The sequence below is a fragment of the Ictalurus punctatus genome, chromosome 16 (genome assembly GCF_001660625.3).
Source record: "Ictalurus punctatus breed USDA103 chromosome 16, Coco_2.0, whole genome shotgun sequence".
Classification (NCBI taxonomy): Eukaryota; Metazoa; Chordata; class Actinopteri; order Siluriformes; family Ictaluridae; genus Ictalurus; species Ictalurus punctatus.
The window spans coordinates 8,829,711-8,901,799 of NC_030431.2; the positions used below are offsets into that span (position 1 = coordinate 8,829,711).

The 72,089-nt window shown below is 37.9% G+C and overlaps 2 protein-coding genes and 2 pseudogenes across 12 annotated transcripts in view; 2 read left to right on the top strand and 2 right to left on the bottom strand.

Annotated features, from left to right (window-relative positions):
* Positions 1–7,732: 7,732 nt before the first annotated feature.
* LOC128635234 (uncharacterized) lies at positions 7,733–10,278 on the top strand (annotated as a pseudogene).
* Positions 10,279–14,741: 4,463 nt separating this feature from the next.
* On the bottom strand, positions 14,742–40,823 carry hapln1b (hyaluronan and proteoglycan link protein 1b). 5 transcript variants are annotated; one of them, XM_017461924.3, is made up of 6 exons: positions 40,596–40,823; positions 28,922–29,023; positions 27,082–27,212; positions 17,486–17,848; positions 16,517–16,819; positions 14,742–16,135 (listed from the first exon to the last, which is right to left on the bottom strand). In XM_017461924.3, exons 1-6 carry the CDS (start codon positions 40,598–40,600, stop codon positions 15,846–15,848), a joined length of 1,194 nt encoding a protein of 397 aa, XP_017317413.1. In that variant the 5' UTR covers positions 40,601–40,823; the 3' UTR covers positions 14,742–15,845. The 5 variants fall into 5 exon arrangements, with proteins under 5 accessions (XP_017317413.1, XP_017317415.1, XP_053543078.1 ...); XM_017461926.3 differs by lacking the exon at positions 28,922–29,023; XM_053687103.1 differs by lacking the exons at positions 28,922–29,023; positions 40,596–40,823 and adding an exon at positions 39,234–39,615.
* Positions 20,152–23,976, top strand: LOC128635248 (uncharacterized; annotated as a pseudogene).
* Positions 40,824–54,810: 13,987 nt separating the features above from the next.
* The window catches only part of xrcc4 (X-ray repair complementing defective repair in Chinese hamster cells 4), a 54,380-nt gene continuing 37,101 nt past the window's right edge, over positions 54,811–72,089 (bottom strand). For 4 of the 7 annotated variants that reach the window (XM_053686840.1, XM_053686836.1, XM_053686839.1 and 1 more), the window contains 2 exons: positions 66,773–66,911; positions 60,188–60,531 (listed from right to left, as the gene is read on the bottom strand). In XM_053686840.1, the coding sequence (XP_053542815.1) occupies positions 60,429–60,531; positions 66,773–66,911 (242 nt within the window). In that variant the 3' untranslated portion in view covers positions 60,188–60,428. Of the gene's footprint in view, positions 55,665–55,756; positions 55,832–58,476; positions 59,075–60,187; positions 60,532–66,473; positions 66,679–66,772; positions 66,912–72,089 lie in introns of those variants that run through there. The other 3 variants (XR_008398094.1, XM_053686841.1, XM_053686842.1) reach the window with 3 other exon arrangements.

The following is a 72,089-nucleotide window of genomic DNA, read 5'->3' on the forward strand; positions in this document are numbered from 1 at the left end:
AACAAATTAAATTATAAACAAATAAGAAATAAACAAAAATTTCACTGACCAATTGTCTCACAACTCAAAAAACTCTGTCAAATGAGTTATAAATAGTATAAATACGTCCTACCACAACTTTGCGCAAACACAACTACAGTTGCAGTGTCAATGTACACATCAATAAAAAAATTAAGAATATTAAGATACAGATAAATGGTGTTATGTGGTGTTAAGGTTATCATTATAGCAGTCATTATAGCATTAAAACATTTGCCAGTGTTGTTTAATACAGACATGTTTTGTTTTAGAAAAACTGTTGTGTTTTTTGCAAATTATTCTTTAATTAAGAACATCAGTGTTTCTCCAAAAACATAAACATAATAATTATTTATTAGGGCTGTATATCACCAAGAATCTGGCAATACGATAAGTATCACAATACAGAAGTTACAATATGATATATTGCAATTCTGTAAGAAAGGCTATATATTGCAATATTTCTTGTTTTTTTAGGAAGAACTTTAAAAAAAAAAAAAAAAAAACTGTCATAAAGAACACACCACCATATGCATAAAACCTGAGCAAAAAAAAATATTATTTAATCAAAACAGTGGGATCTGCATTTGCATGTATACCACTAGTTGTGCAATCGAAGTAAAGGAAAAATAGTCAAGTGCTTGCAGGAATCTTTAAGTATATATATATATATATATATATATATATATATATATATATATATATATATATATAGAGAGAGAGAGAGAGAGAGAGAGAGAGAGAGAGAGAGAGACGGATGGATGGATGGATAGATATTTGTTTTTATATGTTCTTGCATCTTGCTTTAAAGGTTCACAGTTTTATATTACAGAAAGTGCATAGTCCACTTTAATACTGTATTATAATTTAATACTATAAAGCTGCTGCTGTAAAGCAATCAATTGTTTAAAGTGCTGTATAAATAAATGTGGCGTGACTGGAGTGCTGAATTGCAGAGCTCGAGCAAAAACATATCTGCATCACTACGATCAAATGCTTTTTTAATTGTTTTTTCACTGCAGTTCTTTTTACTGTTTTTTTATGTTAATGCTGATGATGACGCAGTATAGCTCAATGTGTAATGTGTACCTATTTGAAAATTAAAGTGTCCTGTTGTGGATAAAAATGTCATAAAATAAACATGAGGGAGACCTAGTATCCAGTAAAGGGGAGAAGAAGAAAAGACGGGCACCAAGACACACAGAAGCGGTATTAGGCGGATATTGACAAATTGGATTTACACTTTAAAGATCTTTAAGAGTACTACACTATGGTTTATTAGTCGAAGAGTCAAAAAGAAGTATAAGAGCTGAGGAGTGCTAACACACACACACACACACACACACACACACTCTCGCACAGTCAAGGGCGGGCATGTAGACATAACACACACACATAACATTATAACTTTATAAGAATAATAAAAAGGAGTATTGAGATATTATAAGGTTAAATATCTTATAATAATAGAAAACTCTTTATAAAATACAGAATAGTAGGATATGTAGGACAGTAGAAGGGTAATATAATGATAGTATGAAGTTGGAAGTACAGTACTGTTTTTCAAGCAGTATAACTATATATAAAATAGAGATATAGAGCAAATATGAAAATAAATTATAAACTAAAATACAGAAAAATGTAACTTACTCATAATTCAGATAGTAAAGATTCTTGTCTTGCAAGGAAGGCCTTAATTTTAAGAGAAAACCATGAGGAGCCATTTATAAGGGTAGCTGAGTCACACACACACACACACACACACACACACACACACACACACACACACACACACCCCGCAAGATAATAGTAAGACCAAGGTCACTCTTGATTGTTTTGTCTCTCCACTTTTGAAGCTAATGGTAATTTGAAAACCCCTGGTTTTGATTCTATTTGTAAGTTGAAAAGCCCTGTTTTTTGAGCTAATGGTAAGTTGAAAAGCCCTGTTTTTTGAGCTAATGGTAAGTTGAATTGCTCTTTTTTAACTCTATTGGTATTGATATCATAGTCTTCTTGAAACATATTGGTTATTTACTGTGTAAGTACAGTATAAATACTGGAGCTTAAGCTCAGGGCATCAGATCACTTCTCAGAATTCTCATTGGTGTGGATCTCGTGTGGTGGAACGGAACAATAAATCTGGACCCTTGCTTCTTCTCACTCATGGCTGGTGTCTTTTTTCTATCTCCAACTGGGCTCAGAGGTAGATGTGAGTATTGGCTTCTATGTTGAATTTTAAGTGTTTTTGGATAATAGGCTAAATTTGAGCCAGCAGTCCATAAAACAGTACAGTAAAGACTGTTCACAACTGGTATTCTGTTACACCAGTGCTTATCAAACCTGACCTGGGTTCCCCCCACCACTACCCATATTGGATGTCTCCCTCATCTAACACACGTGATTCAACTCATCAGCTCATTAGAGATTGTAAGACTTGAATTGGTTGTGTTTAATGAGGGAGACATAAATGTGCAGTGACAGGTTTGAGAAGCACTGTGTTAGACCATTACTGTATGTGAGCTCCAAATATTAGACTTAGTGCACCGTTGAAGATAGGCCATACCAATGAGCTTATGCCACATATAGGTTACTTGTGTATTTTACCTTACAGAAAGTTCAATATTTCTCAGTGTTAATCAATAATGGTGTGTAATTGTTTCAGCTTTACAATGAATAGCTTCAACAGTTGCTAAATCACAGGTGTTTAAGTTAGATAAGTACATGGCTGCAGCCTGTAGTAAGTGCAAAACCACAACGTTCACTGCTAGTACACTGACAGCTTAATTTTACATAACATTATTTTATTTATCTGCTATACTGAAAGACCTTGTTAGGATATTGGTTTACTTAGAAAGAGATTGGCCTTCTCCTCAACTCCTCATTATGCCTCTTTCGTGTTTGGCCCTGATAATTGCTGCTCGCAGCTATATTTAAGGGCCAAGCGCCGAAGGTGCATAGGCACCTATTGTAATCGCTAGTGTTTTCTTATTATTATTATCAGGGGTCAAGCCCCAAAGGGGCGAAGATCCCTATTGTTTTCGTTAGTTTCTTCTTCTTCTTCTTCTTCTTCTTCTTCTTCTTCTGCTCTTTAGTCTATGGCAGTCCATAGAACCAGTGTGGGAAAGTTATGAAATTTGGCAAACAAATAGAGGACAGTCAGATCTGTCAATAGAGCAAATTTGGAGTTTCTTTTTATTATTATTATTATTATTTCAGCTCAAACAAACATTCTCCAGTTTCATTTCTATTGAACATTTCTACTGAACATTTCTACCGAACATTCCTGCTGAACATTTCTAGTGAACATTTCCACTGATTATTTCTTCTGAACATTTCTACTGAATATTTCTACTGAACATTTCTGCAGAACATGTCTGCTGAACATTTCTGCTGAACATGTCTGATGAACATGTCTGCTGAACATTTCTGCTGAACATGGCTTTTTTTTCTCCTTTCTTTTTCCCAAATATTTCATTGAGAAGAAAAAACAAACCAAGCAACACACAGCAGAAATCATTCACAGTTTTTTTTTCTTTTTATACTAACAAAGGAAAACAAAATTAAAAGTACAAACACCGAAAACAAACATTCCGCCTCTATAGTCGAAATAAGATTAAATTCTGTCTGCAAGTCGAGACACTGTTTAAGAAGTTCTAGAGAGGGGTTCAATGCACATCTCTGATCGAGGTTAATGATAGCAGATGTAAGTTCATTAACCCTAGCAGTATGTTTTTTATTACAGAGAGCAGAGTAGGAAATAATCTGCCCTCTGATATAGGATTTAAGTGTCTCCCATAACAATGAATAAGAGGTGGAGTCATTCTGATTGAAGAAAAGAAAGTCATCAATAGAAGTAGAAATGAACTCACAGAATTCACTGTCTGCCAAAAGAATAGAATTAAATCTCCAAGGCGGTGGGCTAGGTTTATAAATAGAAAGATGAATATCTAATTGTAGAGGCGCGTGATCAGAAATTACAATACCCAGATAGTCAGAAGAAACTACACAACAATCAAGAGTGCTGTCTTTAAAAAATAATCAATCCTCGAATAGGAATGATGCACCTGGAAGAAGAAAGAAAACTTTTTTAGAGAAGGGTTACGGGATCTCCAGGGATCAACGAGACCGTTCTGACACATAAAATCGAAAAATGTTTTAGACATAGCAGATTGATTCAGATAACGGGGATTAGACCGATCCAAGTTTGGGTCAAAAACACAGTTTAAATCTCCCCTGAAAATCAACAAGTGAGTATTTAAGAAAGGGAGATTGCTCAACAATCTATTAGCAAATTCCACGCCATCAAAGTTTGGAGCGTATACATTTACCAACAACACTTGTCTTTGCATTAGAGTACCAGCAACTATAATATATCTACCGTTCACATCAGCAGTAATGTTAGTGGAGGAAAACTCTGACCTTTTGTCAATTAAAATAGCGACCCCTCTTGCCTTCGAATTAAAGTTCGAGTGGAAGACTTGACTCACCCAAGGGCAGTGTAACCTATGATGATCTTTAATATGTAGGTGAGTCTCCTGTGAAAATATTATATTGGAGTTTAAACGTTTCAAATGTGTAAAAACCTTAGATCTCTTGACAGGATTACCCATACCTCTGATGTTCCAACTAATAAATCTTAAAGGCGTGCCTGTCCCAGCTATGCTGGGATCCATATTACTACTAACCATTTAAATAAAGTAAACCATAGGAATATAAATAGCCCATTAGAGCCGAAGTGGGACCTCCTCCGCCTCCCCCTCCCCCCAACAATCCCCCAAACACACATACACCTAAAGTCTCCATAAAACAAAGGAGACAGCAGTCTTTTCCCACAAAAACCAAAAGTTGTCCACAATGTCAAAAAACAACTCAGAGAGTAAGCTGAACTAACCAACAAAATTACCTAAACAAAAATTTCCAGTAAGAGGAAAAAGCCCCTTCTGACTTCGTCTGATAAACAGTCTGCGCACAATAACAAATGTAATGTCTTTAACTTTTGAAGACTTGTAACAAATAATATAACAGTGTAGCACGTAAAACTGAGGAAAAAACACTAATACAATTAAATAAACAGAAACTCTAACCCAGTCAGAGCCTCAAAACAGAGAACCACATTAATACAGAAGTAGATTTAAGATGAGTGAGTCCACAAAATCTAGGCAAAGTAATGCAACGACAATATCTTCAATAAAAATCCAAATACTGTAGAGCTGGAAGGCCGAGTGCAAAAAATAAAAATAAAAGAAGAGCGAAAAAGACGAAGCTGTGTAGGTGATGCAGTTCACCCCGATATCAAGAGTTTAACATAGTCTCCTGCTTCCGCCGTTGAAATAAAGTCCTTCTGAACATCGTTATATGTAATGCAAAGCCGAGCTGGGTGAAATATTCCATAGCGAGCGCCCTCAACACCACAAAGTTTACGCCGAACCTCGTTAAATGCGGCTCGGGCCCGGGCTATCTTGGCTGTGTAGTCAGGGAAAACGGATATGATCAAATCCCGCACTTTAATCCACTGGGGCTCTCTCGCACGGCGTAAAATATCAACACAGTCACTGCAGTAGTGGAATCTGCACACAATAGCTCGTGGTCGTTCACCAGGATTGGGCTTCGGCTGAAGGGTCCGGTGGAACCGGTCCAAAATCGGCTCCTTCTCCAGACCAAATGCCTCTTTTAACAAGGCCGCTACAGCAGCAGTTGTACAGGTGTCAACGTCCTCTGGAAGTCCCACTATCCTAACGTTTTTGCACCGTGACCTCGACTCCAAATCCTCACATTTATTCTCTATTTGAGTCACGCTCGCAGTGAGAGACTTGATAGTAGTCTTCATGTGAGCTATGCCATCGGTACAACCGGAGAGAGTGTGCTCCATTTCCACAGCAGTACCTTTCAGTGTTGATATGCTAGCCTCGGTAGCAACTTTATCACTACTCAGCTGTATTTTCATGGCTTGCAGGTCAAGCTGGATAGTAGACAGCGCATCCCCGAGAGTCTCCTGGAGCTCCTTTTTAAAAATATCAGCAATGTCCTTCCTCAGTGAAGCCAGCAACTCAAGCTTGAGGGCGGCGAAGTCAAAGTCACTGCTCGGTGATGCGGATTCAGGGGAAGAAGGAGACTCGCTCGCGGCGCACACACTAGCCCTCAGTTGTGTCTGAATGCTACCACGGGTTTTCGTGTTCTTTCCAGACATTTTAACGTACCACAAAGTTAAAAGTGCAAACAAAGAAACGGAGTAGAATAAGTCAAAATCTATTGTATGACCGAAAAGCGCTAATTAATTACAATTTTAATCGAAATCAGCAGAAGCCTCCAACTTCGCGTCCTACTCCATCAAACTCCGAATTCGAACTCTAAATTTGGAGTTTCTAACTCAGTCCTTCTAGTGCCACCAACTGTCCTAAGTTGCACTCACTTTTATGTTAATAACTTTTGAACTTTGAGTCCTGGAAACGAAATTCATTTTTCATCTGATTCCTTGGCTCAAGCCGATTCGATCGTACTATGACGTCATTTTCCATAATTAAATTTTTTTGCCATTTTGAATTTTCTGAAAGACCTACTTATACTAACTCATATTAGGCCGTTTGTTGATTTGCACAATGATTGGCTTGCATAATTTCTAGACAGTGACGACAAAGCTTTATTCATATAATTTTGATAAGCCATAATGTTTTCGAATGGCGTTTCAACGAATTCAACGGAAAGCACGGCAAAATGGATGAATTCAATGAAGAACGTGCAAAATTTGTCTTGAGGCTGTATCTCTGCAACACTTTGAGGGATTGTGACGAAACTTGGTAAGTGTCATCATGATTAGGCCCTGAAGTTATCTGCAGCATTTCAGTGCACTGCCCTCTACTGGTCAGGAGATAGAAAAATGGCTTTTTGGCTTATAACTTTTCAATGCTTTCCTGCATAATAACCACCATCCCCAGATGCTACCTGTGAATTTTCAGAACAATGCCACATACTGGACAAAAATTCTAAGAAGTAGCTATTTTTAGTTAATTTTTAAAATTTATGTTTTTGTTTTGTTTTGTTTTTTAGCTTCTTTGTTTGGTTTTTTTAGCTGCTGGTGGTGGTGTAGGTGGTGTTCAAGTGTCCAATAGAGTAATAATAGAGAATAGAGAATAAGTGTCCTCTAAGAAAATTTTCTCTACACCATTCTGCAAGCTGGTTCACATCCTGTTTGCTGACTCATTGTTGTTGCTGATAAGGCCCAAAACTGTAGTGTCATTAGCAAACTTGATGATGTGATTTGCACTATACTTTGCAGTCATAAGTCAGCAGGGTAAACAGCAGTGGACTGAGCACACATCCTTGGGGAGTGCCGGTGTTCAGTGTGGTAGTGTTGAAGGTGGTGTTGCTCCTGATGGACTTGAGTATCCAATCCTGGATCTAGTTGAGGGGGTGGTCAAGCTGAATTTTCTTATCAGCTATTGTGTTACATTCTGAACTGATGTCTATGACCACCATCCTTACATAATTGTAAGGTGAGTCAGAGAAAGGTGGATGGTAGCAGATACAGCATCCTCTGTTGATTGGTTAAGACAGTAGGTGTACTGAAATGTCCATTGTAGTGGAAGACTGTTCTTTATGTGTTGCATGACTAACTTGAAGCATGATTCACTTGATGCACTTCATGATGATAGATGTGTGTGCAATGGTCCAGTAGTCATTCAGGCAGGATGCATATGATTACTTTGGCACAGGGATGATGGTGGTTACAGTAGGTAGTCAACCAGAATGCCTACGACCGTTGTGTGTACTGCCACCTCAAGGCCATGGCCGTAAATACAAACCAGTCACATGTGAAAGTCATTCGCGAAATTACCACCAGGTGGCCAAAGAGATGGTTTGCAAAAGACTGGAATTGTGTTGCTTTCGTGGAATAAGTTAATAGTAATAAAAATATGCCACTACATTGTTTTTATTTTTTCAAATAAAAAATCAGCAGTGACAAACTTAATGTTATTGTTAGAATAAATAAAAACCTATTAGAACAATGCGCCATTAAAAGCTTTTGATTTGCAAATGTGTCACAATCATTCAGTCGAAGTCATCCCCTATCCAGAAGTGAAATCTTCAACTCAACTCTGCATTGAAGAGTTTATGTAACTCAGATGGCCAAAAATAAAGACTTGTGCACACATGTACATGTTAGCAAGTATATCACATTCAAGCAGTTATATTTCATATAAATGCATACATTTGATCTGTGTCTGCATGGGCGTAGATTTTTTTTGAACATGGGGGGGGGGGGGGGGGGGGGGGGGGTTTGAATTGAAGTGTGAATGGGTATGCTTCCTGATATTTCTTTTTTTTTAATTAAATGAAAAGAAGTATAAATACAGTGAAAAAAAATCAGCTTTGTTATATGCAGTGCCATTACACATTTTTCCTCTGCTTATCTATCTTTCTATCTATCTACCCATACATTCATCTGTCTGTCAAATCTATCTATCTATCTATCATCCACAAGCATTTATGATGAAGTGATTGCTTCATTACAACAGATTAGACAGGGCATAGCAGTCCAAATGAATATAATTGATGCTTTTGCGACAAGGTTACATCAATCAAGAACCAGTTCTCCACCCCAGATACCCATAGACAGGCTCCTCCTCCATGTAACTCTCAACTTCTCCCCTCTCTCAGAGACTGATGTCTCAAAACTCCTCCTCTCTAGCCCTCCTACAACCTGTCCTCTAGACTCTATCCCTTATCATCTTCTTCAGTCTATCTCTCCCATGCTATTACCTGCAATCACACACATCTTTAACACATCCATCTCCCCCGGCACATTCCCTACCTCATTTAAGCAGGCCCAGGTTACCCTACTGCTTAAAAACCGACACTTAACTCTGCTGCAGTTGACAACTATAGACGTGTCTCCCTCCTCCTATTTCTATCCAAAACCCTTGAAAGAGCTGTTTGTAATCAACTCTCCACTTTTCTCACACAGAATAACCTCCTGGACACCAAGCAGTACAATCCTTCAAGGTGTTGTAGAGGGGAGGGGTTTCTGAAACTCAGCAACTCACAACTGTGGTTCCCCAGGGGTCAGATCTGGGTCCACTGCTCTATTCTATTTATACAAGATCTCTGGGGCCTGTGATTGAGTCTTGTGGCTTCTCATGTCATTGCTATTCTGATGACACCCAGCTCAATTTGTCCTTCCAGCCTGATGATCTATCCATCTCAGCACAAATTTCTGCCTGCCTGTCTGACATCTCAGACTGGATGAGGGAACACCACCATAAGCTTAACTTAGCAAAACGGAGCTTCTCGTCATCCCTGCCTGCCCCTCAATCAACCATAACCTCACCATACAACTTGGCTCTATCACACTCAAGACAACCAGGACAGCTAGAAAGCTTGGGGTGACTTTCAATAACAACTTGACCTTTACAGACCACATTTCAACAACTGCAAGATCCTGTAGGTTCATTCTGTACAACATCAAGAAAATCAGACCCTATCCTACTGAACAGGCTACACGGCTAATAGTCCAGACTCTTATCTCAAAACTGGACTATTGCAAAGCACTACTCCTGGGTCTCCCTGCCAGCTCCATCAAACCCCTTCTGATGATTCAAAATGCAGCAGCATGCCTCGTCTTCAACCAGCCAAAAAAAATTACCCATGTCACACCTCTCTTCATCTCCCTCCACTGGCTTCCTGTAGCTGCCCGCATCAAATTCAAGGCTTTGATGCTTATGTACAAGACCTTGTCCGAAACAGCACTCCCCTACCTCAACACTCCTTGAGGTTTACATTCCCTCACGCAACCTGCGATCGGTTAATGACTGACGCCTGAAAATGCCTACTCAGCGAGGCACAAGGTCCCTTTCCAGAACCTTCAAACTGACTGTCCCTCAATGGTGGAGTGAACTTCCAACCTCAATCTGGACAGCAGAGTCTGTAACTATCTTCAAAAAATGGCTAAAGGGCCACCTTTTCCGTGAACACGTAACTAACCCCAACTTGCCCCCCCCATTTTTAAAACAAAAAAAAACATTACACTGGCTCTTACACCTCTACCCTATGTATTTTCCTTCTTTAGAACTCAATTAAAAATCTTGTATAGTAGCACTACTTGTATTGTTCTCTGCTTGATATATCACTTTGCTTGTATTTCCTCATTTAGAAGTCGCTTTGGATAAAAGCATCTGGTAAATGAATAAATGTAATGTAAATTATTAAAACATATACATATCATTTATTGTGTGATTTTAACTTCCACTGTAGTGCACAGTGTGAACACGATGTCCAGTGTGAAGAATCTTGTTATTGATAATAATGGGAACTATTAAAATAAAATTTAGCATAAAAATAATATAACACAAGGCAGTTTTTCACTAACTTGTTATTGTTAAATAGTTATGGCTAAATTGCAATGGATTAGCAAGCTAACTAGCTACAATATATGTGGAGTGTGGTTAGCTAGACTACACCATAATATGTAATGTTCCCCTAATGTTTGCTTAAAGTTCCCATAATGTTCTCTTAACCTATATATTCATCATTTATTTTTAATATCCATACATTCCCTTGTCAGAAAATCCTATTGGAATTACAGTTTATCCTACAGGATCTTGTTGGATATTGTGATTTTTTAAAAAGGAATTTCAGTTTATCCTGTAGGATCTTATTTGATTCTTAAAATTCTTGTAGGACACTGTGATTTTAAAAAATGGAATTTCAGTTTATCTTGTAGGACAGTGGTCACCAGCCCTTTTCCTTGAGATCTACTTTCCTGCAGGTTTCATCTCCAACCAAAATCTAACACACCTGTTTCAGCTGATCAAAAGCTTCTTAAGGCAATGATTAGTGGACATGAATTGGGCACGAAGTGGGCATGATTATGGTTGGAGATAGAGTTTCAGGAAGGTAGATCTCCAGGAAAGGGGTTGGTGACCCATGCTATAGGATGTTATTTGATTTTAGAATCTTACTGGAAACATCTTAAATGGATCCCATTAAAATATCCTGTAAAAGTTGTCCTACAGGATATTTATGTCTTGTCTTAAGATAATTCCTAAAGGAATCTTATAGGAATGGTTCCAAAATATGATAGAAATTCTAATTAGAATCCTGTACAAGTGTCTTATTGTAATCCTTTAGGATTTTTTGACAAGGGTCCATGCATCATTAATAATAAATAAAAACAAATCAGTCTATATAAATAAATAATCAGGACACAATATATGTTATTGTTGATCCATTGTTCACATAAAATAACAAGCCATGACTCTCAGGACATTCAAAACCATAATTAAAAAACAAACAAAGATGAAAACCTTTTCACAGATAATTTGCAAGAACAGTAAAAGGACATTTTTTTTTATTGTAACTATAAAAACAGATAGCATTTTCAACTTCTTATCAACTTCTCCACTTGAAAAAACAGATTCACTTCTTCCATCACTGTTATCTGCAAATTTAACAAAGAAATTTAAAAAAGCCAAAGAAAGTTACATGTTCAATAGATTAAACAATCAGAATTAGATGAACAATTAAATATATAAATAAATACACTTTATTGTATAGGCTCAAGTGCAGTGTCACAATATGAAGTGATTTTAATATTGACACGAGCTGATATTTTAGTTTAAATATATATAAAACAGGCTGAGATTATTTAATAAAAGCAGATCTCCCTCATTCTCTCCCGCTTCTCACACTAACTGCTCTCACAGTCAGCGACAGGCAGGCTGGGCTTCTTTTTTGTCAGAAACCTCTACCTCTCGAACTACCTCTCGAAACAAAAATGCTCATTTAAAAAATTAGCTTCACTGATTAATGTTATGCTGCACTCCATTCAAATCAAATCTCTGTGGTGAAGTCTCCATGCACTTTGCAGCCATCACTTATACAGGACACAGCATTAGCTTTATTTACAACAATTAATGACTGTGGCTGTGTGGCACGACCAAACATTATAGGTTTTATGTGTCAGCCGCCATATTTTACTTCCATGAACTGTGCAACTTTGTTGTGATGTATGAAACCTAACTAATTAGCCAGCTAGCTAACTACTATCCAACACTGCTTAGCCCCGGTGACTAACTAATAAACTAACTAGTGTGTTGTTGTAGCTAACTAGCTTCCTAACGTTAGACAAAGAGAAGTTAAGTGACAGCAACACTAATGTCCTTTGAGACTTTAGTTAAAGTGCTGAATAGGTACTTTCCATTGAAACTTAAGTGGACGAAGATGATAAAAATGCACTGTCTATAAACCTGCCAGAAATGGTTAAAGGAGTTGAATTTCAAACATACCAACTCAGCTGATGACTCATCTATGGTTTCTGGTTTGCATGTGTGGTGATAGTCTTGATGGAATTCACATCATCTATGTAGCCAGCTGTGTATTCCCCCAAATCTGTGGTGTGGTTGTATGTAGCAGCCTCTCTGTACATATTCCAGTTTGTGTGCTCAAAACTGAAAGTGCTGAAATGGCTCACTCAGACCAGGTTTTCACCCGTTTCAGAACTGGGCAGCACATTGTAGAAGTGATCTGTATGCTGGGATTAGCATGACAGAGATGTGGTCTGTGCAGCCGAGGTGGGGTGCAGCCATATAAGCACCATGAATGTTGATGTAAGGTTTATATAGTATGTACTTATACAACTGCACACCAAAGCATTTATATTATACAGGTCTTTTTATTAAAGTCATTGGTAATCATTGTAATTAAATATTTGTGTATTTTTGTAAAATAAACACATTTGAACATGATGGCAGTTCTCAGAGTCATCCTTGGGGCAAGCAGCTGCCAGAGGGTAATTTTACTTCTTGACTGCCTGAAACAGTGACTGATTTAGATGGTCACATAAGAAGGTAGTCTCAGCTCGTAGGCCCCTTCTCTGCAATCTTGCTAACTGTTTGTACAGTTCCCCATCAATGTGTGCTTATAATCACCCCAAAGACTCCTCATCTTATTTATCTACAGTACTGATGAAACAGGGATATTGTCCCCTCTGGAATCCACTTCTTCTATTCAGGTGGCCAGACATCTTTGTTATTCACCCCTTTGCATGTGATGCAGAGTTGAAACTTGAACAGGCCAACAGAACCTTTAGAAAAAAGGGACCACTGCTCATTCCTGGTGCCAAGTTGAAATCTGATATCTATGTGGGGTTGATTCAAGAGATCAGGCAACACAAAGTCTATGTTACTTAGCAATATTTCTGAGATGAAATAAGTCCTAGTAATATATATATATATATATATATATATATATATATATATATATATATATATATATATATATACACACACACACACACACACACACACACACACACAGCCTTTCGTTTCTCAAGAAATGTGCTCAAAAAAACTTTACTACCAATTCCATTCTTTAATTTAGTACAGCTCTGTCGTTACACAGATCAAAACCTTGTTTGGTTTTGGTTTGGTCAAAAATTTGTCCTACAAAGGACAAATTATTCCAAAGCCTGCAATGATTGAGATTGTAAACAAGGCTACAGTTGTCAGGACATCTCAGTCAGCAAACTGAGTCTCCCAAAATACACCATGGCATACAAACATGGCCACCACAGACTACACATCCAAAAACACACGACTTAAATACTAGTGCTCATTTAACCAAAATATGAAACAAATGCAAACACTCATGTGACATGGGCCAGTGTGGTGCAGTGGCTGATGGGAAACATAGTTCAGCGATGATTTCGGCATGACCATGACAAGAGTAGGATACAGTTGCCAAAGAGATAACTAAAACTTGAGTTCTATTTCAAATATTTTAATATTCTCAAGAGCAAATTCTATTTAAGTTGATAACTACATTTGGTACCTAAAGTAGCACATGTCCGTCATATGTAAACAATGCTCAGTTTTACATTTATGGTTTAACTTGGCAGTCAAAGTGTTTTACTTCCTGCATCTTTAATCAATACTATACTCAGCATAAAAAGAAACATCCCCTTTTCAAGAGACTGTATTTTAAAGGTAACTTTGTAAAATACAAATAAGCGTTACAGATCTTTATTGGAAAGGATTTAAACAATGTTTTTCTTGCTTGTTCACTGAACCATAAACAATTATTGCACATGAACCTATGGAACAGTCCTTAAGACACTAACAGTTTACAGGCAGTAGGCAATTAAGGTCACAGTTACAATAACTTCGGACACTAAAAAGACCTTTCTACTGACTCTGAAAAACACCAGAAGAAAGATGCCTAAGGTGCCTGCTCACCTGAAAATACCATATTCCTGCTGCAGGGAGGCTTATGTCTCAGCTGTTGAATGTTTTTATGTTTATACCAATATTTACACATTTACGCATGGAAATAAAAGCAGTTTAATGTGAGATGGCGTTTCTTTTTTTGCTGAGTATATTTTCTTCAGTTGAAATACAGAACAACAAACTCAAAGTAAATGTTTAAAATGTTTAATGTTTAACAGTGCTGGCGATCCCGTGTGTTGTGCCATTGCTTTCCAGATGTTATTTGGGTAACCTTAACTTGTAAATTTTGCACGCTCTACTGGAGATATAACCTTGTGCTCTTTTTCCTCCCTTATATGGTGGACCATACATTACATTTCTTTCAACAGACACATCAGTATTGTGCTCTCGAGATTTTAAAACTGCAACAAATTGTGAAACTCACAATTTGTGTTGTCTTGTTCCACCCACACAAACAGTGAAGGTGTTTTTTTAAGTTGAAGATTATATATTATAAACCAACAATGTATTTGTCAATTTTTATTTTGATTACACAGATAATGTAAGTTTGGTGTTTTGTCCTTTGTCTTGAAAACTTTGTCAAATACAAATAGAGAATATAAAAAAAAAACATACTAAAATAAATAAAATTCCATGTTTGAATGACATAGGCTGTTTAATATCTTGAGGGAAAATTATGCCTCTGCCTGCTCACATGGAATGAGCCATAAATAATTATGAGATCAGTGAAGTTTTTTGTATCCTCCTCTTTGAATAGTTGGGTCACAATCCTAAAACATTTGATAACAACAGTACAGATGTAGGGGTCAATTGTATAAAGATGGCATTTCAAAAAGATGTACAGCAGCGATACCATTATAGATTATTATAATATTTCTACATAAACAATTCTAGAACACTGTGAGTGTTTGGGTCTTCACTATGACAGTATGAAGACTTAATGTTTAGTATAAAGACTTAAAAGTTGGTCCACACATTAAATGTCTTTTTGAAATAAAATAAAAAAAAACATATAGCCAAAGAACATAAAAGCTTTTAGCACCCTGTGAGGATGATGAAAAAACTTTACAAGAGAGAGAGAGAGAGAGAGAGAGAGAGAGAGAGAGAGAGCTTAAATGATGGCTAAATACTAGACTGATTACTTGTTTGATCTTATTCTTTATATAAAAAAGTTTATTTTATCCACCATTTCAATTATCTTAGAGTACAATACCACTGAATAACAGTGTGCTCAAATGTATTAGTCAGGTACTTTGAGGCTTAACTGCCACATTACTACTGAGATGCTATATCAGCATAATTTGTTATCCACTCTCACTTCCTCATGTGATACTGAAGTTTACAATGTATGAGTAAATAACCATTTAAACTCCCAAAAATATTTTTTGCATGATTGTTGAGAATAATTTTATGGTATTGCTGTTTTATGGAACAAACATGCTACTGAGAAGAAAGTTTGTTTTTTTTTGTTTTTTTTGCTAACTTGTCTTCAAAACCTTCCAAAACACTAAATAATTACCTTCTTAATACAGTATTTGATAAATGTCACAGTTTTACTCATGCTGACTCATCCTCTACACTTTCTTTTTGTATTACTCTAAGCATGTCTCAGTTGTACCCTTTGAAGCAGTAGACCCCATAGAGTTTGTGTTTCTTGTCTGGGAAACCGGAGAAGCGCACAGCAGCCTCTGTGGGGCTACAGCGGCGACGTGGACGTGAGATGGGGTAGCGCACACTTCCATCAGCCAGCCAGCCAACATCACAACGATCATAGCCCAGCAGCTTCCATGCTGCATACATTTGGCCCACCTTGGCAATCTGAGCACCAACCTTTTGACATGCCAGCACTGCTTCATCATATGTCATCTTCAAAGATGGTGTAAGGTAGTAGAAACGCCCTAAAGAGTCCAAAATAATGTTCATAAATGAAGTGTTAAGGTTCTAAGATTCTGTTTTTTTAACATTAACATTAAGGGTTTATTTTTAACATTGAGGGTTTATTTTCTATTAAGACAATTCAGGATGGATAGTATGTATCTAGAGAAAAGCATCTGCTTCAGTGCTGGACTTTGCAGGTTTGGTATAGAGTGACAGTGATGATTTTGCCTACTCCAGTTGTAAAGGTTAATGTCATAAAATGGCCATTAAAATTTGGTATAGGTAACTTTTATCTTCAACTGGGAAAGCTGTATTACAATTTAATCAATGCAATTTGTGCCTTAATAAAATTAGCTTTCTTCTTTCAGAATTTTCACAAATATACCAACAATTATACAAACCTTTGTACTTTGATGTGAAACAGAAGACATCATATCTGTTCTTTTCCTTGTCTTGCATTCCATAATTCCTTATGCCAGGGACTGTGTTCTTCCCTCCACATGGCTCTCGAGGTTTGGTGATTGGGTACTGCACTGATCCATCACTAAGCCAACCAGCATTGCACCAGTCTAGCCCTTCCCTCCAAGCATCATACAGCTGCTCAAAGGAGGCCATGATGGCATCCTGGTCTTGACAGGCTTTCTCAGCATCTTGGAAGTTCAGGTTGTAGCGGCCATGAGGTGGGAAATACGGAAAAACTACACCTGCAGAAAGATTTCTCATTCAATTCCTTTGTAAGGCAGCCTGGTATCTTTCATTATAGTCTTATATATGATATTTAATATTCTATTTAGTATTACAATCTATCAGCTTAATATAAATTTGGTCTAAATGAATAAGGTTTACCCCCTGATTTGTCACATCATGCTCTTGTCCTGCTAATTTGTGATTTTACACATTCCGTGATTCAGTCATTCAAGAATTTAAAATGTGCCATTATATAACAGTAAAGTAGTTTGACCTAAATATGGAAAAACTATTTATTTAGTTCGGGAAAAGGGAAAAACTATTTATTTAGCTTGTATTTTAGACTTAATTCTTTAAAATTTTAGATTATTAAGAAAATAAACCCGTTTACTACAGTCCTACTATAAACCTGAATGGGTGTAAATGCCATCAAATTAAAGCCTTAATTAGAATTTGCCTAAACACTGCTTTGGAAATAGAGTGGTATATCTTTTACTTATTGAAGAAAATTATTTTCACCTCCAAACTGCTTACACTAGCTTTTTGAACCAGCTAGTTAAGTGTGAAATGTTAAGTTCATAATTATGCTATAACACTGTTACACTTGTAAATAAATAAATAAATAAATAAATAAAAAAATATACTAAATAAATAATAATAATAATAAATTGTGACATTGTTACCTTGCAGATTGAGGGACACCACTGCAGTGCCATCCTCCAGACTGTCAATCACCTCACATTTGTATCTCCCATAGTCCTCCAATGTTATCTCACTAATGACCAGTGACGCATCATTCTCAGTGGCACCACGTAGATGCACACGGCCATGGAAACTACCATAGCTCTTCTTATGGAAACCCATAGCTACAAAAACATCAATCTCTTTCAGATAATCTGATGTTAACTTAGTCCACTTTATCCTCATTTTAGGATTGGGGACAAATGCGGGGTTCCTTTGAAACGTGCATGGCAGTGTTACATTACCCCCCCGGTAAGACACTACTTTGGCTTGTTCTGTCATAACAGACAATCCAGGGCCATTTTCTGAAAAAAAGGAAGTGTAAAAAGCTGCTTAATATTTGAAAACAAATCTAAAAAGCATTTACCATGTTTAAATGGCATTTTTATTTCATACAGTGGTGTTTGAAATCTAGAATTCTAGATGCAACTAGCCTCAGCACACAAGTCCTTCTACCAAAAAATGGTTTAAAAAGAATAAAGTTAATGTTTTGGAATGGCCAAGACAAAGTCCTGACCTTAATCTAATAGAAATGTTGTGGAAGGACCTGAAGCAAGCAAGCAGTTCATGTGAGGAAACCCACCAACATCCCAGAGTTGAAGTTGTTCTGTACTGAGGAATTGGTTAAAATTCCTCCAAGCCAATGTGCAGGACTGATCAACAGTTTAGTTGCAGTTATTGCTGCACAAGGGGGTCATACCAGATCCTGAAAACAAAGGTTCACTTTTGCACTTTTGCCACTCACAAATATGTAATATTAGATAATTTCCCTCAATAAATAAATGACCAAGTATAATATTTTTGTCTCATTTATTTTATTGGGTTCTCCTTATCTACTTTTAGGACTTGTGAAAATCTGAACAATTCTAAAGGGTTCACAAACTTTCAAGAACCACAGTAGATCATTGTACAAATGACAGTCTCTTTTAACTATTTGTAAACAACAGTGATCTTTATGTTCTAGTAAAGAAAAAAAAACAGCAAATAAATAATTAAAACTAAAATTAGAGACACTCTCTTAACAGCCAAGTATAAGACATTTTATTATTGCTATAAAACAAATGTTTATTAGTTTTATAATAACAAAGAATTTTCATGGCAAAGCCTTGTTCATAACAAGTCAGTGAATTAACTGTGAGACCTTGCTTGTGGTCTAAGTGTATAAGTGTCTAAGTGTCTAAGTGTATGAATGATCATGATTGCTACATTTCAGAAAAACCAAACCACTCCTGAATGTTTGTGAATAGAAAATTCAATGTGGGCCAATTATCCACTAGTGGGAAAGTAGCTTTCTCTATTCTTTCTTTAGTTGAAGTGAATTAATCAAAATCATCCAATGTCCATTAAGCCAGCTGAAAGTCTTTCTAATAAAGACTACAGTCACTACAACTATTCTTAGCTATATGTTGGCAATTCATAAATCTTTGTACAGTTTGGCTGTGAAAATGTGAAATTTAGTTAATACCAAATATATTTCAACAAATCAGGGTGGCAAGATTTTTCATCTTAAATTTGCAAATGAACCTGGCCTTCATACTAGATTACAGGTAAAATTGGAATTATTTGTAATCCTTCATGAAATTAAGCAAAAATAAATGTATAAAATTTATCCCATTCAATGAAGGGAATTTAATGCGTATCCATATGGGGTTTTCACAATTAAAAAAAAAAAATCAATAATTTCTTAAGTAGTACATTTTATTTCTACAAAAGCCTGATTTTATAGTTATTGGCAACACCACAATTAACATTTGGTGAAGCCCCCCTGGACTACTGATGCTTAAGGGCTGTTTTGCAGCCAGTAGTCCAGGGTACTCTGATCTTCTTCCTGTAAAATTGTAGAGATTACAGGATATCAAGATTAGAGACACTTGTAGAGTATCTTGCATACTCCTCTATACATAATATTTTAAGTTTCTGTCTTCAGATCAGACAACAGGTTTTCAAAAGAGTTACAAAAAAACTTAGATTTGTATTGCAAAACACTGACTTTATGTTCCTGCCATCATTTCTGTGTTAATTTCATAAAAGCCAAGCATGCCCAGCTGCGAAACAGCCCCAATACATACAGTCATGAGAAAAAGAAAGAACAGTCTCCTTCAATTCAATATTTTTATTTATCAGAGCCTAAATAACAATTGTGTGATCTTCACCAACTTCTATAAACCGACAAATAACCTCAATTGACAACTAAAACACACAGATTTCAATATGTAGTCATTCTTTCCCAAAAAATAATAAACCAACATTCAGAAATCATGTGGGGAAAAAATAAGTACATCCTTCCTACTTCCACACTTATTAGGAGAGTAATTAGCAGCCAGGTGTTAATAACAAATGCACAAGTTTAGTTAATCAGAAAGAATGTGACTAGCTCTATAAAAGCTGAACTTTTGGCAGTTTGGTGTTCTGGAGCACAACTCCTAAAAGTAGATAAAGGAAATCCAATTAAACAAATGAGAAAAAATATGATACTTGGTCATTTATTTATTTAGGAAAATGATCCAATATTACATATCTGTGAGTGTCAAAAGTATGTGAACCTTTGCTTTCAGTATCTGATGTGACCCCCTTGTGCAGCAATAACTGCAACTAAAAATTAATGGTAACTGTTGATCAGTCCTACACATCAGCTTGGAGGAATTTTAGCCATTACTCACTTCAACTCTGGGATGTTGTTGGGTTTCCCCACATGAACTGCGTGCTTCAGGTCCTTCTACAACATTTCTATTGAATTAAAGTCAGGACATTGACTTAGCCATTCCAAAACATTAACTTTATTTTTCTTTAACCATTCTTTCTTAGAACTTGTGCTTAGGATTGTTGTCTTCCTGCATGACCCATCTCTTGAGATTCAGTTCATGGACAGATGTCCTGTAATTTTCCTGTAGAATTTGCTGGCAAAATTCAGAATTCATTGTTCCCTCAATGATGACAAGCCATCTAGGCCCAGATGCAGTAAAGCAGGCCCAAACCATGATACTACCACCATGTTTCACATATGATTGAACACCAGCTTAAGCTCAATCTGGCAAAATCTGAGCTTCTCGTCATCCCAGCCTGTCTCTCAGTCAACCACAACCTCACTGTATAGCTCGGCTCAACCACACTCAAGCCTACCACGATGGCCAGGAACCTTGGGGTGATTCTTGATGACAGCTTGACCTTTACAGACCACATCTCAACAACTGCATGGTCCTGTAGGTTCATCCTGTAAAACATCAAGAAAATCAGACCCTACCTCACTGAACAGGCTACACAACCACTAGTCCCGGCTCTAGTTATCTCAAAACTGGACTACTGCAACTCACTACTATCGGGCATCCCAGCCAGCTCCATCAAACCCCTTCAAATGATTCAGAATGCAGCAGCACACCTCGTCTTCAACCAGCCCAAGAGACCCCATGTCACACCCCTCTTCATGTCCCTCCACTGGCTTCCTGTAGCCACCCGCATCAAATTCAAGGCCTTGATGCTCACTTACAAGACCTTGTCTGGAACAGCACCCTCCTACCTCAACACTCTCCTGAAGGGTTATGTTCCCTCACGCAATTTGCGATCAATAAACGACCGACGCTTAGTAGTACCTACTCAGCATGGCTCAAGGTCCCTTTCCAGAGCCTTCAAAATAACTGTTCCTCAGTGGTCGAATGAACTTCCAACCTCAATCTGGACCGCAGAATCTGTCACCATCTTCAAGAAACAGCTAAAGACCCACCTCTTCCGTGAACACCTAACCAACCCCTAAAATAAATAAATAAATAAATAAATAAATAAATAAAAAAAATTAAACATTTTTTTAAAACTTACACTCTGGCACTTTGCTTCTACTGGAACTCAATTAATGGATCTTGTATGGTAGCACTACTTGTATTGTTCTCTGCTTGATATCGCTTTGCTTCTATTTTCTCATTTGTAAGCCGCTTTGGATAAAAGCGTCTGTTAAATTAATAAATGTATATGTAAATGTAAATGTAGATTGGATAAGGTTCTTATGCCAGAATGCAGTGTTTTCCTTTCTCCAAACATAATGCTTCATATTTAAACCAAAAAGTTCTAGTTTGGACTCATCTGTCCATAAAACATTTTTCCAACCGCCTTCTGGCTTGTCCACCTGTTCTTTAGCAAACTGCAAATAGGCACCAATGTTCTTTTTCGAGAGCAGTGGTTTTCTCCTTGCAACCCTGTCATGCACACCATTGTTGTTCAGCGTTCTCCTGATGGTGAACACTGACATGTGTTGTGAAGATCTCTGTTCTTTTAATTAAACAAGGCACTCATTCACACCTGATTGTCATCCCACTGATTGAAAACACCTAACTCTAATTTCACCTTCAAAACCAGGCGGCCTTTTTTTTTTTTTTTTTTTTAGATGTTTTCTAGCAAAGTCTAATCTGACGTTTCTGTTCTTGAGTGTTACCAGTGGTTTGCATTGTAAAGGTAAACCCCCTGTATTTGCATTCATGAAGGCATCTCTTGGTTGTAGACTTCAATGTCAATGATATGCCTACCTCCTCAAGTGTATTGGTGAAATCAACTCCAGACCTTTTATATCCTTAATTTGTTATGAAATAACAAGGAAACAGGCCACACCTGGCCATGAAACTGCTTATCAGTCAATTCTAATTACTTTTGAGCCAGTGAAATTTGAGGGACTATGTAAAAATGGCTGCAATTCCTAAACTGTTAATGCAATTTTTTTTGTTGTTGTTAAACCACTTGAATTAAAGTTGAAAGTCTACACTTCAATCTTGGTTGCTTTACTTCAAATCCATTGTGGTGGTGTACAGAGGCAAAATTACTCTCCAAATAATTATAGACCCTACTGTACTTGTTGATCATTGTTGTTTTGTGACATGTTTGTAGAAAAAGAAACAAATAAGTTTTTGGTTAAATCATCTGGATCATTTACTTTATGTATTTATTTTGCATTTGCAACTGTACTTATTATTAGCTTTATGTTTATTGCAAAGCTATCATCATTTCTGTGAAAAAAGAAAAAAAACTGTCAGCCAGTATGCACAACACAAGCTTAGTCAGGGTACACCCTCCCATATTGAACGGTTGTTCATTAAAATATTTTATTATACAGAACAACACTTACTCCTGTCAGGCTCAGTAAAGATTGATTAAACAACCTTGAGACTGTTATTCCCTGTTATGTGCACAGGCTATGAGGTTAAATCTCTTATTCTTATTTTATATTATTGCTCATCATATGCCACAGTTACTGACAACTGGTAATATATATATTTTCTAACTGGAAGCCTACTTCAGATAGTCCTAATGAATGCTTGAGATAATGAATGAATGTGTGATTTAGTAGTCATAATAGTAATTTAAGATGGCTCCAATAATTTTGGAGGGGACTGTATGCAAATTGCTGATGAGAACCTGGCCAGTCCATAATTTTGTTTCTGTAGAGATGTCACTTCAAAAGGAGCAGGAAAAAATTCTGTCAGAAAAATATATCAGAATCCCATTCTGATATATTTAAATTTGATGTTGCAGTACAACAGAAAGAGAAATAATTATTGAGGGGTGAATGCTTTCTGGAGGAACATATATTGTATATTTTTAGCATATAAGATAACATTCTTTGAGTTCTTTTTAAATTTCTTTTTTACCATTACATACTGTATTTTTGATATGGGGAAACCATATAAGACCTACAGTAGATGTGTTAAAGGACATAGAACATTTTGTATCAGACCACCCAATTTGTAGGTGAGCAAAAATATTTTAACATGTGACTAACCTGTTACTTAGGTGTGTCCTGTTAAATTGATTGTTTAAACAATAAATAGCTCTGAAAATTTACTCTTGATTTTAGCCTTCCATTTCACCTGTGAAGACTGAATTTGTTGTTAAAAAGAATAAGCAAACATGAAGATAAGAGAGCTGTTTATGGGAGAAAAGCAAACCATTTTCAAGCTGAGAAAAGAGGGAAAATCAATCAAAGGCATTGCACAAACAATGGGCATAGCCAATACAACAATTTGGAATGTCCTGATAAAGAAAGAAACCACTGGTGTACTTAGCAACAGACACCGAATGGGTTGGCCAAGGACCACTACAACAGCTGATGACTTTGCAAAAGAATTACAGAGATTACAAAAGTTCTGGAACCAAAATTACCTCTATCAAAGTGATGGAAAGGCGAATGAGTGTAGAAAGAAAGGCTCTGCTCATGATCCAAAACATAGAAGCTCATCTGTGAAACATAGTGGAGGTAGTGTCATGGCTTGGGCTTACAAGGTTGCTTCTGGAACAGGCTCACTAATCTTTATTGATAATATAATAATACTCGTGATGGTAGCTGCAGAATGAATCCAAAGGTTTACCTGAACATTTTGTCTGCCAATTTACAGAGAAATTAATACAAATGAATCAAGAGAAAATCATGCAGCAAGACAATGATCCAAAACACACTGCCAACTCAACAAAGGACTATGTTAATATATATCAGTGGTAAGTTTTAGACTGGCCAAATCAATCACCAGACCTTAAGTCAATTGAGCATGCATTTGAAGCAAGCAACCCCCCGAAACAAACAAACAACAAAAGAGGCTGTAGTAAAAAACCTGGAAAAGCATCACAAAAGACACACATAGAAATAAAAATAAACGGTGAAATTTGAAACTCTCCTCTAATATTCATCATTTCAACTCAAACCCAAATGTCTTCAGTCTTCAGCAAAAACAATTGAATTGGCCTTGCTATTCCAAGGGGAGGGGACTGTATGTAGGGTACAGTGTGTGTGTGCATGTGTGTGTACACGCTATGTAAATATCCTATATATATATATATATATATATATATATATATATATATATATATATATATATACACACACACACACACACACACACACATATATATATATATATATATATATATATATATATATATATATATATATATATATAAAATAACCAGACAAAAAACAGTTCAGCCAAGGGAAACAACAGCAGTTGATGACGGGAACATTGTGAGATCAGAGGCCTGGAGGTTTTGGTGGCTACCCAGGTAATTTTGTGTTTAGTTTGAGCAAACTCTAGATTTTCAGTCTCAACAAGATTGTGTTTCATCGCCATGGTAACTTACAGTACATGGCTGGCCTGTTCCAGAGTATGTTTTATTCTGGGAAAGAGAACTCAAACCCAAATTTCACCAATCAGATATGAGCAAAGTGAAATAAATCTGAAGCACCTTTAGTGTTTCTAGCGATGGCTTCACCAACTGTGGGAATCCTGTGGAGCTTGGAGCTCAAGTAATAGTAATGGCACTTCAATGGGAAAAAACTTTTAGGAACAGACACAATTCTTTGGCTTTTCCCAATTACCATTTGTACAAAAGATGTTGATTTTCAGCAGATGGTATAGTTTACCTATGCCAGCTTCTTGAACCACACATTAAAAATCTGACCAAAGAAAAAGAGCCGATGCCACACTCTTACTTCACACTCATGCGGTGGCATTATTCCTGTCCTAATATTTTTTCACAAATTTATGTATATAATATTAATATTTAATTTTAATTATTGACTTTATATTAAATGAAATTACATGAAATATGTTGGAGTTTTAAGTTTTCAATTCATTTATTCTCACTGTGAGCCTGTAAAAGTAAACACGTATTTACACAATTAGCAATTTCCTGAGCTTTGTCAGCCAAAACAGTGTTGGTTTCTGTGCTTAGTGTTGTTTTAAATTCCTCATATTTCTGTATAATAATTTCTTGCTCTTCAACCATAAGTATGCACACCTGCTTTTTCCCATGTTGATTGCTATTGGCTGTTTGCTGCAAACGTCTGGCTTTTATGTGCATGCACACGCTGAGTAAACCTTGATTCAGGGCTAAAAGCTGAGTTGACAGAAATTTGATAACCAGCACCATGAAACCTGTTAACCTTAATAAACCAGACTGGATTTGTTGTGTTTTGTGAACTCAAAACTTACTCTGCAATTCAGAGTTTGTTCAACTCTTTGTTAACAAGACAACTGTGAAGAAATACCCCAAACAAACGTCAGTAACATCACCAACAATCTCCACAGGACAGGGATGAAGGTATCACAATCCACTTTTCAAAAAAGGCTTCAAGAGCAGAAATATAGAGGCCATGCCACAAGATGCAGCAACAGAATTAATTCAGAAGTCAATAATTACATTCTGACAATCTGAAATCTAAAATATTTTACAGAGAAATACATACAATCAAATTGAGAGGAACTTCATCATGCAGCAAGACAGTGACCCAGAACATACTGCCAACACAACAAAGGATTTTAACAGGGAAAAAAAGTGGAAGGTTTTAGACTGGCTTAATGTATATCTGGTTAATCACCAGACCTTAACTCAATTAAGCATGCAGAAGACATGAAAGTACCCCCCCCCCCCCCCCCCCCCCCCAAAAAAAAAAAAAAAAAAAAAAAAAACATGCCACAACTGAAATAAGCTGTGGTACAAGCCTGCAAAAGCATCACAAAAGAACAACAGTTCTTGCAACAGTGATGTCAGTGAGTCACTGACTTGATGCAGTTTTTGCAAGCAAGGGATATGCAACCAAATATTATGTGTGATTTATTTAAGTTTATTTTAAGACGATCTTTTCCTATACTTTTGCTCAGTTAAAAATGCTTTCACTGGGGTTGAGGTCAGGTATCTTTGCTGGCCACTGGAGTTGGCAAACCATGTCTTCATAGATCTTGCTTTGCGCATAAGGGGTATTGTCATGCTAGAACATGTTTGGGCCCCTTAACTCCAGTGAATGGAAATTGTAATGCTACAGCATACAAAGACATCCTACACAATTATGTGCTTTCAACTTTGTGGCAACAGTTTGGGGCTTTATTTTATGGCCCTTGAAAGGCTCACAAATATACTGTTGTGGCCTGGCCAGACTTTGAGTTTGAAAACCCTGGTTTACACACTTTGTTAAAAGAACTTCTAACATCATGAAAGCTGCTGTATTCTGTTTTCTATTTTGTTCAATAAATATATATGTTGACAATTTCTTCCAATCACAACTTAAAATACTTTCATCCGGTTTTACAAAAGTTATTAAGGTTATGGAAGTTATGGAGTTTGTCCCATATCAGCCAAGCAATGTAGCTGATAAGCAATTGATTCATGAAGGTTGAACATTCTATGTGAATTATTAGACGTGTTCTATAATTCTTAATGATTCTATGGCGATCTTGAGCTGACAGAAACTCAATGCACTGACTCAGGTGCCAAGAAAGACTTTGAAGCCAAGCATTTCAACATTAATGTTATTCCTCCAGTTCACCTGGCTATGATAAAACTCAAGAGAGACAAAGTAACATCCAAGGCGTGGTTTAAATAAATCAAACCCCGGAACTGATAAATTATTTAAACATTAAATAAACCTAAGAAATTGCAGATACTAAAACATATTCTGAAAACATCATTCAAATATGATAAATATTAATATTATGTAAATGGATTAAAAATGCTTGGGTCTGGGGATGTCTGCACTTCAAAATACATGTGTGATATTGATCATCTGACCTACCTGAGATGTAAGTGATCCTGTAAGGTGACAAATCGTAAGCCTGGTCAAAGTTCTCTGCATGGCACACGGAGAGGAAGGTGAGGAGAAACAGAGTGTTCATCTTGCTATATTGCTTTAGTGCCGTTACTTCACTACGAATAAACAGAACAGCACAGAGTCATTCCAGCAATTCCAGTTTCAACATAAAACAACTTCCACTGCAAGTCCAAAAAGTGACATTTTGGTGCTACTGTATAATTATTTAAGAAGAACGCACTTTCCTTTGTATGCACTCTAGCCTTTTTATAACAGAAAACTGTTTTCTTCTGACCCTTTTGAAATATACCTCCAGTATATTTCTATCTGCAGTAATTCCCTGGTGAATCACTATGATTATTCTTGTAGTGCAGAGCACACTGTCTCCTTATCACTGCAACTATGAACCCTCATTTCATACAAAGCATAAATAGGAAGGCAGAAGATATAAAGCACCAAATCTAGAATCTCATGACTTCATCTTATGCATCCTCTGAATGCAAATGGGAATTCCAAATGACATTATCTTCAATTAGAGTTTTCACCCAAATTCTGCAACCGTGCAGAACACTATGTGTATTTTAAGGAAGCAAACTATACATAACAACACAGAGCAGTACACAAGCACAACTTTACCAGACACGTCTTGAGCACAGCTGCCCTACCAGAGTACTGTCCTTCTTCAGCACAGCAAAGCCTAAAGAGGGTAGCGGGCTTACCATCTTACACAGTATACAGTCCTAGCTAATAGCAAGCTGCATGTGCAGATATTGTCACAAATATATCTGAGCTACAAGCATATGGGCTTTGTTTGCTCTCTCTCTCTCTCTCTCTCTCTCTCTCTCTCTCTCTCTCTCTGCAGTAACACTGATTGAGCCTTTTTTTTCTCTTCATTCATTTCAGAGTGCTGACGCACTTGCAGAGTGTGCCAGGTAGTGGTTCTGCAGTCAGCAGAACAAAATTGTTCTGTCTCTGCAGAGCAGCCCCCACCCTTTCACCCCGTTCACAAGTCCAGGCTGCAAATAGTCATTACACATACCAGGAATCCAGCAGTAGTAAGATTTGGGAGAACAAACAAATGTAATTTTCTACAGCAGATATGTTTCAGTGTACCCAGAAAAAATAGCTTTTCAGAAGTAGGAGAAAAGAATAACACCATACAAAACATACAAACAAGCGAATAGAACAAATTTGAAATTTAGTACAGAAATGAAAATTATAAATATCTAAAATTCATTAGTTTTTTGTGATCAAATGAGCTTTTAGCCACTGATGTTAAATAAATGCAAGTGTAGTTCAAACAACCTTTTGTGAGGTAAAAATATTTTCATTTTATTTTCAATTATAAAATCATCAATCATCAATCATCACCCTTCATGAAGGGTTGAATTCTGATGGCTAGATGACTGGGACAGAGCATCTCCAAAAAGGTCTTGTGGGGTGTTCCCGGTATACAGTGATTAGTACCTACCAAAAGTGGTCCAAGGAAGGACAACCAGTGAACCTGCAACAGGGTCACGGGCACCCAAGGCCCATCTGGTCTGATCCCACAGAAGAGCTACTGTAGCACAAATTGCTGAAAAAGTTAATGCTGGCTATGATAGGAATGTGTCAGAACACAGAGTGCATTGCAGCTTGCTGCATATGGGGTTGCATAGCTGAAGACTGGTCAGAGTGTCCATGCTGACCCCTGTCCACTATCAAAACCATCTACAATGGGCATGTGAGAATCAGAAATAGACCATGGTGGAAGAAGGTAGTTTAGTTTGATGAACTACATTTCTTTTACATCATGTGAATGGCCGAGTGTGTGTGCATCGCTTACCTGGGGAAGAGATGATGCCAGGATTCACTATGGGAAGAAGGCAAGCTGGTGCAGGAAGTGTGATTCTCTGGGCACTGTTCCCTCCAAGGGAAACCTTGGGTCCTGGCATTCATGTGGATGTTAATTTGACACATGCCACCTAAACATTGTGGCAGACCAAGTACATGGCAACAGTATTCCTGTGACAGTGGCCTCTTTCAGCAGGATAATGCACCATGCTACACTGCAAACATTCTTCAGGAATGGTTTGAGGAACATGATAAAGAGATCAAGTTGTTGACTGGTTGACTTGAAATTCCCCAGATTTTAATCCAATCAAGTATCTGTGGGATGTGCTGGACAAACAAGTCTGATCAGTGGAGGCCCCACCTCACAACTTACAGGACTTGCTAACTAACTTGGATCTGCTACTAACATCTTGGTGCCAGATACCACAGCAAACCTTCACAGGCCTTGCAGAGTCCATGCCTTGATTGGTCAGAGCTGTTTTGGTGGCACAAGGGTGACCTACACAATATTAGGCAGGTTGCTTTAATGTTATGGCTGATCAGTGGGTGTGTATATTCAAATTAAAATAAAAATTTTATTTGGGACACATACCACCATACACAGTATGCCACACTAGTAGTGTAGTGAAATGACTGTCTGTGGCATGAAATAGAATTTACGTAGACCAGAATTTACTTGTATACAGTTAGTAAAAGGAAAAGTATTTTAAAATGTATAAAAAATATAATGTAAGGATATTAAAATGGGTGCAGATGTGTGCAGTTGTTTTGCGCAATATAATGCAGTGCATTATATTTCACAATATAAATACAACATAAATACAATATAAAGCTGAGGTAGTTGTATTGAAATTGCCCACATGCAATCATAAGTTTACATACGCCTTGCAGAATCCGCAAAATGTTAATAATTTAGAAATATATATAAGAGGGAGGCTCCAGGCTCCCCCGCGACCCTGAAAAGGAGTAAGCGGTTGAAGATGGATGGATGGATATAAGAGGGATCATAAAAATTGCATTTTGTTTTTTATTTAGTACTGCTCTGAATAAGCTATTACACATAACTGATGTTTACATATAGTCCACAAGCTTTTGCCTGCAGGCTAATTGGTTCCCTCAATGCCAGTGCAGCAGCCTATCAGCCATGCTTCTCTATCTATGTAACCTTTTATTATCCTGACTAACTTGCTGGCTATGGCCTCTGTGCATGCTACGAGATTTCACATCCTGTCACTTTCCCTGCTACTAGCTTCCCTTCCTACCCCCAATAGCATGTCTCACCTTGAAATTGATGAGGTTCTATGCCTTGATGAACCTGGCTCCGATCCAAAACTCAAGACGGAGACTCCAAACACTCTAACAGCTGAAGCAGACCCTCTGTCCTCTCTCCCGTACAAGACCTCTGTCCCATCATCACGCCTCTATTCATGATCGGCCAGTATCTAGGATTACGGAAAACTTGTTCAACCATAACATCACCCCTCCACCCAGTTTTCCCATGAAGATTTTTTACCTTCCTTCTCCTATCTTCTGTCCTGACTTTTCCTCCTCCACCAGCCAACTAAGGCTAAGCAGAAACATACTGCTCTGACACCAAATACTTCAACTAAAGACCCCACACGGACCCCCAGATACACCAGACCCCATGCCATCAGTGGCCTTCGAAGTTAAGGACTTCATTAATAGACCAGACAACAGAGTTTTAACTCTACAAAAAACCTAATTCATTCACTTTCACCTCCTTTAACTCTCCCCTCATACCACTATGGAGTGTCCCAGATGACATATCGCCACGTCACAACCTCATAACTGTTCTCCCCACGTCATCTAGCAGAGCCTTTTTCATTCCCCAGCAGCTGTTATCCCCCTTAGCTCCAGAAGCCACATTTTAGCAAGAATCACATAAAAAAAAAATCTTGCTCTGTTCCTTCAGGGTCCTGGACAAATGTATCAGTGACCACAGGGATATTTTCCTGTACTCTTAAAAGGATGCAGTCCTACAGTCTGTTGCCTAGAGTCTGTCTGAGAGTCTGTTGGTCGCAATATACCTTTCATTGTATACTGATATACTATTTGTGCAGTTTTCCCAGAAAGAAGATCTGAGCTAGATTCTTACTTATTTATTATTGCAGACCTGGTTCTCAACTATGGCGGCTCCCTCCCATTGTGGCGGGCTTGCATTCTAAGATGCCATAGGAAAAGGGGAAAAGGCAAATGCTCTGGTATTCTTTGCAGATCCCGGAAAATATACTTCAACCCTTCTCTCCCTAGTATCTTGTTGACCAACATTCAGTCTCTGGATAACAAACTTGACAAACTTAATGCAAGAATCACATTTCAGCAGGACACAGCAGTGTGTTTTATCAACACACTGCTCACCGGAGCTCGATCTGCTGACAATTGCGCCCTTTCATTTAGTTCAGTCATCCTCACATTAGTCTATATTCTGCCTCACATGGACAAAACGAAAGCATTGGACAAATTGCCCACTGCCCACATTAAATTACTAATTCAGTTAACTTTCCTGCATTTTGCTGTTAGTGTGGATGCTTTAATCTGGTGGTCCCTTTAAGATTTTTGCGTTTATGATGGCGTCGAAGGTTACATGGCAATGCTAACATGGCGGATGTAGTATGTCCGGGATTGTATTCATATTACACACACATACTGATTAGTACATACTGTTTCAACGGTCGTGCAGTAGATACTGCATCGAATGGAGTACATACTGTCACAGTACGCAATTTCAGACGCAGCCTATGACATATTATACTATGCTTCCCCAGATTACTGTGAATGACATTAAGTATTGTGAGGGAGTCATCTGTTACACTCAACAGTAAGAAGGAGAAGGGCTTCAAATTATATATTTCGAGTTACATCGACAACCTTGAGGTTGAGTATTCTCACGCTATATACGACTAGCGACTCTAGCTAAGTCTCCATTTCTGACAGTTCATACCTATCTAATAAAAATGTACTTTATACAATAAATTATCTGCACTTGCATTCACCTCCTCCTCCAGTCCATGAAAACTTGAATGCGTGGTTCACTATAATGGTAATTTTTTGAGTATAGTTAAATCATAGTACTTTTACTTTAATAAAACTTCATTACATTAAATTTTAATCACAGAGTAAAAAGTTGCAGAGTAAAAAAATATAAAGCTGCATTTAAACATGGAAGAGTTGAACTTGGAGGAGGTCTCACATAACGGGACACAACAATGTTGATACTTGAACTTAATAAATAATCAAATAAATCAAAATAATTAAATTTTAGCATCTTCAAAGTAGCTGTTGTCTAGAATTTTCAAAAATATATTCATTGCATTTTCTCAGCCAATTTCTTGAGGAATCCCCCTCAGATGCTTTTAAAACAGTGTTAAAGGAGTTCCCACCTATGCTGGACACTTATTGGCTGCTTTTCGGAATAATTCGCTCATCCACTTAAAAAAAAATAAATCTTTTTTTGTAAATAAAATGTTAGTTTTCTAATGAAAAAAATTAATATATTGACACAATTATATTTTTGTCTACAACACTAATTTCAAACATTTAGTCATACATCAAGTATAGATTTGATCAAAAGCATAGATTTGATCAAAAGGTTTTCAGCTCAAAAGGTTTTTAAGATCATGAGAAACATTTCAGTGGTCGGAAGTTTACATCCGCCTTAATAAAATCTTAATACTAAAGCTAAATTGTTATAATTTTGTTTAAATATCTTTTTTTTTTTCATTTAGAACTGCCCTTCAGAAGCTAAATAAGGTATTTACATAATAATAACAACAATTACAATAATAATAACAATTTACACTGATCATCCTGTTCAAAAGTTCAAATCCTCCTCTTAATGTAGGTAACACTCTTAATGTGCATCAGTGAATGCTTGCACCTTATGTAATAGGTGTTATGTAATAAATATCATAAACCCTGCTGATAGGAATTTTCATTTTAGGAATTAAAATGAAAAAAGTTACAAGAACAGAGCTGTGTTAAGAAATGAGTTTGTTGTCATTCATAACAGATTAAAGGCAGTAATAAAGCATGAAGCTTATTGTTATGACATGCTGTTAAAAGTAACTCTACTCTGTACTCTCTCTCAGCCTATATAAGTGTGGGGGAGAGGCATTAAATAATTCTAATGTCAACTCAAACTGGAGCATAATATAGTGTGATACAATAACAAAACAGGTTCATTTGTATTTTCATACACTTGTGATGTAATAAAGGATCTACATATACCACTTTATCCCTAGGAGCCTGTGGCAGGAACTGCGGATGATAAAGGACTATAAAACACCATCCTCCAGAATTTTTAAGGTGGATGCTTCTCTAGCACACAATCTGGATATTATATTGAGTATTATTACTCAATATTATAATATTCAGCAGAAATGTTCAGCAGAGATGTTCAGAAGAAATGTTCAGCAGAAACGTTCAGTAGAAATGTTCTGCTGAACATTTCTGCTGAACGTGTCTGCTGAACATTTCTACTGAACATTTCTGCTGAACATTTCTTTCTAATATTTTTATTTCATGTCATCAGCACCTCAACTAGTTTCCTATCAAAATGGTTTCAATAAAAAAGGTATATATAGGTATATGTAGAACCTTTATTACATTACAAGTGTATGAAAATACAAATGAACCTGTTTTGTTATTGTATCACACTATATTGTCCTCCAGTTGAAGTTGACATAATTATTTGATGCCTCTTCCCCACACTTATGTAGGCTGAGAGAGAGAGTACAGAGTAGAGTTACTTTAAACAGCATGTCATAACAATAAGCTTCATGCTTTATTACTGCCTTCAATCTGTTTATGAATGACAAAAAACTCATTTCTTAACACAGCTCTGTTCTTGTAACTTTTTTCATTTTAATTCCTAAAATGAAAATTCCTATCAGCAGGGTTTATGATATTTACTACATTAAGAAGTACATTGCACATTCGTGGTCTGACTAATCAACATTTCAAAAAGTTTTTGGACAAAACAGCCGGGATACTCTCCGGGCCAAAGAGGCAAAGGACCATCCAAGCTGTTATCAGTCCAAAAGTCAGCATCTGTCATGGTATGAGGGTGTGTCAGTGCCCATGGCATGGGTAACTTGCACATCTGTGAGCGTACCATTAATGCAAAAAGATATGTACACAGTTTGGAGCAACATATGCTGCCACCCAGAGCAGGACAGCGCCAAATTACATTCTGCCCGGATTACAAGCACATGGTTGCATAAGCAGAGAGTGCGGGTGTTAGCATGGCCTGTCTGCAGTCCTGACCTGTCACTGATTGAGATTGTGTGATGCATTATGAAGTGCAAAATAAGGCAACGAAGGCCTTGTTGATGAGTAATACAGGCACAAGCAAATTAATTTACATTTTTCTTTTTAAAAGCATTAAAAGGTATTAAGAATTACTGTATATTGAATTTTGCTACTGAAACTTAATAATGATATTATCAGGCGTTTATATTAATGGACTAGTATCCCCCCCCCACCCCCACCCCCCCGGATTTGTGTACTGTGCTTTTGCTACAGATAAAAGATTATGTCGTTGTCATTTGCCTTGCAGAACTGAGGCTCATTACCATTGTCCTAATTGCAACAAAACTGTTCTTAGGAGATATGTAATGGAAACTCACCTTCAGATATGCTTACCAACAAATGTATCACCAAACACTAGCGTCACAGTCCTATACTTGCACTGGCTCCTCTGCCCTCTACAACCATCCCTACACTGGCTCCACTGACTTGCATGCTCACTCACCAGCAAGTTGGAGAGTGCAAGTGCATGTCTGCAGCCAGACCCTTCCCAAAATGTCTAGCTCAGCCATGAAACTCTATCTGCCTGCCGATTGGTTCCCTCAATGCCGGTGACAGAACCATGCTGCTGCTGCAAAATGATGCAAACATTCACTGATGCTCAAGATGGCAACACACTACATTAAAAGCCATGGGGATTTAAACTTTTGAACTGTGCTAACATTTTAAAAATTTAGTACTGCCCTTCAGAAGATACATAATATATTTACATGTTTCCCAGAAGACAAAATGTCTTGTGTGTCTTGTGGATTATATGTAAACATCTGTTATGTGAAATAGCTTATTCAGGGCAGTACTAAATAAATATAAAATGTTTTATGATCCTTCTTATTAACATTTTTATTTATTTTTTTACATTTTGCAGATTCTGCAAGCCATATGTAAACTTCTGACCTCAAGTGTATATAATAAATATATATAAATACAGGATAAAGTGGTCATTGAATATGAATGAATAGAAACAGCATTTTAATATAATTTTCCCTCGTGGTGACCAGTGGGCTCAGGGCTGTGTGTAGGAGTTGTGTGGTGGCATCATCGGTAGAGCAATTGGTACGGTATATGAATTATAATTGATCCGGAGTCTCAGGTAATTGAAGAGGTGATAAAGGCTCTGACTGGCCTTTCAAGCACTTCATCACAACTGAGATAATAATTGACTGTTTGAAACATGTGAGGATTACCGACTGTGCCAGGGAGCGGTTGAATATCTCCATGAACACCAGTGCTAGCTAACCAGCGCAGGCTCTAAAGACCCAACCTGAGATGTGATTAGGTCCTGCTGCCTTCCTAGTTTTCACTCTCCGCAAAGCCTTCCTGAGTCATTCTCCGAGATATTGAAAGCATTTACCAGCCTGAAAATATCTATATGCATGATGCCATTAGCACCCTTAGTCTTAGATGTTAGCACTGTTAGCACTACTAGCACTGTTAAAACCACTAGTGCCATTAGCACTGTTACCTGCAGTATTGAGGCAAGTGTAAAAAGTGTTCAGATTGTGTGCTAGAGATGCGTCCACCTTCACCATTCTGGAGGATGGTGTTTTATAGTCCTTTACCATCTGCAGTCCCTGCCACAGGCTCCTAGAACCACCCTGTTGGAACTATGACTCTAGTTTCCTCCTGTAGCGCCGCTTTGCGTCCTTCACCACTCTTGTTGTAGGATGCAGCTTTGTGCTATCTCTCTGAATTCACTTTGAGGCCCACTCCTGGAAAAATTTTCAACTGTCTTGAAGACTGTCCACTTGTAAACAAGCCTTCTCACTGTAGAATTGTGGATTACATTGTTTGGAGGCGGCCTTGTAACCCTTCCCAGATTGATGATAAGCATCAATTGCTTCTCTGAGGTCATGGCTGGTGTCCTTTTTTTCTTTGCATGATGTAGACATACGCCTGCTTCAGAATACGAAACTGCCAAAATTTCTGTTTGTATAGTGGTAGTCACATTTCTTGATGATTAACTAATCACATTTCATTAGTAACACCTGGCTGCTAATAAATCACTATTGTGGAAAGGTGGATTTATTTTTCCAAACCTGGTTTCTGAATGTATTTTGGGGGGAAAATGACTACATATTGAAATCTGTTGTGTGTTGTTTTACTGTCACCAGAGGAACAGACAATTGAAGGCACCAATGATAAAACGATCAGAGTCACATTGTGCTTGAATTCCAGAAATTGAATTTAAAAGTTCAGAACCTTCTTATGTCATAAAAGTTGAGAACAGAGAAAATCTTGATGATATGTTCACTAGACTCATTCATAGTCTTTATGAAGACAACAAGTTATTATCAGCCATTATTGTTTACATTGTGTTAATTGAAGCATGAAAAAATGCTTGCGTGGACTCTGATCTTTCTTTCGTGGGTATTCACAGTAATACAGTGATAAACTTATACTAATTTATTCAACTGACCATCACCAACATCAATTAAATACTGAAAAAACACAGAATATACATTATACATCAATCTTAACTTGAATATTATTCATTATTATTTGTTCATATTGATTAATATTAATTGATCATTCATTATTAATATTATTATTATATTATTATATTAATATTAGCGCAATTACTAAAGAGATATGTTGAAGAAATTTGACAGTAAGTTAACAATTAAATTCACTCATCTGGTCATGTGACTGGACTCTGATCATTTTTCCATAGCATGACTTTATTTTAAAGACCCTGATCTTTCTATCATCCAAGTACATTTATGAGATCATTCTTCAGTGCTCAATCAACAGCCGTGGATGCACAACTCCAAAAATGCATTTTTGTGACTCTGATCGTTTTTTCATTGTGGTCTTCTATTGTTATTTAGACCATGATGAATAAAAACATAGAATTGAAGCAAGGTTTACTTTCTTTTACCCATGACTGATAGGTTGTGGAACCTACAGTGGCGCTTTTGTGAACCCTTTAGAATTATATCTATATATCTATATAACTATATATCTGCATAAATATTACCTAAAACATCATCATATTTTCACACAAATCCTAAAAGCAGACAAAGAGAACCCAATTAAAGAAATTAGATAAAAATATTATACTTGGTAATTTATTAATTGAAGAAAATGATCCAAAATTACGCAATATTTGTGAGCGGCAAAAGTATGTTAACCTCTACGATTACCAGTTAATTTGAGGTTGAAATTAGAGTCAGGTGTTTTAAATCAATGGGATGATGATCAGGTGTGAGTGAGTGCCCTGTTTTATTTCAAGAACAAGGTGTATCATGGCAAGGAGATTTCTAAGGACATCAGAAAAAGAGTTGTTGTTGCTCATCAGGCTGGAAAAGGTTACAAAATCATCTCTGAAGAGTTTGGACTCAACCAATCCACAGTCAGATAAATTGTGTACAAATGGAGGAAATTTAAGACCATTGTTACCCTCCCCAGGAGTGGTCAACCAACAAAGATCACTTCAACAGCAAGATGTATAATAGTCTGTGAGGTCAAAAAAGAGCCAAGGTAACTTCTAAGCAACTAAAGGCCTCTCTCACATTGGCTAATGTTAATGGTCATGAGTCCACCATCAACAGAACACTGAACAACAATAGCGTGCATGGCATGGTTGCAGGGAGAAAACCATTGTTCTCCAAAAAGAACATTGGTGCCTCTCTGCAGTTTGTTAAAGATCATGTGAACAAGCCAGAAGGCTTTTGTAAAAATATTTTGTGTATTGATGAGACTAAAATAAAAATTTTGGTTTAAATGAGAAGTGTTATATTTGGAGAAAACACTGCATTCCAGCATTAGAACTTTATCCCATCTATGAAACATGGTGGTGGTAGTATCATGGTTTGGGCTTGTTTTGCTGCATCTGGACCAGGACGACTTGGCATCATCGATGGAACAATGAATTCTGAATTATACCAGTGAATTCTAAAGGAAAATGTCAGGACATCTGAAACTGAGTCATGCAGCAAGACAACGACCCTAAGCACACAAGTCACAAGTCAAGAATGGTTAAAAAAGAATAAAGTTAATGTTTTGGAATGGCCAAGTCAAAATATATATTGACTTGGCCAAATATATATATATATATATATATATATATATATATATATATATATATATATATATATATATATATATGTGTGTGTGTGTGTGTGTGTGTGTGTGTGTGTGTGTGTGTGTGTATATATATATATATATACATATATATATATATATAACTTGGTTTGGGAAAAATAGACATGCAACAGAAATGCATTATTAAGTGCATTTTGTTAGTAAATTTATATATTGTCACTGAAAGATGCAATGATTGGAAGTCTGGGTTAACACAGCACTGAAACAAGTAATACTTGCTGGGTGCAGTATTCAGCCATACTGAGAGGTCTTTGTATGAGCTAAGGTGGTACGAGGGTGACGTTACAGGCTTCTAACTGACATCCAGGATGGGTGGACTGTGGTATGAACCTAACCCATTTACCACAGCAGTAGGGTGGAGGTCCTTTTTCCAACAGACTTTCTTTGTTATTTGTAGAGATCTTCGTAAAATGTTAAAATAGATTTTTCATTGAAGTAAACATTGAGGCTATAAATTAGCTTATGCTTCTCTTAGTTTGCTCTGAGCTTAGATGTAATATTGCTGCTCCAATACTTTCAGAGGAGACTGCATATGTATATGTATACAAACATACACACACACACACACACACACACACACACACACACACACACACACACATATTATGTGTGTGTGTGTGTGTGTGTGTGTGTGTGTGTGTGTGTGTGTGTGTGTATGTATACATATACAGTCTCCACTGAAAGTACTGGAGCAGCAAAATATATATATATATCTTTACCTACATACACATTGGCAAACTGTAGTCTTTCTCTAATGTTATTTTTCGACAGCAAAGGCTTTTTCCTGACATGCCTCCCATGCAGGTCAAATTTGTGCAATCTCTTTCTGATTGTAGAAGCTTTCACTTTGACACCAACAGTTGCAGGCTTACTAGCAGATCCTGTTATGAAATTCAGGACTTCTTGGAGACTTCAGACTTCAGGTCTGCTCTTGGGCTGAATTTGTTGGGATGGCCGGTCCTGGACAAATTGGCAGTCATTTGACATCTGTGCCACTTGTAGATGATTTTCCTTAAGGTAGAATGATGTATTTCAAATAATTTGGAGATCTATTTAAATCCCTTGCCAGACTCATAGGCATCCACATCCTTTTTTCTGAAGGCCTTACAGAACTCTTTAAATCTTGGCATGATAACACCACACACCTCAATAGCACAGGGAACACCAGACATGATATGAGAGGTTTAAATAACAGCTGCACTCCCTAAGCAGGTTCTAATCAGTGGCACCCAATCTTTAACAGGCACCAACTCTTGAACCTGATTTTGATGGTATGATAAATGTAGGGGTGTACTTACTTTTTTATAATCACTTTATATATATATATATATATATATATATATATATATATATATATATATATATATACAAACATCTTTTCAAATAACAAAGAAAGTTCTGTTGGAAAAAGGTTTATACCACCCATCCTAGATGTCAGTTAACATCACCCTTGTACCACTTTAGTTCAGACAAAGACCTCTCAGTGTGGCTGAATACTACACTACTGCACCCAGCAAGAAATTACTTTTTTCAATGCTGTGTAAATCCAGACATCCAATCAATACGTCTTTCAATGACAATATATAAATTTACTAACAAAAGACACTTAATAATAAATAATAATTTCTTTGCAGGTCTATTTTGCCAAAACCATAAGTCTCACTGCAGTGTGACAGTCAACTTTTTCTTCAGTCTCTCTAGCTTATGTCCAAATCACTCCAATCAATCTGTCTTTTGATTCTATCTAGTTTTTTTTTATATATATATATATATATATATATATATATATATATATATATATATATACCACAGTGTGTTGCACAAAGTTTTTACATTACAGATGAAGATGTTGTCATTTTGTGACTTTTACTTGTAGCAAACACCACATTTTTGTTCTGCCGTTAAACTCACACTGTGTATTTTGACTGTAGGCTTAACACATTTGCCCTCCAATGGTGGCCATTTATAAGGCAGTCTTTTACAGCCCTATTAGGATCTGATGACGACCAGTTAATAGGTTTAACAAATATATAGATCTCATTTAATTGCTATTCTGAATTATTTTTGTTTGGCCTGTGGCAACAACACTAGCTTACTGAGTAAACGACATATCGACATATTCCTCACCGCGATGTAAATAGTGCATTTATGTATCTGAAGATATAATATTATTTTACTTCTTCTGTGTGATTAAACAACAAGAGAATGAAAATTAGAAACCATATATAGCTTACCTCATGAAAAAGAGAACTTGCGTCCGATGCCCTATAATTTCTGGAGCGTTTTCTTTTTACTGGAGCTACGTCATACAAGGTAATGACTGAAAAAAAGGCACAAGTCACGTTGCTTTTAATAGACTTTCCATTCATGCTTTATTACGATTGCCTCCACCAGAGTAAAATAAACTGATGACCGTTGATGACATGTAGTTTCTATGATGTCGAATCAGACGCTCGCCTGTCAGAACTAGCCACTTTGTTGGGCAGTGCTTTAAGTGGTATTAATAAATAAATAAATTGGCACTGTAACGAAATTTCTATTGGCAACGATTACAAAGCAGCTTCTAACAGTACAAGAGTACAACAGTACAACCGTATAAGACCAGTTTTAAGACAAATTTTAAGACAAATTTGACAATATAATATATACAAGCCAAATACGGATGTATCACTAGGGCTGTGTTATTGCACTGAGTGTTTCAGTATTGCACTATTCGGGATTCACGTGTTAGTGTTGAAAGAAGAATCCAATAAGACACAAGCTATTCAGTTATTTAAAAAATAAAAATAAATAAATAAATAAAAACCCTGAAACATATGGTTTTTTTTATTATTAATTATTTATTTATTTGGAAACATTTAAAGTGGCAGCAGTGCACTTTAGGTGCAGTCCTCTGCCCGGACCGCTTGAGACCATTTTACACCTGACGACTTTTTAAAAAAAAAAAACTAATTTCGCTTTTTCATTCGAGACACTTTATCTTAACATGAGGCTCACACCCCACCGGTTGCGTTCGAATGCACGCATAAGTGAAGCATAAAGTACATCCATCCACTGAAATCTAATTTTCTATACTCTAAATTCCACTTAGTTTGCGAGTGCAGCCAAAAATACTTATAATCCCATGTATTAGTAAAATAATCTCGGTGTATTTGATTGTGTGGCTATGTAACTGAGTCTACGATGAGAAGCGCAGGTACACGGGGAAAATCCGGTACAAAAATAAAATAACATAGTCTATAAAATAAAGATAAAAATAGACGTACCAGAACTGCATATCGGTGAGTGCTGGTCCACTTCAAGCAGAGGGGATAATTAACATAAGCCTAACGTGGCTAGTGAAGACTAACGATAATAACTACAAAAGTTTATTTTCGATTCTCATTTGTAAATGAATAAGTTTTTATTTTAAGTTTTATTTTATAACATATAAAATAATCACAGTTTCTATATAAAACGTTTTTCTAAATAGGTAAATTTTCTTTTAACTTGTGTATATGTTGTAGACAGATGTGCTTAATCATGATAGGAAAAGGTTTGATGACTGCCAAGGTTTCAGTACTTTAAAAATAAAATAATTTTTAAAAAAAATTCTTACAGAGCTCAGATTCATTATAACCTATTTTATGTAACCTTTTAAAATTCAATAATACAATCAGATCTGTACACAACAGTCACTGATTTAGTTAACAGTTGCTTTATATATTTTTTTGTTATCCCTTTGACAGATTTTGATCACATCCATTAACAAAAGCCTATGGGCCACCATTATTATGGTTAGGAAGTATTACAGGAGGTTTGTTCCGTCAACTTGATGCCATCCAGGGAAAATTTAAACTTGAGGATTCTGGAAAGTCAGGAAAACTTAATTGTAGTACATATGCATATCATACAACACATCTGAGTGTTTGGGACATTTCAACAACAACAACAAAAAAATCTTTTTGCAAATTAATTAATGAATGTCTACCTTTTCATTTATTTTGTGTGTAAGAAAAGTGTGTTAAAATACAGCAAATGAAACTCATTAGAATTAACTTTCTGAGTAACACAAAGTCATATACAAATTCATAATGGCCAATTTATACTAGCTGGATTGAGTTCATATAGAGTATATACAGGACCAAATCTTACTGAAGAGTTTAGTACTTTTTATTCAGTATCACAGCCTTTGCCTTTATATGACTCTGAAATGTGCTTTAGCCTAGGCCTATATTTATTTCAAAGTTGTTTATCAGGGCTCCATTCCTGTGAAAAATGCATATAAAAAATAGGAACATTATGTTCTTTCACCAATGCTGCTCCAGTTCAACCTCAGCATGTGCTGTTTAAGGGTGTGTGAGTACCAGTATTGTTAACAATAAAGCTACACAAAGACTCCTTTTTGAGGATCTGAGCAAGAAGCAATGCTGGAGTAATCATAGAAAAGGGGTGGGGGGCATGCCACTGTGCTCTGAATGATTTCATCTGTGGCAATTTTGCTTAGAAGCACAGGGTGGACAAGCACAGCTATCAGAAAGCAGGCACTGTATGTTGGCTACAAGGTTTGATTCATTTGAAAAAAAAAATTGTGCTATGAATGTTATAGTGTTATAGTGTATGGCCTGATGTGGCAACTTGTCTTTCTTCACTGCGTGCTGAAATAGTAATTAAATAATACAGATGTTAAGAAGCTCCAAAAAAGCACATTATTAAGACTTATGTTGGTAATTAAATAATAGTTAGAGGAAACTGTGTCATAGAAATCAATCAAAATATCTGTGAAATTGCAAATGCTTCTACAAATATACTAGTTCTGTGGGAACTGATTTGAAACCATGTTTGCTTATAGAGATAACATTCTCAGTAGGACCCAACATTATGTAATTCGTATAGACCTATTAGCCTCCTCAATGTTGATGTCAAGATTTTAGCCAAACTTTTGGCCTCTCGTTTAGAGGGGATTCTTCCTAGCATTATTTCAGAGGAGCAAACCGGATTTCTAAAAGGACAGCATTCCTTTTCTAATATTTGTACTCTACTTAGTATTTTGTATTCAAAACAAAACAGTGACTCCTCTGAAGTGGTAATTTCTTTGGACGCAGAAAAGGCGTTTGATAGGATAGAATGGGAATATCTTTTTAGGGTGCTAAAGAGGTTCGGCTTTGGGGATGGACTGATATCATGGATTCGTTTATTATACAGTATCTCACAAAAGTGAGTACACCCCTAACATTTTTGTAAATATTTGATTATATCTTTTCATGTGACAACACTGAAGAAATGACACTTTGCTACAATGTAAAGTAGTGAGTGTACAGCTTGTATAACAGTGTAAATTTGCTGTCCCCTCAAAATAACTCAAAACACAGCCATTAATGTCTAAACCACTGGCAACAAAAGTGAGTACACCCTTAAGTGAAAATGTCCAAATTGGGCCCAAAGTGTCAATATTTTATGTGGCCACCATTATTTTCCAGCACTGCCTTAACCCTCTTGGGCATGGAGTTCACCAGAGCTTCACAGGTTGCCACTGGAGTCCTCTTCCACTCCTCCATGACGACATCACGGAGTTGGTGGATGTTAGAGACCTTGTGCTCCTCCACCTTCCATTTGAGGATGACACACAGATGCTCAATAGGGTTTAGACCATCACCTTCACCCTCAGCTTCTTTAGCAAGGCAGTGGTCATCTTGGAGGTGTGTTTGGGGTTGTTATCATGCTGGAATACTGGCCTGCGGCCCAGTCTCCGAAGGGAGGGGATCATGCTCTGCTTCAGTATGTCACAGTACATGTTGGCATTCATGGTTCCCTCAATGAACTGTAGCTCCCCAGTGCCGGCAGCACTCATGCAGCCCCAGACCATGACACTCCCACCACCATGCTTGACTGTAGGCAAGACACACTTGTCTTTGTACTCCTCACCTGGTTGCAGCCACACACGCTTGACACCATCTGAACCAAATAAAATTATCTTGGTCTCATCAGACCACAGGACATGGTCCCAGTAATCCATTAGTCTGCTTGTCTTCAGCAAACTGTTTGTGGGCTTTCTTGTGCATCATCTTTAGAAGAGGCTTCTCTAGGACAACAGCCATGCAGACAATTTGATGCAGTGTGCGGCGTATGGACGCCCCACCCCTTCAATCTCTGCAGCAATGCTGGCAGCATTCATATGTCTATTTCCCAAAGATAACCTCTGGAAATGACGCTGAGCACGTGCACTCAACTTCTTTGGTCGACCGTGGCGAGGCCTGTTCTGAGTGGAATCTGTCCTGTTAAACCACTGTATGGTCTTGACCACCTAGGCCATCTTTATGTAGAACAACAATTCTTTTTTTCAGATCCTCAGAGAGTTCTTTGCCATGAGCTGCCATGTTGAACCAGTGACCAGTATGAGGGAGTGTGAGAGCGACGACACCAAATTTAACACACCTGCTCCCCATTCACACCTGAGACCTTGTAACACTAACAAGTCATATGACACCGGGGAGGGAAATGGCTAATTGGGCCCAATTTGGACATTTTCACTTAGGGGTGTACTCACTTTTGTTGCCAGCAGTTTAGACATTAATGGCTGTGTGTTGAGCTATTTTGAGGAGACAGCAAATTTACACTGTTATACAAGCTGTACACTCACTACTTTACAGTGTAGCAAAGTGTCATTTCTTCAGTGTTGTCACATGAAAAGATATAATCAAATATTTACAAAAATGTGAGGGGTGTCCTCACTTTTGTGAGATACTCTCTCTCTCTCTCTCTCTCTCTCTATCTATCTATCTATCTATATATATATATATATATATATATATATATATATACACCTTTTCTCTTCTGTCACTATCCTGTGGAAACAGAATGAGCCTTAGCCTTAGAGTGTTCAGAAAGTTTGTTACTACCTGCTCTCGTTTTCCTGTTCCTGAGGTTGGTGATTGGAGGCAACGCATATCAATATCGGTTCTTCCTTTCACTAGCTTTATCCCCTCGCACCATCACAAAGTGCATGGATGCCGCAGTGGCTCCTTTGCGACTCCAGGGCATCCATGTGCTAAACTACCTGGATGACTGGTTAATTCTAGCGCAGTCCACAAAGTTGGCTCTTCAACATCGAGATGTTGTTCTCGCCCACGTGAGGAGCTTGAGGCTCAGTTTGAACTTCAGGGAAAGTTGCTTCTCCAGTCAAAAGCGACTTTTCTAGGGGTTATATGGGATTGAATACGATGAGGTTGTGTCTATCCCCAACATGCGTAGGGCAATCCTATCAACATTTAGCGAGATAAAGTTAGGTCTGGTCATCCCCTCCAGTCTCGTAGAGACTGTTGGGGCTTAGGGAAGCAGGAGCCAACATCATACCATTGGGCCCATTGCACATGAGACCATTCAGTGGTAACTGAAATTTGGGGGTTTCATCTGAGGACAAAACCCCTTAGAGTAATCTGTGTCCCGCGGCAATGCCTACATGCTCTGTAAACTTGGAGGTGTCCCCGGTTTCTAGCCTTGGGTCACACTCTAGGGGCTTCTCTTATCGCAAGACAGTAATGTCAGACGCCTCCCTCGATTGTCATTGTACAATTGTCCTTGTATATGATTACCTTGCACAAGGACAATTCTTGCAAGATTTATTTATCGTCTATTGGACCAATGGTTCTACATTTACTCCCAATTTCATATTTTGTACTGTTATAGCACCACCAACTGGTCACAATCAGCATTTTTTTTTAAAGCATTCTCCTCAGATTGAACCCATACTTAAGTATCCCAAGCTTGGTGAAAATATCTCATTCTGTTCAAGCGTTATAGCCTTCTTAGTAAAAGTGTAAAAGTAAAAGTGAAACTTTTACTTAGTAAAAGTACTAAGTAAAAGTGGCCATGCCCACTTCAAACTTTTTGATGTACCCTTACGACGGTAAATCAAAACATCAACTTTTTTTGATAATTATTGATCTAAATAGTCCAAAGAATGATCCTGCTATGGGATTATTACAGTTGAGTAAAAAACCTAGGACTACTGCACAAAACTAGGTTACTGAAATAATCTCAAATATTTACTAAATATAAGTATGCACCGATACTAAATTTCTCAGCCAATACCGATAACCGAATATTCAGAGTGATATCAGCCGATACCGATCACTGATACCGATAGTTCTGCTTTTTATGCCTTCTTTTAAATTAATAATAATTAATTCCACAATTCTAAAGGAAATGCAAATAAAAACGTTATTCTCTCCATTTCAACAAGTTGTTTCACAGTAACTGGTCTCATAAACAGAAAACACATTACTCAAATTAACATTAACACATTAACTAAATTCTGAAGATTTAAGTAAGATTCCTTAACTTATTGAATGTTATTAATTTATATTAACATTGACTGAATTCTAAAAAACCTCCTGTTAGGCTTCACATTCACTCATCACAAACCAAAACATTTCTACATCATCATTGACATCAAACTGGTAATAATATTAGAGCAAAATAATAATAATATAAAATAATAATAATAATAATAATAATAATAATAATAATAATAATAATAATAAATAAATCCTTACAATGACAGTAGGGTTTCAACCCTTCGGGCTTGAACCCCTAAAAATAAATGGAGCAGATCCAATCCAAAGAGGAAGAAAAAGAAGAAGAAAAAGAAGAAGTAATGGTAGATTGCATAGGGCCTCGCCCCAGTGGTGCTCGCGCCCTAAAAAAGTATGTTCTATGAATGTTCTGTAAATGTTAATTTTTGGGAACCACAAAATTGTTATCTGGGTATGTATTTACACTAAAAAGAAAAAAGAAAAAAAAGAAATATAGCTGCTGTTGGTCCAAAGAATGTCCAAATTAAATAATGTACTTGTGTTCATGCATTAAAATATTAAAACAACTGTGCTGATTTTTTTTTTCATTTTTTAAATTGATTTATTCATTTTCATGTGATTCATCATCATGTGATTCATTTGTGATTCATTTTCATGCGAATCATTTACTGATTTTCTTCTCTTCAAATCCAGATTTAGACTGTGATATTAATTCAATTCAATTCAATTCAATTTTATTTGTATAGCGCTTTTTACAATAGACATTGTCTCAAAGCAGCTTTACAGAAATATCAACATGGTATACAGATATTAAAGGTGCGAATTTATCCCAACTGAGCAAGCCACTGAGTGGCGACGGTGGCAAGGAAAAACTCCCTAAGATGTTTTAAGAGGAAGAAACCTTGAGAGGAACCCGACTCAGAAGGGAACCCATCCTCATCTGGGTAACAACAGATAATGTGAAAAAGTTAATTGTGGATTTATATGAAGTCTGTATGGTGTTAGGAGCAGCCGTAGTCCCAGCAGTCTGGAATTAAAGAAGATTTGAGCTCCATCCAGAGGCAGAAAGGATCTGGATCTCTAGTATCTCCATAAATTCGTGTGGGGCTCAGCGAAAGGAGAGAGGGAGAAAAAAGATAATTATGACTGCGAAGTAGTAGAACAAAATCTAGTCAGGGTAGGCTTGAGTAAACAAATACGTTTTAAGCTTAGACTTAAACACTGAGACTGTGTCTGAGTCCTGAACACTAATAGGAAGACTGTTCCATAACTGTGGGGCTCTATAAGAGAAAGCTCTTCCCCCTGCTGTAGCCTTCACTATTCGAGGTACCGTCAAATAGCCTGCATCTTTTGACCTAAGTAGGCGTGGCGGATCATATAAAACCAAAAGGTCGCTTAGATATTGTGGCGCGAGACCATTTAGTGCTTTATAGGTTAATAAAAGTATTTTATAATTAATGCGAGATTTTACTGGGAGCCAATGCAGTATTGATAATATCGGTGTGATATGGTCGTATCTTCTAGTTCTAGTTAGGACTCTAGCAGCTGCATTCTGGACTAACTGGAGCTTATTTATATTCCTACTGGAACATCCAGACAGTAAGGCATTACAGTAATCTAATCTAGAGGTGACGAATGCATGAACTAGTATTTCCGCATCATGTAGTGACAATATGTTTCTTATTTTAGAAATATTGCTGAGATGAAAGAAGGCTATCCTAGTAATATTATCTACATGAGCATCAAATGATAGGCTGGAGTCAATAATCACTCCAAGGTCTTTAACTGCTGTACATGATGAAACAGAAAGACCATCCAGAGTAACCATGTGATCAGAAAGATTATATTACAAAGGTCTTTCCAGATTATTACTTGCCCCACTGTATAAAATAACCCCAGTAAAATTGCCTGAATTCTATAATATAATTTGTTCATCATATTAGGTTTAAATCCTCTAAAAACAGATTCACAATTGACAAACATTACTCTGTTCCAGTTCACATCCTTCAAAGCATTGGCATGTTATTGTGGCAGGGTAAGTGATTTGGCTATCTTATTGGTTCTGCTTGGGATATGGTTTCGGCAGACCAATAGGATGAGAGCTTCCCGATTATTTACGGACCCTTATTTTGGTAAGCACATAGGTGTCTTGGTGATTCCGAGTTCTTCGCTCCCCTGGCATTTCTGGGTTTCCCCACTTCCGTTCAGGTATGTTCAGGTTTTGTAACAGTGTAATGAAGTGAATACCTCAAGGCTAATTTGTTTGTTTTTATAGTTTTAGACTGGCGCTGGTGGCGCTTGCATTGTGGCGAATTGGCGCAAGAGATCGCGTCAAGTGATCGCAACATTTAACCGGTGGCTGAATGATGAGTATGTATGTCGAGCCGCGGTGCCTGTCAGTAATTATACAATTTCGCGTCTGGTGTTTGTTCAATCAAAGGGTAAGTGTACCTCTCCCTTTTTCACATTGGGACTTGGTAGATTTAGGTTGACACTCTAATCTTTGTATTAAGGTGAGAGTGGGGAGCTGAGCTAAGTCTTCTCTAAGACGAGCTCCTAGCCTAAGACGCTACATGTGACGCCGCTGCTGTTTTGCTTTACCTGTTTTTTGTTTAACAGTTATGTTCTTAGCTTGATTGATGATTTATTTATTTATTTATTTTCAACAATTGTGTTTTGCTTTATTGGGTTGTTTTGCGTCATGGTTTCATGTATTTTGTTTTTACTTGTCGTTTTGGATGGATGTCTGGTTTGCTTTGTAGGCACATATGGCACAGAGTGAGTAGTCTGAGAGTGGTAAAACTAGTGTTTCCTAGCCTCAAACCTGTTTCAGGTTTCTTATTCCACCTAACCACTTTACTACTGAAAGGGTGTATGCTGAGCCTTACTGTCTCCATGCTATAGTGGCCTTAATTGTATTTTTGTACTGTTTGCCATAATTCTGGTTCTGCTTGGGTGCTACCCACTGCCTCCATTTCTTGTGGTGATGTCAGTGGGCCTGGGTGTTATAGCTACCATACCACAGTGTTTGTAATATTTGTACTTCTGTGTCGTCTTGTTTAGTATTTATATAATTTTGGGTTAATCTGGTGTCCTCTTTCTCTCCAGGAGCCAGTGAGTCTTGGTGGGACAGGGGAGGCTAGCTGCATTTAGTCGGTGGTGTGCTCCACAGTGTGCTCAGTGTGCCAACACAACTTCCTTATGGTGCAGGTAGTGTGGGTGTGGTGTGGTGTGGTGTGGTGTGGTGGGTTTTTTTTTTTTTTTTTTTTTTTTTTTTTTTTTGGGTGTGACTTGCAGTGGGTTTGGATGGCCTCCCGAGTTATAGCTGGCCCCCCTTGTCCCTGCCAAGCCTGGGCCTGGAGAAGTGCTTAGTTTTAAAACCCTTATTGTGCTTCATGGGAAAGTGATTTTATATTTTCATGTTAAGTTTTAAATGATGCTGAAGTGTCATAATAAAATATAACTTTTTATATTCATACTCATGTCTCACTCTCATGTTCCTTGCCCTGATTGGTGAAACTTGTGTGCCTTTTGTTTGGGAGTATTTCCCTGGTTCTCCCCCAGGGTGGCGTAGTTGGATTTACTGAATTTGGGATAAACGTCTCCCTCCAATTGGGAATATTGCCACATTCTGGTGTGGTCGGCAGGGTAGACGTGTTCCCTCCACTCGAGGGTATAACCGCCACATTTTGTTTACTCTCACCATCCCCCAAACGTGCACACACCCAAAGTCCCCATAAAAGAAAAAAATGAGACAGCAGTGTTTCCCACAATGACCAAAAGTTGTCCACAATGTGAAAACAACTCTGAGAGTAAGCTGAACTAACCAGCAGAATTACCGACAAAAAGTTCCAGTAAGAGGAAAAAGCCCCTACTGACTTCAGGTCTGATAAACAGTCTGTGCACAATAACAAAAAGTCACAATAACATGAAGTCCTTAACTTTTAAAGACTTGTAACAAATAATATAACAGTGTAGGACGTAAAGCAGAGGAAAAAAACACTAATACAATTAAATAAACAGAAACTCTAACCCAGTCAGAGCCTCAAAACAGAGAACCACATTAATACCAACGTAGATTTCAGAGGAGTGAGTCCACAAAATCTAGGCGAAGTAATGCAGCGACGATATCTTCAATAAAAATCAGAATACTGTAGAGCTGGAAGGCCGAGTGCAAAAAATAAAAGAGCGAAAAAGACACTGCTGTGTAGGTTATACAGTTCACCCTGTTATCAAGAGTTTAACATAGTCTCCTGCTTCCTCTGCTGAAATAAAGTCCTTCTGGACACCGTTATATGTAATGCGAAGCTGAGCTGGGTGAAGTATTCCATAACGAGCGCCCTCAATACCACGAAGTTGACGCCGAACCTCGTTAAATTCGGCCCAGGCTATCTTGGCTGTGTAGTCAGGGAAAACGGAGATGGTTAAATCCCTAACTTTAATTCACTGGATCTCTCTCACACGGCATAAAATGTCAACACAGTCACTGTGATAGTGGAATCTGCACACAATAGCTCGTGGTCGTTCACCAGGCTTGGGCTTCGGCTGTAGGGTCCGGTGGGACCGTTCCAAAACCGGCTCCATCTCCAGACCAAACGCATCTTTTAACAAGGCCGCTGCAGCAGTTTTACATGTGTCAGCGCCCTCTGGAACTCCGACTATCTTAACGTTATTGCGCCATGACCTCAACTCCAAATCCTCACATTTATTCTCTAATTGAGTCACGGTCGCAGTGAGAGACTCGATAGTACTCTTCATTTGAGCTATATCATCGGTGCAACCGGAGAGAGCATGCTCCATTTCCCCAACAGTACCTTTCAGTGTTGACATGGTAGTCTCGGTAACGACTTTAACACTAGCCAGCTGTTTTCACGGCCTGCAGGTCAAGCTGAACAGCAGACAGCGCAACCCTTAAAGTCTCCTGGAGCTCCTTTTCAAAAATATCGGCGATGTCCTTCCTCAGTAAAACCAGCAGCTCAAGCCTGAGTACGGCGAAGTCAGTCACCACTCGGCGACGCGGATTCAGGGGAAGAAGGGGACTTGCTCATGGCGTGCACGCTTGGCCTTAGTCGTGTCTGAATGCTACCATGGGTTTTCATGTTCTTTCCAGACATTTTAACGTACCACAAAGTTAAAAGTGCAAACAAGGAAACGGTGTAGAATAAGTCAAAATCTATTGTATGACCGAAAAGCGCTAATTAATTACAATTTTAATCGAAATCAGCAGGAGCCTCCAACGCCGTGTCCTACTCCATCGAACTGCGAATTCGAATTTTTTTTTTTTTTTAATTAACATTTCAAATTTACACAGCACATAAGTTAAATTAATAAAATACAGCTATGTTGCTTCTGCTTCTTCGCTTTGGATTTGTGTGTTCCTAGTTTGAGACTTTCCTCACAGGTTCCAATTCACACGTTTGTGTTTTTTTTTTTTTTTTAAAAGATGTTCTCTTTAGTCAATCAGATGTGAGTTTTCAATCCAGACAATCATCATACACTTTGCTCAATGTTTTGACTCAGGAATCACAACTTAACCAATTATAACTGCATCTTTGCTTTATTACATTACTGCAAACACCAGTCTCTTCCTGTGCTAAACCAACAGCTCTTGCGATCGTTAAAACAAAGGCGCATCTGGCTGGCAACACTGTAAAGATACGTATGAATGTGCTAGCTGATAGACATGCAAAACTGGTGGCTAAGTCACAATCACCTTGTCCTTTTTTAATGTCTAACATTATTCAAGTTTATACTAGTGCTTTGTTGGCGGGGGTGGATTTTGCCCTTATGCAATCACATACAAGCCCTGAGTATTCTGATTACTGGCAAGCACAAGGAGCCTTTCCAGATCACCATGGCGGGGGTGGATTGGTTTGATAAAGTTTGATAAAGTAGGTCGTCTCTGGTTCGATAAAGTAGGTCGTCTCTGCATTCCCACCATTAGCGCACCTTTTCTAATATGTGAGTTTCATGACGTCTCACATCGTTCTCTATCAGGAGTGGTGTCTGATATGACCTCCAAATTTTGTATACGTGACTTACGTCCTCAAATAAAGACACATCTCTCACGTTGTTTGATATGTCTACAAAACAACACCACTGGTTTTGCTGTAAAGCATGATGCATTGTCACCTCTGCAGGTGCCTTTTGAATGTCTGCAGGTCAATTTTACCCATATGCCAACTGTTGGACCACATAGAATGTTGTTGGTCATTGTAGACCGTTTCTCTAAATGGGTTGAGACCTTTCCATGCGCGAGGGAAAAGGCTAAAACTGTCATCAGGATTTTGGCAGTGGAAATCATACCGTGCTTCGGTGTACCTCTGCAAATTGACTCAGTTAAAGGCACCGCTTTTACATCACAAGTAACTCAACGGCTTTGTGACTATTTAGCTATTGACTGGAAATTTCACATACCGTACCACCAACAGTCGTCTGGTGTAGTTGAGCGTATGAATTGCACTCTGAAAGACCGTCTGAGCAAAGCAATGCAGCAGCGAAAGAGTACTGCCTGTCCTGACCTTTTACCTGCCGTTCTTACTGAAATTCAAATGAAGCCATCTAAAACCACAGGCCTCAGTCTGCAGGAAGTGGTGTCGATATTCATATAGATGACTACGTGTCTAAATTGCTTGATGTGTTGCAGGAAAAACATGAATGTGTATGTGCATGAATGAGTCCCACACATCCTTTTGTTCCAGGTGACCAGGCGCTGCTGCAGGTTCCCAAATGGAACACACAGCTAGGGGAGCCTAAATATGAGGGACCGTATGAGGTTGTGGCTGTTACTAGAACCGCAGTTATGACCTCAGAAGGTCTGATCTGGAGACATGAAAGTTGGTTAAAAGATGTTAACAAATGAGCTCTGTCCATTCTATTTTTCTTCAACCTATTCTCTATGACAGGTTGCCCATTCGGGAACGTACCTGTACCCCTGATGAGGTCTGAGCATCGGTGAACGTGTCTACAAAGGAAGGTTCTATGGTTGGTGAACATTGTTGTACATACGTACCCACTAATGATGCTCCTGGTGGTAACATTTCACATGCTTTAGAAAAGATGAAAAAGGTCACAGAGGATCTCTGGCAAGATGAAGAAAGTAGAACCACTTAGGGTTTTTGGTGGGACTTATTCAGATGGTTTTCCCCTTACGCATCTGCCATCCTCCCTATTATTGTGGTTCTCATCTTTATCTTCCTATTCGGCCCCTGTATTTGTGCCTGTATTCGTCGTAGTATCACTTCGGTTCAAGATTCTGTAACTACAGTTCTTTTTAGCTCTACTCCAATTGGCCATTCTAATCATGGTTCTTACCCTGAGGTGACCCATTCGGCCCTGATTGGCATTTACATTCATAACCATGAGGCCGCGGCCTCAGATGTGTTCTCACAGACATATCATGACTTTTCTGTGAAAAGGTGATGTTAACCTAGGACTTTAGAGAATTTATTTTGGGTTATTCTGTGCTAGGCTAGAATAAACGAGGGCAATGAAAGGAAATTCTCTTATCACGTACTCTCTTATATTATGAACTGCCATCAAATACCTTTGATGAATGTATTCATTTAATTACCTCTTTGAATAAGTTGATCAACTGCCATCCTTTCTTATAGCTGACACATGTATTTTCTGTCTCTTGAAAAGACTTATTTTCATAGTGTGCTATCTGTGTTTTGTCAATCTGTCTGGCACCTGCACAAGTAGAAACCCGCCTACCAACTACTGCTTATCTATGTATATAAATACTTCTGTTTTGCATAAATAAACCAGAAGTCTATGTGAACAGCATGTGTGTCAGTGTGTGTTCATTCAGACTCTCCAGGCGCCTGAACCCTGCGGTAAACCACACTTTCTAGCTCATAGCAGCACAGAACTAAGAGTTAAGTGAAATATAAGGCTGAAAGGGCTGACAGAGATCTGAACACATAATCTGAGATTTGAAGATGTCTAACAATGTGGCATTTGTGTAAACAATTGATATTTTCTGTAATAAAGAATCTCATTACTGCTGCATGTTTGGTTGTCATGATGATGAGAAATGACAGGATAAGTGGATTTCAATAATTTGAAATTAAGTTTTCTCTAAACAAAATATTATACACGACATTTTATGCTTGGCAATGTATTTGAGCTTATGTATTAATAACAGTTTGAGTCTTGGACAATGAACTCTGTTTATTCCTTAAGTGTCTTAAGGAAAGAAAGACATAATTAGGTTTAATTAAATTTATTCATACAAAGAAAAAATAGCAACATTAAATCAAACTGTCTTTTTCCAAAGTAAAAATATTGTGAATGTTGGTTAAAAATGCAGGCATCTGTGGACAACAGCATTCCTTGGGGAGTATAAGAACTTGTTGACTCTTTTTGGTGCACTTTTTGTCAACGTTGGTCAAGTAGGGGAATCTCTGGGAAACAGTCTTCAAGATAAAGTGCCTTAGGTTCATGGGCAATGCAGATTTGCCTCTCTGACTATCACAGTTGATGGTCGATGCCTACTCTTTATACCTCTGTTCTGGTAAAATGGCACGGAATAGCAAGCAACCATATCGATCCGGCCATACCCGAATAAATCATTAGGATCTCTAGCTGCTCTGGTGAGGGACAAGAAAATTGGAGTTTGGGATGGCAACTTCCAGCTGGTGTTATCGGTGTGACCTGTGTTGACGACAGAAGATGGTGTTTGCCTATTTTCTGAATCTCTACTCAGGCTAGCAGTGACCTCAGTTTGACAGCGTGATGTTGGGAGCCGGGCACAGTTGAGTTACTTTGTGCACCCGTCTTATACCTCACAACAACTGTGGGGGACTGGACGAGCCCGATATGTGTCATTTTTAAATATGCAAGAGCTGCTTTTGCGATTGCATATGCCTCATTGTAGACACAGAGCTTCCTCCTCAGGGCTTCAATCTCGGTATTCCACATCACTTGCTCAGGTGTCAAGTCCTCCACCACATTTTCACTCTCTTGGCGTACAGTGTTTGAAACTTGTTCAAACACAACACTTGCCTATATTAGAAGAAAGCACATTGTATTAATACACTATATGCAATGTATTATACAATATACATTGTATTATACAGTAATAACAGGAAACTTACCATTTTTTTTCTCTTGAACTATTTGCTTCATTTGCTGTTGGTTTTGGGAGGGGGTCTGTTTTCCATCAAAGGTGTCTGTCAAAATATTTGAATGATTCCAACATTGCAATTCATAGGTAATATGAAAACAATAACCAATGTCAGTATAATCATTTTTAGAGGCATTTTGAATGTTTACCTTCTTGGTGTTCCTGCCACCAAAAACAATGCAATGTTCATTTTCTCGAATTAGTTACTGTAGGTCTAGGTGTTTGTGAAAGGAATGGTTAGAGTGAAATCGGGGGAAATCTTTGGATGTGCAGGAAAATAATTATAATAGTTTATATTTTTATGAATGCACAGATTGCATGACTTTTTATGGAAGTTTCTATAATTATGAATGTACTTGATAACTTACATGTCAGCATTTTATTGACAAATCGTTTTTTTCAAAACAGTATTCATATCAGTGGTTATCAGTGATTTTAACATACTGTAAGTATATTTTGCCTTGTGCTGTCAGATTTTTTTCACCAAGACCAAGAAATGTCAGAAACCCCTCTCCGTGTCAACTTTTTTCATCAGGATACGTTATTTTAGTTGTTTAAATATTTCTTATGAATAACCTATATAAACATTATAAATGTTTAGCATGTTAGAGCAATAATCTTCAATTTGAAGACATTCCAAATCTAAATGAAGCATTTGACCTTATGGCCGACTTTACCTGACATAAGATTAACGAAAGGTGTGAATTAGGGTAGAATGCATTCAATGATAAATTTTCACATCACATTATAATATAATACATTATAATGAACAAGAAAACTATTATTAATTTATTATTATACCTTAACTCATGATAAAAGCTTTTGGTCATGTAGCTCATTGTTAAATTTTCAAGAAATTTAAGATATTAGAAAAAATATTTAGGGACTTCCATTGTGGTGATGCAGGAGAACGTAGAGGAATTGATGGTCTCCAAATTTTTTCTTTGTATATATACACCGTTTACAGTGAATTTCCCTTTATAAAATGTTTTAAAGCCAATTAAACCACTAGGGAAGAGGGTACAAACTAATTTGTGCACAATGAGGTTCTAAACAGAAAAGTGCTGTGTTGCAGTTGAAAAAAACTAGCGTAGTTAGCAAACTAGCGAGAATGGTGGCTGCTTTGCCTCAAGTTGGAAATCAAGATGCAGAGGGAAACTTGGACGACTCTCTATCCATGATGCAACTTATTTCTGAATTACCTAAATAATGGGAAGTTCTCAAGGAGGACATGGCTGCCCTGATACTAAACTCTGTAAAACTACTTCATACCTCGGTGGATGCTTTTGCTACATGGTAAACTCTTTTCAGAGTCGACTGACATCAACAGAAACCATTGCAGGTGAAAACTTTGAGTGTCTTGTGGCAGCGGAATCTACAATATTCTCCCTTAAGACTCAAAACAGTTTGTTATTGGAACGTCTAGACGACCTGGAGAATAGATCGTGCCGATCTAATCTGCCTATCCTGAATTTACCTGAGGGGAGGGAGGATGGCAAATACCCCACCGTATTTGTTTCAGAACTGCTGGCGGAGGCAATAGCTGAGGTGTTCACTAGCCCACCACTGCTGGACAGAGCGCACCGTTCTCTCTGACCTAAGCACATATAACTTATGTGAGCTGAGTAATTTTGAAATGTTAGAAGCATATATGTTCCCTCGCCAAGAAATGCACCATGTTTAACCTGAAAGCTCTGTATCAGGAGGGTGTTCTGCTGTACCCCACAAGCCTCAAAGTCATGTTTAAGGGGGATAACCTGATCTTTGCGGCCCCAGACGAAGCAAATGACTTTTATGAGAAACAGGTGCAGAAGGAAAAGTGAGACAGTATTAGTATTAAAATGACGGGACTTGTTCATTTGAGAGACTTCTACAAAGGAGACACATAACGTTTTCTGTCATTAACTAGGGGTGTGTTCATGACAAAAACTATTCTGGAGTTTTTGGAGTGGTTCCTTCCCCTATTAGCATGGTATTCTGGACAGAATATATCTCAGAGGTTCTACTTTGTTAAAATGTTGTTTTTTCTTTTCGCTCTCTCTCTCTCTCATCCATATCTGTCACCAGATGGTTAATGGGTTGTAGTACCAACAGTTCAAATGCTCTGAGATATACCTTTTTAATATTCATTTTAGTTAAGTTTTCTAAGTTCACTGCTATATGTTTGATAATTGGGAGATTTCCACAGGAAAATAGATTATCGAGCAAGTCAACGGAATGAGAGAGTCAACATATCGGAAGCATAGTGGTACAGGGAAACAGCCTTTTTGTATAGAGAAGGGTTGCGTGTGGGGGCGAGAGGGGGGGTAGTATTTGTATTTTTTTGTTTCTTTTTATTATTTTAGTTTGATATTTCATTTGACCTTGAGAAGGCCATCAGAAATGGCAAGAATAACTATAGGGACAGTGTGGAATCTCACTACCAGAGCTCTGACCTCTGTCAATATGTAGAGTGACTATTGCAGAGTACAAAGGATGTAATGACAGTTTTCATTTTCATACGCATCCTAAAAGTAGACAAAGAGAACCGAATTAAACATTTGAGACAAAAAATTATACTTGGTCATTTATTTATTGAGGAAAATGATCCATATCTGTGACTGGCAAAAGTATGTAAAGCTGGGATACGCAGTTAATTTGAATGTGAAATTAGAGTCAGGCGTTTTCAATCAATAGGATGACAATCTGGTGTGAGTGAATGACCTGTTTTATTTAAAGAACAGGGATCTTCACAACACATTTGTAGAAGCATATCATGGCACAAACAAAGGAGATTTCTGAGGACCTCAGAAAAAGAGTTGTTGATGCTCATAAGGCCACAAAAGTGGTTACAAAACCATCTCTAAAGAGATGTCAGACAGTCAAGACAGATTGTGTACAAATGGAGGAAATTAAATACCATTGTTACCCTCCCCAGCAATGGTCCACCAACAAAGATCACTCCAAGAGCAAGTCGTGTAATAGTCTGTGAGGTCACAAAGGAACCTAGGGTAACTTCTAAGCAACAGGTGTGTGAGTAAGCCCCTTTCCACATCAATGGAACAGATGTGTAAAGTTTGGCAGCTTTAAATTGCTGGTGTCTTCATTTCCAATGACTTCAAATGGTCCATTCACATTCATACAGTGGTGAGACCAGCCTGGCAGCAACTGTACCTTCCTGCAGAAGCTGAGATGGTCTGGAATGGCCCCGGATATTCTCACAAACTTTTATCGTTGCGCCATTGAGAGCATTCTCAGTGGCTGTATCACACACTGGTACGGCAGCTGTTCTGCTGACGACTGCAGGGACCTACAGAGAGTGGCAAGATCAGCCGAGTACATCATTGGCAGGAAACTGCCCTCTCTACAGGACATTTACTTGAAATGGTGCCTGAGGAGAGTTAAAAAGGTCATCAAGGACAGCAGTCACCCAGGACACGCGCTCTTTCAACTGCTTCTGCCAAATGCTCCTGGAGCATCCGGGAGCACACAAATAGACTAAACAGCTACATTCTCAAAGCCATCAGACTCTTAAACAGTCACTTTGCACATTTAGTATGTGCATTACCCACCCATATTTATGCATATTTTGTGCATCTGGTCTCTTTGTTGTTGTTTTTTTTTTGCATCCTGAATGATATACTTGATATTGCATTTGTATATTTTGTTTAGAAGATGTTCTCTGTTAGTATGTCTCCAGTATTTGTCAGTGGAGCTACCATAATAATTTCAATGTGCAGTTTTCCATGTATGAGCTGTGCAAATGACAAAGACTCTGACTTTCTCACTGCTCCTGCTGCTAGCTTCACCTGGATAGTTTGCCTCTGGCTTGCTCATTAGGGATAAATTTATATCTGTATCCAGATATCTGGTTATATAATGGTGCTATATAAATAAAATTCAATTGAATTGAACTACCGAATCAACATAAAAGAGATAAATTCACATATTGATATTACAGGTTAAAAATATCATCAGTTAATAATACCCCCATTAAACACAATTAACAGTAAGTTTCACAAGCCAAAATATTTCAAAATTTGCCAGGATAGAAATGTTTCTCATTTTAATGAAGGGTGCCTGTCATTCTAGAAGCCACTATACCTTGCTAGGATTGAGGCTAAAAGTCACAATGACGATTATGGTGATATTAAACTTGTGAGGGAGGATTAGAATCCAGAATGGATACAAATGTTATGCCAACAATTTCAGCCTTGGCAGCAGGCAAAAAGAGAATAAATGAGAATTTAGGGGAAAGAAATCTAAAAAATGTGTACAGTCCAGGAGGTAAAACTGGTACAGTTCACTGTACTTTTCTGTGATGCCATAATATGACAGTAACACTTTCACCTCACCCATGGGAATGTGAGTTATGGTTATAGCTATTTGCATGTGGGGTGCAAAATTTTAAAATACTAACCACGTGGTTTGAGTCATGTAATAAATAATGAAACAATAATAAAACAATATAGATAATTAACAAAAGAATAACATATCACCTGACACATGTATAGTGAGAATGCAGAGACCACACCAAATGAGTCTTTTTAAGAATTCAAGAAACATAGAACACATACATACAAACATACAAGCAACTCTGGTTTTTTATGAGAAATACAAATGCTAAAAATATTTATTGGGATGTTCAGCAACATCAAAGGCAGTTAGATGTCATCAAACAGGTCATCCGGATCTGGGCTGATTGGTGTAGGCTGCTGAAATAGAACTTTACTCACTTCTGCTTTGGCTTCTTCATGCAGATCATTCCTATAATTATAGTTAGTAAACACAGTCACAATACTGGAAAGATGACTGTCTTGATAACAACTTGTAATGATTTTTAAGAAGAAGCTTATAACATTCGGCAGAACTCTTACTACAATATCAGGTCAAATACTGAAATGTATTTCTTTGATGAAATTTTTCAATAGGCCAGTCGGTGTTCTCAATTTTAACCAATTATTAACAATTATGACCAGTTAAAATCCACACCTATTTATCCACATACGTATGGGTTTTAAGGTTAACATAAAGGGAACTGAAGTAAGTCAAGACTAGATAAAAAATTTTGAAAGCATGGGTAAGTAGAAATTTAAATAAAGTGCAGTGAAAATGACATAGTTGATGATGGTAATAAACACTACAATAAAAGATGAGTACAAGTTAGTGTTATAAACCGAATAATACAAGCATTTTTCACAGCAGTAGAATAACTGAATAAAATTAAGGTGATTTATGCACCTGCTTCTTAATGAAGCTAAGGATCTGACAAGAATCAGGCATCTTTTAAAGCAAGCCTTGTATAGTAAAACGTTTTGTTTTTTTTGTTTTTTTTAAACATAAAAAATTCAACACTAACACAGTAGAACAATATCCATGTGGACAATATACAAGGTGACACATAAGTAGTTTGACTGCTTAATAAAATGCTAAGAGAAACAAAACAAAGTAACAAAATAAAGGCACACACTCAATAAAAAAGTGCTGCAAATCTTACACCGTTCACATGATTTGGATGTACTAAATGTTACTAGATGTGGGTAATTACAGTGAATGTAATTATAGTGAATGTACAGTTGGGTCTATAAGTATTTGGACAGTGACGCAATTTTCGTCATTTTGCCTCTGTACACCACCACAATGGATATGAAATGAAGCAATCAATATGTGATTGAAGTGAAGACTTTCAGCTTTAATAAAAAATTTTTGCATTAACCGTTCAGTTTAGAGTCCCTCCACTTTCACAGTCTCAAAGGTAATTGGACAAACCAACAATAAAATATATTTTATGATTTTGTACATTGTGTTACACCTTGGGTTTAAAATGGATGCAATTTAGAGTTTTCTTTCCATTTTATTGACACAACACACACAAAAAATTGAAAGTGCCAAATATATATATTTGATTGTAACACAAACACTTATTAAACAAAATAACAGACATTTGTTGGTTGCATTAGTATCTGGGCAATTGCTTTGCGTATTGAAATAAAAGTTGGTGGATGGAACATTGGGATGATGAGTCCCATGCAAACTTTCATTACAGCACCACCTACCTGGTCACAAAATATCAAACAAGAGGAAGCAACGCTATATCTCTGCAGCTCTTTTTCGTATCAATACAAAACATTGTACATGAACTCCGTATGTCTCGAGGGTCCCAGATTAGTCTTGTGATGGCACCCCCTAACTGCGATTGTGTGTGAAGCCTCATAAATGCTGCTTGCAGCTTTAATTATTCTTCTGCTTCTTCCTCTTCTGGCTAGGTTGTCTATGGCAGCCGTCGGGTAAAAAGTTGCAAAATTTGGCCTACTAATTGAGGATGGTCTAAGAAACATTCTGAGCAAATTTGGGCAAAATGCTGCCAAATGTTCCTCAGGTCATAACTTTTGAACCATGTGTCCAAAATTTAAAAGCCCTGGGTTGAGATGAGTTCAAGGCATCCTATGATGTCAATTTCTGCCTAATTTTAATCACCATATTTGGCATATGCCATCTTCAGCATAAGCCTCACAAAAGTACAGTGAGGGAAAAAAGTATTTGATCCCCTGCTGATTTTGTACATTTGCCCACTGACAAAGAAATGATCAGTCTATAATTTTAATGGTAGATTTATTTGAACAGTGAGAGACAGAATAACAACAAGAAAATCCAGAAAAACGCATGTCAAAAATATGTTATAAATTGATTTGCATTTTAATGAGGGAAATATGTATTTGACCCCTCTGCAAAACATGACTTAGTACTTGGTGGAAAAACCCTTGTTGGCAATCACAGAGGTCAGACGTTTCTTGTAGTTGGCCAGCAGGTTTGCACACATCTCAGGAGGGATTTTGTCCCACTCCTCTTTGCAGATCTTCTCCAAGTCATTAAGGTTTCGAGGCTGACGTTTGGCAACTCGAACCTTCAGCTCCCTCCACAGATTTTGTATGGGATTAAGGTCTGGAGACTGGCTAGGCCACTCCAGGACCTTAATGTGCTTCTTCTTGAGCCACTCCTTTGTTGCCTTGGCCGTGTGTTTTGTGTCATTGTCATGCTGGAATACCCATCCACGACCCATTTTCAATGCCCTGGCTGAGGGAAGGAAGTTCTCACTCAAGATTTGACGGTACATGGCCCCGTCCATCGTCCCTTTGATGCGGTGAAGTTGTCCTGTCTCCTTAGCAGAAAAACACCCCCAAAGCATAATGTTTCCACCTCCATGTTTGACGGTGGGGATGGTGTTCTTGGGGTCATAGGCAGCATTCCTCCTCCTCCAAACACGGCGAGTTGAGTTGATGCCAAAGAGCTCCATTTTGGTCTCATCTGACCACAAGACTTTCACCCAGTTGTCCTCTGAATCATTCAGATGTTCATTGGCAAACTTCAGACGGGCATGTATATGTGCTTCCTTGAGCAGGGGAACATTGCGGGCGCTGCAGGATTTCAGTCCTTCACGGCATAGTGTGTTACCAATTGTTTTCTTGGTGACTATGGTCCCAGCTGCCTTGAGATCATTGACAAGATCCTCCCATGTAGTTCTGGGCTGATTCCTCACTGTTCTCATGATCATTGCAACTCCACGAGGTGAGATCTTGCATGGAGCCCCAGGATGAGGGAGATTGACAGTTCTTTTGTGTTTCTTCCATTTGCGAATAATCGCACCAACTGTTGTCACCTTCTCACCAAGCTGCTTGGCAATGGTCTTGTAGCCCATTCCAGACTTGTGTAGGTCTACAATCTTGTCCCTGACATTGTCCTAGAAATTGTCCTAGACCATTTCTCTAGTCTTCACCAAATTTCACACAGATCATCAGAGCATGTTTAAAAAAAATAAATAAATAATAATAAAAAAAAAACCTTTTTGATATTTCAAACCGTTTCCATGTAACACACTGTCATTGAAATGCCATAAAAGTGCCATATAGTAATTTATGCAATATCTTGGCAATACTACAGCCTATTGCACTGAAACCTGATATGTAAAATCATGACCATGCTCTGATGCTTAGCTCCTTACTTTACCTCTATTGTGCTTGGCCCCATAATTGCTTCTTGCAGTTTTCTTTCTTTTTTTCCTTTCATTTTCTTTTGAGAAATGTGCTATGGCTATGTCTTCAATAAAGCTCATCTTACCCTGTCTGCTGTGTTCCTGAGCAGAGACAGCTATTATTGTCACACAAACTTGAATTAAAGAGAGTTAGGTTTTTCTATTTTATAAAGCCTTTGATAGAACACAACTAACTAAAACCTTAGTTAAGGACCTATAAACAATAAGTGCTAAAAATTTACAACTTAGAGCTTTCCTCCAAAAACATGTTTGATGCCACCTGCATAATATATCCACATGTACTGTACAAACAAAAGTAAATGCTTACCACTGATAGATTCTTCAGTCAGATTATAATCACATAGCATCAGGTTGCTAGGCTACTCAGGTTTTTATGTGAATAAGTTGCAAGCGCTTTCTGTTTCTGCAATCTCTTTTTGTTTACAAACAATAAAGGCATCAATAAAGACTAATGACACACATGCCATCTGTGTGTGGCTGTCACACACACCATAAAATCCGTATATCTGTGAAAAGACTCCATGATGGTCCTCCCTGATAAACATTCAAATGTCAACTTTCTTAGATTTTAAACAGATCATCTACTGTCTTATTTTATTTTAAAGCACCTCTATATATACACAGTATCTCACAAAAGTGAGATACTGTAAAATACCCTCACATTTTTGTAAATATTTGATTATATCTTTTAATGTGACAACACTGAAGAAATGACACTTTGCTACAATGTAAAGTGGTGAGTTTACAGCTTATGTAACAGTGTAAATTTGCTGTCCCCTCAAAATAACTAAACACACAGCCAGGTCTAAACCTCTGGCAACAAAAGTGAGTACACCCTAAGTGAAAATGTCCAAATTGGGCCCAATTAGCCATTTTCCCTCCCCGGTGACTTAGTGCTACAAGGTCTCAGGTGTGAATGGGGAGCAGGTGTGTTAAATTTGGTGTCATCACACTCACACTCCTCATACTGGTCAATGGAAGTTCAACATGGCACCTCATGGCAAAGAACTCTGAGGATCTGAAAAAAAGAATTGTTGCTCTACATAAAGATGGCCTAGGCCAGTGGTTGTCAAAGTGGGGGCCACGGCCGCCCGGAGTTTGGCTCCTGGCCAACAATTTGGCCAGGAGTGACAAACTGTGTCAGAGCCACCAAGCCCATCCCTCCCACTAGTATGTTTTCTCATTCTCACTCTCAGACAACCACACACACACACACACACACACACACACACACACACACACACACACACACACACAATCAATCCCTAATGTAATGTAATGTAAAGATGTAAGATCTAATTATTAATAAATAAAAAAAAAAGGGGGATATATTCTGAAGTCTGTATTTTTAATTAGTTTTAAAGACATCTTGCAAAAGGGGGGCCTTGGTCAAATGTTAATGCCATTTGGGGGGCCTTGCCCTGGAAAAGTTTGGGAACCCCTGGCCTAGGATATAAGAAGATTGCCAAGATCCTGACACTGAGCTGCAGCACGTTGGCCAAGACCATACAGCGGTTTAACAGGACAGGTTCCACTCAGAACACAACTCACCATGGTTGACCAAAGACGCCCCACACTGCATCAAATTGGTCTGCATGGCTGTCGTCCCAGAAGGAAGCCTCTTCTAAAGATGATGCACAAGAAAGTTCGCAAACAGTTTGCTGAAGACAAGCAGAATAAGGACATGGATTACTGGAACCATGTCCTGTGGTCTGATGAGACCAAGATGAACTTATTTGGTTGAGATATATCAAGCGTGTGTGGCGGCAACCAGGTGAGGAGTACAAAGACAAGTGTGTCTTACCTACAGTCAAGCATGGTGGTGGGAGTGTCATGGTCTGGGTCTGCATGAGTGCTGCTGGCACTGGGGAACTACAGTTCATTGAGGGAACCATGAATGCCAACATGTACTGTGACATACTGAAGCAGAGCATGATCCTAGCATGTATTCCAGCATGATAACGACCTCAAACACACCTCTAAGACGACTACTGCCTTGTTAAAGAAGATGAGGTGATGGACTGGCCAAGCATGTCTCCAGACCTAAACCCTATTGAGCATCTGTGGGGCATCCTCAAACCTAAGGTGGAGGAGCACAAGGTCTCTTACATCCACCAGTTCCATGATGTCACCATGGAGGAGTGGAAGAGGACTCCAGTGGCAACCTGTAAAGCTCTGGTGAACTCCATTCCCAAGAGGGTTAAGGCAGTGCTGGAAAATAATGGTGGCCACAAAAAATATTGACACTTTGGGCCCAATTTGGAAATTTTCACTTAGGGGTGTACTCACTTTTGTTGCCAGCGGTTTAGACATTAATGGCTGAGTGTTGAGTTATTTTGAGGGGACACTCACTACTTTACTTTGTAACAAAGTGTCATTTCTTCAGTGTTGTCACATGAAAAGATATAATCAAATATTTACAAAAATGTGAGGGGTGTACTCACTTTTGTGAGATACTGTGTGTGTGTGTGTGTGTGTGTGTGTGTGTATGTGTATATATATATATATTATATATATATATAAAATTCTTCACAAAAAACTATGGCAAATCAAAATACTTTACTGTTTGTGCCATATTACTTGTGGAAATAACCTAAAGAGAATGTTATGCCATGGCAGGGTGACAATCAAATTCTTTGAATGATAATCTAAAGCCAAAAAATGTCAGAGTGGAAAAATACCCTGTTCAATACAAAGTCTTTCTGTCATAAAACATGCATGTGCCCATACAAACATCATGGAGCAGAGGCATTATTCTGTAACGGGCCACAAGATTGCAGGCTTATGTCACTGGTGACTAGGTGCAGAATAATATGAGGTATGTCCTCACAAGGGGAATGGACATACTGCAAAAAGTAAGGGCACTGGAAAATAAAAATTATGCTATTTACTTCATGTAGTGAATTATGACCATCAGAACATATCTTATATATTAAGCTTCAAGTGTGAGGAGTTTACCTTAAGGTCTGTCTCTGCTCCAGAGCTGGTCCTTTTGATGGGGTTTCCAAGGGTTGAATAACATGCCGACGCCGTTTTCTGCTTGGTGCCACATCCGCAATGTCATTTAGACTGCCATCCATTGGGTTGCTTGCCAGCACTTCCAAAAAGCAATTAATAAATTTAAACTTTACTGATTCTTGTTTTTTATGACTTCCATTGAATAGTGCAAAGATGACAGGTTTCACAATTCATTTTCATAGTTACTTAGACTAAGTAGTACAAGTTCCACATATGAAATAGCAACCATACACTAATGATATTTACTGATAGGTATGACACAAAGAGTAAGGAAATGCTGGCTGTTTTAGCCATGGGTCGACGTCTGACACTTCCAGTGCATGTAAAACATGGCTTTGACCAGAAGTCATGATGACTCAGTTTTTTCTTATTGTATTTTTCTCCCCTCAGCTCAGCTGCTTTATTATATGTAATGTATGCCTCCATGGGCCTAGTTAGCCTTTCAGTGCCATATATTTTTACAATGTCATAACAAAACCTGATCAGGTTTTAACATATCGGCTAACGTTAGGGCTAAATGTATGGAGCCCATTCATGATTCAGTGGAATAAACAAAAAATGAAATGGTAGAAGGTAATAGAAAGATCTTATTTATGATGTATACCCCTTCAAACAATTTAGCGTCATTCTATCTCAAGTGGTCCAACAAATGTAAAGTCGGTTGCTTGACCATTTTTTAATACATTTTTTTGAGTGATTACCTCTATGTATTGGCATTGCAAAACAACCAACTGTTTGTTTATTTATATTTTATTTTACTTGGTTTAACTATGATGACCATCTTTGTGCCATGCCACACAACAAACTTTGGTTGTACAGCTGTTTTCACGGAAACCTCAATATCTCGGCTTAGGACGGTCCTAGCTTCTTGGAACAAAAACTGATCTCTAGAGCACATTACAAGGGACATACAACATTATACAGATTTTGCACATTCTTGTTCCCTAGACTTAGAAGTTAATTCCAAATGTAATGCACAAGGTTACTCACAGTTCCACTTTTTATGGGAAGAATTCGAGTCTCAGTCTTTAGGGGGTACCTAGGTAAGCATAGTGTGCATGCAGAATATTTCAAGTTTAAGACTTCTCTCATTTTTTAATGTGGGTGAAAAAGTGCAATTTTGTATTTTAAATTCCCCCCACGTTTGGGTTGAATACTGGTGGGGGAAATAGATAGTGCTCTAATCTCTCTCTCTCTCTCTATATCTATATATATATATATATATATATATATCTATATCTATATATATATATATATATATATATCTATATATCTATATATATATATATATATATATATATATATATATATATATATATATATATATAAAAAGTATACATAAAATATACACACATACATACACACACACACACACACATACATACAGTATCTCACAAAAGTGAGTATACCCCTCACATTTTTGTAAATATTTGATTATATCTTTTCATGTGACAACACTGAAGAAATTACACTTTGCTACAATGTAAAATAGTGAGTGTACAGCTTGTGTAACAGTGTAAATTTGCTGTCCCCTCAAAATAACTCAACACACAGCCATTAATGTCTAAACCACTGGCAACAAAAGTGAGTACACCCCTAAGTGAAAATTTCCAAATTGGGCCCAAAGTGTCGATATTTTGTGTCACTATATTATTTTTCTGCACTGCCTTAACCCTCTTGGGCATGGAGTTCGCCAGAGCTTCACAGGTTGCCACTGGAGTCCTCTTCCACTCCTCCGTGACGACATCACTGAGCTGGTGGATGTTAGAGACAATGTGCTCCTCCACCTTCCATTTGAGGATGCCCCACAGATGCTCAATAGGGTTAAGGTCAGTTGGGTTAGTACATTGATGGTCTATAAAAAGGCTTTTTGTTACCAAGGTGTCACACAAGAAAAATCTCATGATGGGTAACAGCAAAGAGCTCTCCCAAGACCTTCGCAACTTTTATCTTTGTAAAACATATTGAAGGAATCGGATACAGATGTATTTCAAAATTTCTGAATCCCCTAATAAACATCACTGGGGCCATTGTCCACAAGTGGAAGCAACCGGTTGTGCACAGGAGCTCCTTGCAAGATTTCTGACCAGGGAGTCACCCTCAGCTTCTTTAGCAAGGCAGTGGTTGTCTTGGAGGTGTGTTTGGGGTCGTTATCATGCTGGAATACTGCATACTGATCATGCTCAGCTTCAGTATGTCACAGTACATGTTGGCATTCATGGTTCCATCAGTGAATAGACATATGAGTGCTTCCAACATTGCTGCAGAGGTTGAAGGGGTGGGGGGTCAGCCTGTTAGTGCTCAGGCCATCAAATTGGTCTGCATGGCTGTCGTCCCAGAAGTAAGCCTCTTCTAAAGATGATGCACAAGAAAGCCAGCAAACAGTTTGCTAGAGACAAGCAGACTAAGGACATGGATTACTGGAACCAAGATAAACTTATTTGGTTCAGATGGTGTCAAACATGTTTGGCTGCAACCAGGTGAGGAGTACAAAGACAAGTGTGTCTTGCCTAAAGTCAAGCATGGTGGTGGGAGTGTCATGGTCTGGGGCTGCATGAGTACTGCCGGCACTACAGTTCATTGAGGGAACCATGAATGCCAACATGTACTGTGACATACAGAAGCAGATCATGATCCCCTCCCTTCGGAGACTGGGCCGCAGGGCAGTATTCCAGCATGATAACGACCCCAAAAACACCTCCAAGAAGACAACTGCCTTGCTAAAGAAGCTGAGGGTGAAGGTGATGGACTAAACCCTATTGAGCATCTGTGTGTCATCCTCAAATGGAAGGTGGAGGAGCACAAGGTCTCTAACATCCACCAGCTCCGTGATGTCATCATGGAGGAGTGGAAGAGGACACCAGTGGCAACCTGTGAAGCTCTGGTGAACTGCATGCCCAAGAGGGTTAAGGCAGTGCTGGAAAATAATGGTGGCCACACAAAATATTGACACTTTGGGCCCAATTTGGGACATTTTCACTTAGGGGTGTACTCACTTTTGTTGCCTAGTGGTTTAGACATTAATGGCTGTGTGTTGAGTTATTTTGAGGGGACAACAAATTTACACTGTCACACAAGCTGTACACTCACTACTTTACATTGTAGCAAAGTGTCATTTCTCCAGTGTTGTCAGTTGAAAAGATATAATCAAATATTTACAAAAATGTGAGGGGTGTACTCACTTTTGTGGGATACTGTATGTGTGTGTGTGTGTGTGTGTGTGTGTGTGTGTGTGTAAACACACACACACACACACACACACACACACACACACACACACAGGCAAGAAAATGTATGTGAACCTTTTGGAATTTCATGGTTTTCTGCATAAATTTGTCATAAAATGTGATCTGATCTTCATATAAATCAAGGGTATTGACAAATATAATGTGTCTAAAATAATAACACAAAAAAAAATTCTGATCTTTCATGTCTTTATTGAGAACAACCAAAAAAAAAACCTCATAGTGCTTGTGGAAAAAGTACCTTTGAGTACCCTTGAGTTAATGACCTGAAAAAAGCTAATTGTCAGGTAAAAAAGTCAGGTTTTAGCACACCTGGAATCTCGTTAAGAAAATGAGTTTGGAGGTGTAGACTACAGTTACTTTGACTGATAAAAACCCCTCAAACTTTTGGAGTTTGCTCTGCACAAGAAGCACACGCTTATGTGAACCATGCCTTGCCAAAAACAGCTTTCAGAAGCTCTACGATCAAGAATTGTTGATTTACATAAAGCTGGCAAGGGTTACAAAGGGATTTCAAAGACCTTAGAAACAGTTAGGCAAACATTTTACAAATGGAGACACTTTGGGACTGTTGCTATTCTACCAAGAAGTGGGCGCCCAGTCAAAATGACACCAAGAGCACAAGGAAGACTCATCACTGAGGTACAGAAACAACCCCAAATGACAGCCAAAGATTTGAAGGCATCATTGGAACTGGCTAACATCTCTGTTCATGAGTCTACAATATGTAAAACATTGAACAAGCAGGGTACCTATGGCAGGACACCACGAAGGAAGCCACTGCTTACTAAAAAGAACATAGCTGCATGCCTGAAGTTTGCAAAAGAGCACACTGACACTCCACAGCGGTATTGGCAAAATGTTTTGTGGACTGATGAAACTAAGATTGAACTATTTGGAAAAACCACACAGCACTACATCTGGCGTTGAAAGGACACGGCATATCATCATGAAAACATCATCCCAACTGTAAAGTATGGTGGAGGAAACATCATGATTTGGGCCTGCTTTGCTGCATCAGGGCCTGGCCAGCTTGCAATCATTGAGCTGAAGATGACTTTCCAAGTATATTAGACAATTCTTCAGGGTAATGTGAGAATGTCTGTACGTCAGCTGAAACTGTGAAGAAGTTGAATGATGCAACAGGACAATGACCCAAAACACTGGAGCAAGTCCACAACAGAATGGCTTCAGAAAAACTAAATCCACCTTTTGAAGGGGCCAAGTCAGAGCCCAGACCTCAACCCAGTAGAGATGCTATGGAATGACTTGAAGAGAGCCATACACATGGACGTCCAAAGAATATGACAGCGCTAAAGCAGTTCTGCCAGGAAGAATGGGCTAAAATTCCTCCTGACGATATGCAGGTCTGATCCACAGCTACAGGAAGTGCCTGGTCGAGGTTATTGCTGCCAAGGGGGGTCAACCATTTATTAATTCTAAGGACTCACTTACTTTTTCCCCTGCCATTTTAAATGTTGAATGTGTTCAATAAAGACATGAGGGATCAGAATTTATTTTGTGTTTTTATTTTAGGCACATCATATTTGTCAATACCCTTGAATTAGATGAAGATCAAATCACATTTTATGACAAATTTATGCAGAAAACCGTGAAATTCCAAAAGGTTCACATACTTTGTCTTGCCACTGTGTGTATATATGTATGTATGTATGTATGTATGTGTGTGTGTATATATATATATATATATATATATATATATATATATATATATATATATATATATATATATATATATATAAAATTTATTAATATATAACAGCAGACATGTTTGGCGCTGACCAAAGACAGCTTTACTGGAGAAGCACCTCATACTGTGAAGCACAGTGGTGGAAATGTTTGGGGTTGCCTCAGGGACTGGACAGATTACATTCATTGATTCATTGAACTATGCATCATATCAGAATTGAGGCGATCTGTCAGAAAGTTGAAGTTCAACCAAAAGTGAACCATTCAACAGGATAACAATCCTACGCACACTAGAAAATCCA

Coding starts and splice junctions, on each gene's coding strand:
- hapln1b (XM_017461922.3), bottom strand. CDS start 29,055: ATGTGTCAAATTAACATCCACATGAATGCCAGGACCCAAGGTTTCCCT. Junction 27,213..28,921: donor TGGCATCATCTCTTCCCCAG/GTAAGCGATGCA, acceptor GTTTATTCGTAG/TGAAGTAACGGCACTAAAGC. Junction 17,849..27,081: donor CAGGATCACTTACATCTCAG/GTAGGTCAGATG, acceptor CCTTTTTTTCAG/AAAATGGCCCTGGATTGTCT.